Source organism: Anopheles funestus, unplaced genomic scaffold (genome assembly GCF_943734845.2).
Source record: "Anopheles funestus unplaced genomic scaffold, idAnoFuneDA-416_04 scaffold_65_ctg1, whole genome shotgun sequence".
Classification (NCBI taxonomy): domain Eukaryota; kingdom Metazoa; phylum Arthropoda; class Insecta; order Diptera; family Culicidae; genus Anopheles; species Anopheles funestus.
Window position 1 is genome coordinate 57,089 of NW_026045319.1, and position 51,062 is coordinate 108,150.

Genomic DNA, 51,062 nt, shown 5'->3' on the forward strand with positions numbered 1-51,062 from the left:
AGACACCTTAGCCAAGACACTTTAGCCAAGACACCTTAGCCAAGACACATTAGCCGAGACACCTTAGCCAAGACACTCTAGCCAAGACACATTAGCCAAGACACATTAGCCAAGACACCTTAGCCGAGACACCTAAGCCAAGACACATTAGCCAAGACACATTAGCCAAGACACATTAGCCAAGACACCTTAGCCAAGACACATTAGCCAAGACACTTCATCCAAGACACATTAGCCAAGACACATTAGCCAAGACACCTTAGTCAAGACACATTAGCCAAGACACTTCATCCAAGACACATTAGCCAAGACACATTAGCCAAGACACCTTAGTCAAGACACATTAGCCAAGACACATTAGCCAAGACACATTAGCCAAGACACCTTAGCCAAGACACATTAGCCAAGACACCTTAGCCAAGACACATTAGCAAAGACACCTTAGCCAAGACACATTAGCCAAGACACCTTAGCCAAGACACCTTAGCCAAGACACGTTAGCCAAGACACATTAGCCAAGACACCTTAGCCAAGACACATTAGCCAAGACACATTAGCCAAGACACATTAGCCAAGACACATTAGCCGAGACACATTAGCCAAGACACATTAGCCAAGACACATTAGCCAAGACACCTTAGCCACGACACCTTAGCCAAGACACATTAGCCAAGACACATTAGATAAGACACCTTAGCCAAGACACATAAGCCAAGACACCTTAGCCAAGGCACATTAGCCAAGACACTTTAGCCAAGACACATTAGCCAAGACACATTAGCCAACACACATTAGCCAAGACACCTTAGCCAAGACACATTAGCCAAGACACATTAGCCGAGACACCTTAGCCAAGACACTCTAGCCAAGACACATTAGCCAAGACACATTAGCCAAGACACCGTAGCCGAGACACCTAAGCCAAGACACATTAGCCAAGACACATTAGCCAAGACACATTAGCCAGGACACCTTAGCCAAGACACATTAGCCAAGACACTTCATCCAAGACACATTAGCCAAGACACATTAGCCAAGACACATTAGCCAAGACACATTTGCCAAGACACCTTAGTCAAGACACATTAGCCAAGACACATTAGCCAAGACACATTAGCCAAGACACATTAGCCAAGACACCTTAGCCAAGACACATTAGCCAAGACACCTTAGCCAAGACACCTTAGCCAAGACACCTTAGCCAAGACACATTAGCCAAGACACCTTAGCCAAGACACCTTAGCCAAGACACGTTAGCCAAGACACATTAGCCAAGACACATTAGCCAAGACACATTAGCCAAGACACATTAGCCAAGACACCTTAGCCAAGACACATTAGCCAAGACACTTCATCCAAGACACATTAGCCAAGACACATTAGCCAAGACACATTAGCCAAGACACATTAGCCAAGACACCTTAGTCAAGACACATTAGCCAAGACACATTAGCCAAGACACATTAGCCAAGACACCTTAGCCAAGACACATTAGCCAAGACACCTTAGCCAAGACACCTTAGCCAAGACACCTTAGCCAAGACACATTAGCCAAGACACCTTAGCCAAGACACCTTAGCCAAGACACGTTAGCCAAGACACATTAGCCAAGACACCTTAGCCAAGACACATTAGCCAAGACACATTAGCCAAGACACATTAGCCAAGACACATTAGCCGAGACACATTAGCCAAGACACATTAGCCAAGACACATTAGCCAAGACACCTTAGCCAAGACACCTTAGCCAAGACACATTAGCCAAGACACATTAGATAAGACACCTTAGCCAAGACACATAAGCCAAGACACCTTAGCCAAGGCACATTAGCCAAGACACTTTAGCCAAGACACATTAGCCAAGACACATTAGCCAACACACATTAGCCAAGACACATTAGCCAAGACACCTTAGCCGAGACACCTTAGCCAAGACACCTTAGCCAAGACACATTAGCCAAGACACCTTAGCCAAGACACATTAGCCAAGACACATTAGCCGAGACACATTAGCCTAGACATCTTAGCCAAGACACCTTAGCCAAGACACATTAGCCAAGACACATTAGCCAAGACACTTTAGCCAAGACACATTAGCCTAGACATCTTAGCCAAGACACCTTAGCCAAGACACATTAGAAAAGACACATTAGCCAAGACACTTTAGCCAAGACACATTAGCCAAGACACATTAGCCAAGACACATTAGCCAAGACACCTTAGCCAAGACACATTAGCCAAGACACATTAGCCAAGACACCTTAGCCATGACACTTTAGCCAAGACACATTAGCCAAGACACCTTAGCCATGACACCTTAGCCAAGACACCTTAGCCAAGACACTTTAGCCAAGACACATTAGCCAAGACACCTTAGCCAAGACACCTTAGCCAAGACACATTAGCCAAGACACATTAGCCAAGACACCTTAGCCAAGACACCTTAGCCAAGACACATTAGCCAAGACACATTAGCCAAGACACCTTAGCCAAGACACATTAGCCAAGACACCTTATCCAAGTCACCTTAGCCATGACACTTTAGCCAAGACACATTAGCCAAGACACCTTAGCCAAGACACCTTAGCCAAGACACCTTAGCCAAGACACATTAGCCAAGACACCTTAGCCAAGACACATTAGCCAAGACACCTTAGCCAAGACACATTAGCCAAGACACATTAGCCAAGACATCTTAGCCAAGACACCTTAGCCAAGACACTTTAGCCAAGACACATTAGCCAAGACACTTTAGCCAAGACACATTAGCCAAGACACATTAGCCAAGACACCTTAGCCAAGACACATTAGCCAAGACACATTAGCCAAGACACCTTAGCCAAGACGTCTTAGCCAAGACACATTAGCCAAGACACACTAGCCAAGACACTTTAGCCTAGACACATTAGCCCAGACACCTTAGCCAAGACACCTTAGCCAAGACACCTTAGCAAAGACATATTAGCCAAGACACATTAGCCTAGACACATTAGCCGAGACACATTAGCCAAGACACCTTAGCGAAGACACATTAGCCAAGGCACATTAGCCAAGACACCTTAGCCAAGACACCTTAGCCAAGACACATTAGCCAAGACACATTAGCCAAGACACCTTAGCCAAGACACATTAGCCAAGACACCTTATCCAAGTCACCTTAGCCATGACACTTTAGCCAAGACACATTAGCCAAGACACCTTAGCCAAGACACCTTAGCCAAGACACCTTAGCCAAGACACATTAGCCAAGACACCTTAGCCAAGACACATTAGCCAAGACACCTTAGCCAAGACACATTAGCCAAGACACATTAGCCAAGACATCTTAGCCAAGACACCTTAGCCAAGACGCTTTAGCCAAGACACATTAGCCAAGACACTTTAGCCAAGACACATTAGCCAAGACACATTAGCCAAGACACCTTAGCCAAGACACATTAGCCAAGACACATTAGCCAAGACACCTTAGCCAAGACGTCTTAGCCAAGACACATTAGCCAAGACACACTAGCCAAGACACTTTAGCCTAGACACATTAGCCCAGACACCTTAGCCAAGACACCTTAGCCAAGACACCTTAGCAAAGACATATTAGCCAAGACACATTAGCCTAGACACATTAGCCGAGACACCTTAGCCAAGACACCTTAGCGAAGACACATTAGCCAAGGCACATTAGCCAAGACACCTTAGCCAAAACACCTTACCCAAGACACCTTAGTCAAGACACCTTAGCCAAGACACATTAGCCCAGACACCTTAGCCAAGACACCTTAGCCAAGACACCTTAGCCAAGACATATAAGCCAAGACACATTAGCCAAGACACATTAGCCAAGACACATTCGCCAAGACACCTTAGCCAAGACACCTAAGCCAAGACACATTAGCCAAGACACATTAGCCAAGACACATTCGCCAAGACACCTTAGCCAAGACACATTAGCCAAGACACTTCATCCAAGACACATTAGCCAAGACACATTAGCCAAGACACATTAGCCAAGACACCTTAGTCAAGACACCTTAGCCAAGACACCTTAGCAAAGACATATTAGCCAAGACACATTAGCCGAGACACCTTAGCCAAGACACCTTAGCGAAGACACATTAGCCAAGGCACATTAGCCAAGACACCTTAGCCAAAACACCTTACCCAAGACACCTTAGCCAAGACACCTTAGCCAAGACACATTAGCCCAGACACCTTAGCCAAGACACCTTAGCCAAGACACCTTAGCCAAGACATATTAGCCAAGACACTCTAGCCAAGACACATTAGCCAAGACACATTAGCCAAGACACCTTAGCCGAGACACCTAAGCCAAGACACATTAGCCAAGACACATTAGCCAAGACACATTCGCCAAGACACCTTAGCCAAGACACCTTAGCCAAGACACTTCATCCAAGACACATTAGCCAAGACACATTAGCCAAGACACATTAGCCAAGACACATTAGCCAAGACACCTTAGTCAAGACACATTAGCCAAGACACATTAGCCAAGACACATTAGCCAAGACACCTTAGCCAAGACACATTAGCCAAGACACCTTAGCCAAGACACCTTAGCCAAGACACCTTAGCCAAGACACATTAGCCAAGACACCTTAGCCAAGACACCTTAGCCAAGACACGTTAGCCAAGACACATTAGCCAAGACACCTTAGCCAAGACACATTAGCCAAGACACATTAGCCAAGACACATTAGCCAAGACACATTAGCCGAGACACATTAGCCAAGACACATTAGCCAAGACACATTAGCCAAGACACCTTAGCCAAGACACCTTAGCCAAGACACATTAGCCAAGACACCTTCGCCAAGACACATTAGATAAGACACCTTAGCCAAGACACATAAGCCAAGACACCTTAGCCAAGACACATTAGCCAAGACACTTTAGCCAAGACACATTAGCCAAGACACATTAGCCAACACACATTAGCCAAGACACCTTAGCCAAGACACATTAGCCAAGACACATTAGCCAAGACACCTTAGCCATACACCTTAGCCAAGACACATTAGCCAAGACACCTTAGCCAAGACACATTAGCCAAGACACATTAGCCAACACACATTAGCCAAGACACCTTAGCCAAGACACATTAGCCAAGACACCTTAGCCAAGACACCTTAGCCAAGACATTTTAGCCAAGACACATTAGCCAAGACACATTCGCCAAGACACCTTAGAAAAGACACATTAGCCAAGACACATAAGCCAAGACACCTTAGCCAAGACACATTAGCCAAGACACATTAGCCAAGACACATTAGCCGAGACACCTTAGCCAAGACACATTAGCCAAGACACATAAGCCAAGACACCTTAGCCAAGACACATTAGCCAAGACACCTTCGCCAAGACACATTAGATAAGACACCTTAGCCAAGACACATAAGCCAAGACACCTTAGCCAAGACACATTAGCCAAGACACATTAGCCAACACACATTAGCCAAGACACCTTAGCCAAGACACATTAGCCAAGACACATTAGCCAAGACACCTTAGCCATACACCTTAGCCAAGACACATTAGCCAAGACACATTAGCCAAGACACATTAGCCAAGACACATTAGCCAAGACACCTTAGCCGAGACACCTTAGCCAAGACACCTTAGCCAAGACATATTAGCCAAGACACCTTAGCCAAGACACATTAGCCAAGACACATTAGCCGAGACACATTAGCCGAGACACATTAGCCGAGACACATTAGCCGAGACACATTAGCCAAGACACCTTAGCCAAGACACATTAGCCAAGACACATTAGCCGAGACACCTTAACCAAGACACCTTAGCAAAGACATTTTAGCCAAGACACATTAGCCAAGACACATTCGCCAAGACACCTTAGAAAAGACACATTAGCCGAGACACATTAGCCGAGACACATTAGCAAAGACACCTTAGCCAAGACACATTAGCCGAGACACATTAGGCAAGACACCTTAGCCAAGACACATTAGCCAAGACACAGTAGCCGAGACACATCAGCCGAGACACATTAGCCAAGACACAGTAGCCGAGACACATTAGCCGAGACACATTAGCTGAGACACATTAGCCAAGACACCTTAGCCAAGACACCTTAGCCAAGACACCTTAGCCAAGACACAGTAGCCGAGACACATTAGCCGAGACACATTAGCCGAGACACATTAGCCAAGACACCTTAGCCAAGACACATTAGCCAAGACACCTTAGCCAAAACACAGTAGCCGAGACACATTAGCCGAGACACATTAGCCGAGACACATTAGCCAAGACACCTTAGCCAAGACACATTAGCCAAGACACCTTAGCCAAGACACCTTAGCCAAGACACCTTAGCCAAGACACATTAGCCAAGACACATTAGCCAAGACACATTAGCCGAGACACCTTAGCCAAGACACCTTAGCCAAGACACCTTAGCCAAGACACCTTAGCCAAGAAACCTTAGCCAAGACACATTAGCCAAGACACCTTAGCCAAGACACATTAGCCGAGACACATTTGCCGAGACACATTAGCCGAGACACATTAGCTGAGACACATTAGCCGAGACACATTAGCTAAGACACCTTAGCCAAGACACATTAGCCAAGACACCTTAACCAAGACACCTTAGCCAAGACATTTTAGCCAAGACACATTAGCCAAGACACATTCGCCAAGACACCTTAGCCAAGACACATTAGCCGAGACACATTAGCCGAGACACATTAGCCGAGACACATTAGGAAAGACACCTTAGCCAAACACATTAGCCGAGACACATTAGGCAAGACACCTTAGCCAAGACACATTAGCCAAGACACATTAGCCAAGACACAGTAGCCGAGACACATCAGCCGAGACACATTAGCCAAGACACAGTAGCCGAGACACATTAGCCGAGACACATTAGCCAAGACACCTTAGCCAAGACACATTAGCCAAGACACCTTAGCCAAGACACCTTAGCCAAGACACCTTAGCCAAGACACATTAGCCAAGACACATTAGCCAAGACACATTAGCCGAGAAACATTAGCCAAGACACCTTAGCCAAGACACATAAGCCAAGACACATTAGCCAAGACACATTAGCCGAGACACATTAGCCAAGACACATTAGCCAAGACACAGTAGCCGAGACACATTAGCCGAGACACATTAGCCGAGACACATTAGCCAAGACACCTTAGCCAAGACACATTAGCCGAGACACATTAGCCAAGACACATTAGCCGAGACACATTAGCCGAGACACCTTAGCCAAGACACATTAGCCAAGACACATTAGCCGAGACACATTAGCCAAGACACATTAGCCAAGACACTTTAGCCAAGACACCTAAGCCAAGACACCTTAGTAAAGACACCATAGCCAAGACACATTAGCCAAGACACCTTAGCCGAGACAACTTAGCTAAGACACCTAAGCCTAGACACATTAGCCAAGAAACATAAGCCGAGACACATTAGCTAAGACACCTTAGCCAAGACACATTAGCCAAGACACCTTAACCAAGACACCTTAGCCAAGACTCCTCAGCCAAGACACATTAGCCAAGACACATAAGCCAAGACACATTAGCCAAGACACATTAGCCAAGACACCTTCGCCAAGACACCTTAGCCAAGACACCTTAGCCAAGACACCTTAGCCAAGACACCTTAGCCAAGACACCTTAGCCAAGACACATTAGAAAAAGACACATTAGCCACGACACCTTAGCCGAGACACATTAGCCAAGACACATTAGCAAAGACACATTAGCCAAGACACCTTAGCCAATACACCTTAGCCAAGACACATTAGCCAAGACACCTTAGCCAAGACACATAAGCCAAGACACCTTAGCCAAGACACATAAGCCAAGACACCTTAGCCAAGACACATTAGCCAAGCATTTAGCCAAGACACCTTAGCCAAGAAACATTAGCCAAGAAACATTAGTCGAGACACTTTAGCCAAGACACCATAGCCAAGACACATTAGCCAAGACACCTTAGCCAAGACACATTAGCCGAGACACATTAGCCAAGACACCATAGCCAAGACACATTAGCCAAGACACTTTAGCCAAGACACCTTAGCCAAGACACCTTAGCCAAGACACCTTAGCCAAGACACCTTAGCCAAGACACCTTAGCCAAGACACATTAGCCGAGACACATTAGCCAAGACACATTAGCCAAGACACATTAGCCAAGACACTTTAGCGAAGACACATTAGCCAAGACACCTTAGCCAAGGCACATTAGCCGAGACACATTAGCCATGACACATTAGCCAAGACACCTTAGCCAAGACACATTAGCCAAGACACCTTAGCCAAGACACATTAGCCAATACACTTTAGCCAAGACACCTTAGCCAAGACACCTTAGCCAAGACACCTTAGCCAAGACACATTAGCCAAGACACATTAGCCAAGACACATTAGCCAAGACACATTAGCCAAGACACCTTAGCCAAGACACATTAGCCAAGACACTTTAGCCAAGACACCTTAGCCAAGACACCTTAGCCAAGACACATTAGCCAAGACACCTTAACCAAGACACATTAGCCAAGACACATTAGCCGAGACACATTAGCCAAGACACCATAGCCAAGACACATTAGCCAAGACACCTTAGCCAAGACACATTAGCCGAGACACATTAGCCAAGACACCTCAGCCAAGACACATTAGCCAAGACACATTAGCCAAGACACCTTAGCCAAGATACCTTAGCCAAGACACATTAGCCAAGACACATAAGCCAAGACACTTTAGCCAAGACACATTAGCCAAGACACCTTAGCCAAGACACATTAGCCGAGACACATTAGCCAAGACACCTTAGCCAAGACACCTTAGCCAAGACACATTAGCCAAGACACCTTAGCCAAGACACATTAGCCAAGACACTTTAGCCAAGACACCTTAGCCAAGACACCTTAGCCAAGACACCTTAGCCAAGACACCTTAGCCAAGACATCATAGCCAAGACACATTAGCCAAGACACATTAGCCAAGACACCTTAGCCAAGACACATTAGCCAAGACACATTAGCCAAGACACATTAGCCAAGACACTTTAGCCAAGACACATTAGCCAAGACACCTTAGCCAAGACACATTAGCCAAGACACTTTAGCCAAGACACCTTAGCCAAGATACCTTAGCCAAGACACCTTAGCCAAGACACATTAGCCAAGACACCTTAGCCAAGACACATTAGCCAAGACACTTTAGCCAAGACACCTTAGCCAAGACACCTTAGCCAAGACACCTTAGCCAAGACACATTAGCCAAGACACCTTAGCCAAGACACATTAGCCAAGACACATTAGCCAAGACACATTAGCCAAGACACATTAGCCAAGACACCTTAGCCAAGACACATTAGCCAAGACACTTTAGCCAAGACACCTTAGCCAAGACACCTTAGCCAAGACACCTTAGCCAAGACACCTTAACCAAGACACATTAGCCAAGACACATTAGCCTAGACACCTTAGCCATACACCTTAGCCAAGACACATTAGCCAAGACACATTAGCCAAGACACATTAGCCAAGACACATTAGCCAAGACACATTAGCCAAGACACCTTAGCCAAGACACATTAGCCAAGACACTTTAGCCAAGACACCTTAGCCAAGACACTTTAGCCGTGACACCTTAGCCAAAACACCTTAGCCAAGACACCTTAACCAAGACACATTAGCCAAAACACCTTAGCCAAGACACCTTAACCAAGACACATTAGCCAAGACACCTTAGCCAAGACACTTTAGCCAAGACACATTAGCCAAGACACCTTAGCCAAGACACTTTAGCCAAGACACATTAGCCGAGACACATTAGCCGAGACACCTTAGCCAAGACACTTTAGCCAAGACACATTAGCCGAGACACATTAGCCAAGACACCTTAGCCAAAACACCTTAGCCAAGACACTTTAGCCAAGACACATTAGCCAAGACACCTTAGCCAAGACACATTAGCCAAGACACATTAGCAAAGACACCTTAGCCAAGACACATTAGCCAAGACACATTAGCCAAGAAACCTTAGCCAAGACACATTAGCCAAGACACCTTAGCCAAAACACCTTAGCCAAGACACCTTAGCCAAGACACCTTAGCCAAGACACATTAGCCAAGACACCTTAGCCAAGACACATTAGCCAAGACACCTTAGCCAAAACACCTTAGCCAAGACACCTTAGCCAAAACACCTTAGCCAAGACACCTTAGCCAAGACACCTTAGCCAAGACACATTAGCCAAGACACATTAGCCAAGACACATTAGCCAAGACACCTTAGCCAAGACACTTTAGCCAAGACACATTAGCCAAGACACTATAGCCAAGACACATTAGCCAAGACACATTAGTCGAGACACCTAAGCCAAGACACCTTAGCCAAGACACCTTAGCCGAAACACATTAGCCAAGACACCTTAGCCAAGACACATTAGCCAAGACACATTAGCCAACACACATTAGCCAAGACACCTTAGCCAAGACACATTAGCCAAGACACCTTAGCCAAGACACCTTAGCCAAGACATTTTAGCCAAGACACATTAGCCAAGACACATTCGCCAAGACACCTTAGAAAAGACACATTAGCCAAGACACATAAGCCAAGACACCTTAGCCAAGACACATTAGCCAAGACACATTAGCCAAGACACATTAGCCGAGACACCTTAGCCAAGACACATTAGCCAAGACACATAAGCCAAGACACCTTAGCCAAGACACATTAGCCAAGACACCTTCGCCAAGACACATTAGATAAGACACCTTAGCCAAGACACATAAGCCAAGACACCTTAGCCAAGACACATTAGCCAAGACACATTAGCCAAGACACATTAGCCAAGACACCTTAGCCAAGACACATTAGCCAAGACACATTAGCCAAGACACCTTAGCCATACACCTTAGCCAAGACACATTAGCCAAGACACATTAGCCAAGACACATTAGCCAAGACACATTAGCCAAGACACCTTAGCCGAGACACCTTAGCCAAGACACCTTAGCCAAGACATATTAGCCAAGACACCTTAGCCAAGACACATTAGCCAAGACACATTAGCCGAGACACATTAGCCGAGACACATTAGCCGAGACACATTAGCCGAGACACATTAGCCAAGACACCTTAGCCAAGACACATTAGCCAAGACACATTAGCCGAGACACCTTAACCAAGACACCTTAGCAAAGACATTTTAGCCAAGACACATTAGCCAAGACACATTCGCCAAGACACCTTAGAAAAGACACATTAGCCAAGACACATTAGCCAAGACACATTAGCAAAGACACCTTAGCCAAGACACATTAGCCAAGACACCTTAGCCAAAACACCTTAGCCAAGACACCTTAGCCAAAACACCTTAGCCAAGACACCTTAGCCAAGACACCTTAGCCAAGACACATTAGCCAAGACACATTAGCCAAGACACATTAGCCAAGACACCTTAGCCAAGACACTTTAGCCAAGACACATTAGCCAAGACACTATAGCCAAGACACATTAGCCAAGACACATTAGTCGAGACACCTAAGCCAAGACACCTTAGCCAAGACACATTAGCCAAGACACTTTAGCCAAGACACCTTAGCCAAGACACCTTAGCCAAGACACATTAGCCAAGACACTTTAGCCAAGACACATTAGCCAAGACACCTTAGCCAAGACACCTTAGCCAAGACACATTAGCCAAGACACCTTAGCCGAGACACCTTAGCCAAGACACCTTAGCCAAGACACCTTAGCCAAGACACCTTAGCCAAGACACCTTAGCCAAGACACATTAGCCGAGACACATAACCCAAGACACCTTAGCCAAGACACATTAGCCAAGACACCTTAGCCAAGACACATTAGCCAAGACACCTTAGCCAAGACACATTAGCCAAGACACCTTAGCCAAGACACCTTAGCCAAGACACTTCATCCAAGACACATTAGCCAAGACACATTAGCCAAGACACATTAGCCAAGACACATTAGCCAAGACACCTTAGTCAAGACACATTAGCCAAGACACATTAGCCAAGACACATTAGCCAAGACACCTTAGCCAAGACACATTAGCCAAGACACCTTAGCCAAGACACCTTAGCCAAGACACCTAAGCCAAGACACCTTAGCCAAGACACTTTAGCCGAGACACATTAGCCAAGACACCTTAGCCAAGACACATTAGCCAAGACACCTTAGCCAAAACACCTTAGCCAAGACACCTTAACCAAGACACATTAGCCAAAACACCTTAGCCAAGACACCTTAACCAAGACACATTAGCCAAGACACCTTAGCCAAGACACTTTAGCCAAGACACATTAGCCAAGACACCTTAGCCAAGACACTTTAGCCAAGACACATTAGCCGAGACACATTAGCCGAGACACCTTAGCCAAGACACTTTAGCCAAGACACATTAGCCGAGACACATTAGCCAAGACACCTTAGCCAAAACACCTTAGCCAAGACACCTTAACCAAGACACATTAGCCAAGACACCTTAGCCAAGACACCTTAGCCAAGACACCTTAGCCAAGACACCTTAGCCAAGACACATTAGCCAAGACACACTAGCCAAGACACATTAGCCAAGACACCTTAGCCAAGACACCTTAGCCAAGACACCTTAGCCAAGACACATTAGCCAAGACACCTTAGCCAAGACACCTTAACCAAGACACATTAGCCAAGACACCTTAGCCAAGACACCTTAGCCAAGACACCTTAGCCAAGACACCTTAGCCAAGACACATTAGCCAAGACACACTAGCCAAGACACATTAGCCAAGACACCTTAGCCAAGACACCTTAGCCAAGACACCTTAGCCAAGACACATTAGCCAAGACACCTTAGCCAAGACACCTTAACCAAGACACATTAGCCAAGACACCTAAGCCAAGACACATTAGCCAAGACACCTTAGCCAAGACACCTTAGCCAAGACACCTTAGCCAAGACACCTTAGCCAAGACACCTTAGCCAAGACACCTTAACCAAGACACATTAGCCAAGACACCTTAGCCAAGACACATTAGCCAAGACACCTTAGCCAAGACACATTAGCCAAGACACCTTAGCCAAGACACCTTAGCCGAGACACATTAGACAAGACACCTTAGCCAAGACACATTAGCCAAGACACATTAGCCAAGACACCTTAGCCAAGACACCTTAGCCAAGACACCTTAGCCAAGACACATTAGCCAAGACACCTTAGCCAAGACACCTTAGCCAAGACACCTTAGCCAAGACACCTTAGCCAAGACACCTTAGCCAAGACACCTTAGCCAAGACACCTTAGCCAAGACACCTTAGCCAAGACACATTAGCCAAGACACATTAGCCAAGACACTTTAGCCAAGACACCTTAGCCAAGATACCTTAGCCAAGACACCTTAGCCAAGACACATTAGCCAAGACACCTTAGCCAAGACACATTAGCCAAGACACTTTAGCCAAGACACCTTAGCCAAGACACCTTAGCCAAGACACCTTAGCCAAGACACCTTAGCCAAGACACCTTAGCCAAGACACCTTAGCCAAGACACATTAGCCAAGACACATTAGCCAAGACACATTAGCCAAGACACATTAGCCAAGACACCTTAGCCAAGACACATTAGCCAAGACACTTTAGCCAAGACACCTTAGCCAAGACACCTTAGCCAAGACACCTTAGCCAAGACACCTTAACCAAGACACATTAGCCAAGACACATTAGCCTAGACACCTTAGCCATACACCTTAGCCAAGACACATTAGCCAAGACACATTAGCCAAGACACATTAGCCAAGACACATTAGCCAAGACACCTTAGCCAAGATACCTTAGCCAAGACACATTAGCCAAGACACATTAGCCAAGACACCTTAGCCAAGACACATTAGCCAAGACACTTTAGCCAAGACACATTAGCCAAGACACATTAGCCGAGACACATTAGCCAAGACACATTAGCCAAGACACCTTAGCCAAGACACCTTAGCCAAGACACATTAGCCAAGACACTTTAGCCAAGACACCTTAGCCAAGACACCTTAGCCAAGACACCTTAGCCAAGACACCTTAGCCAAGACATCATAGCCAAGACACATTAGCCAAGACACATTAGCCAAGACACCTTAGCCAAGACACATTAGCCAAGACACATTAGCCAAGACACATTAGCCAAGACACTTTAGCCAAGACACATTAGCCAAGACACCTTAGCCAAGACACATTAGCCAAGACACATTAGCCAAGACACTTTAGCCAAGACACCTTAGCCAAGACACCTAAGCCAAGACACCTTAGCCAAGACACCTTAGCCAAGACACCTTAGCCAAGACACATTAGCCAAGACACATTAGCCAAGACACCTTAGCCAAGACACCTTAGCCGAGACACATTAGCCAAGACACATTAGCCAAGACACATTAGCCAAGACACATTAGCCAAGACACCTTAGCCAAGACACCTTAGCCAAGACACCTTAGCCAAGACACATTAGCCAAGACACTTTAGCCAAGACACCTTTGCCAAGACACCTTAGCCAAGACACCTTAGCCAAGACACCTTAGCCAAGACACCTTAGCCAAGACACATTAGCCAAGACACATTAGCCAAGACACCTTAGCCAAGACACCTTAGCCAAGACACCTTAGCCAAGACACATTAGCCAAGACACATTAGCCAAGACACCTTAGCCAAGACACCTTAGCCAAGACACATTAGCCGAGACACATTAGCCAAGACACCTTAGCCAAGACACCTTAGCCAAGACACATTAGCCAAGACACCTTAGCCAAGACACATTAGCCAAGACACTTTAGCCAAGACACCTTAGCCAAGACACCTTAGCCAAGACACCTTAGCCAAGACACCTTAGCCAAGACATCATAGCCAAGACACATTAGCCAAGACACCTTAGCCAAGACACATAAGCCAAGACACCTTAGCCAAGACACATAAGCCAAGACACCTTAGCCAAGACACATTAGCCAAGACACTTTAGCCAAGACACATTAGCCAAGACTCATTAGCCAAGACACATTAGCCAAGACACATTAGCCAAGACACCTTAGCCAAGACACATTAGCCAAGACACTTTAGCCAAGACACCTTAGCCAAGACACCTTAGCCAAGACACCTTAGCCAAGACACCTTAACCAAGACACATTAGCCAAGACACATTAGCCTAGACACCTTAGCCATACACCTTAGCCAAGACACATTAGCCAAGACACATTAGCCAAGACACATTAGCCAAGACACATTAGCCAAGACACCTTAGCCAAGATACCTTAGCCAAGACACATTAGCCAAGACACATTAGCCAAGACACCTTAGCCAAGACACATTAGCCAAGACACTTTAGCCAAGACACATTAGCCAAGACACATTAGCCGAGACACATTAGCCAAGACACATTAGCCAAGACACCTTAGCCAAGACACCTTAGCCAAGACACATTAGCCAAGACACTTTAGCCAAGACACCTTAGCCAAGACACCTTAGCCAAGACACCTTAGCCAAGACACCTTAGCCAAGACATCATAGCCAAGACACATTAGCCAAGACACATTAGCCAAGACACATTAGCCAAGACACCTTAGCCAAAACACATTAGCCAAGACACTTTAGCCAAGACACCTTAGCCAAGACACCTTAGCCAAAACACATTAGCCAAGACACCTTAGCCAAGACACATTAGCCAAGACACATTAGCCAAGACACATTAGCCAAGACACCTTAGCCAAAACACATTAGCCAAGACACTTTAGCCAAGACACATTAGCCAAGACACACTAGCCAAGACACATTAGCCAAGACACCTTAGCCAAGACACCTTAGCCAAGACACATTAGCCAAGACACCTTAGCCAAGACACCTTAGCCAAGACACCTTAGCCAAGACACCTTAGCCAAGACATCATAGCCAAGACACATTAGCCAAGACACATTAGCCAAGACACATTAGCCAAGACACCTTAGCCAAAACACATTAGCCAAGACACTTTAGCCAAGACACCTTAGCCAAGACACCTTAGCCAAGACACCTTAGCCAAGACACCTTAACCAAGACACATTAGCCAAGACACATTAGCCTAGACACCTTAGCCATACACCTTAGCCAAGACACATTAGCCAAGACACATTAGCCAAGACACATTAGCCAAGACACATTAGCCAAGACACCTTAGCCAAGATACCTTAGCCAAGACACATTAGCCAAGACACATTAGCCAAGACACCTTAGCCAAGACACATTAGCCAAGACACATTAGCCAAGACACTTTAGCCAAGACACATTAGCCAAGACACCTTAGCCAAGACACATTAGCCAAGACACATTAGCCAAGACACTTTAGCCAAGACACCTTAGCCAAGACACCTAAGCCAAGACACCTTAGCCAAGACACCTTAGCCAAGACACCTTAGCCAAGACACATTAGCCAAGACACTTTAGCCAAGACACCTTAGCCAAGACACCTAAGCCAAGACACCTTAGCCAAGACACCTTAGCCAAGACACCTTAGCCAAGACACATTAGCCAAGACACATTAGCCAAGACACCTTAGCCAAGACACCTTAGCCGAGACACATTAGCCAAGACACATTAGCCAAGACACATTAGCCAAGACACATTAGCCAAGACACCTTAGCCAAGACACCTTAGCCAAGACACCTTAGCCAAGACACATTAGCCAAGACACTTTAGCCAAGACACCTTTGCCAAGACACCTTAGCCAAGACACCTTAGCCAAGACACCTTAGCCAAGACACCTTAGCCAAGACACATTAGCCAAGACACATTAGCCAAGACACCTTAGCCAAGACACCTTAGCCAAGACACCTTAGCCAAGACACATTAGCCAAGACACATTAGCCAAGACACCTTAGCCAAGACACCTTAGCCAAGACACATTAGCCGAGACACATTAGCCAAGACACCTTAGCCAAGACACCTTAGCCAAGACACATTAGCCAAGACACCTTAGCCAAGACACATTAGCCAAGACACTTTAGCCAAGACACCTTAGCCAAGACACCTTAGCCAAGACACCTTAGCCAAGACACCTTAGCCAAGACATCATAGCCAAGACACATTAGCCAAGACACCTTAGCCAAGACACATAAGCCAAGACACCTTAGCCAAGACACATAAGCCAAGACACCTTAGCCAAGACACATTAGCCAAGACACTTTAGCCAAGACACATTAGCCAAGACACATTAGCCAAGACACATTAGCCAAGACACATTAGCCAAGACACCTTAGCCAAGACACATTAGCCAAGACACTTTAGCCAAGACACCTTAGCCAAGACACCTTAGCCAAGACACCTTAGCCAAGACACCTTAACCAAGACACATTAGCCAAGACACATTAGCCTAGACACCTTAGCCATACACCTTAGCCAAGACACATTAGCCAAGACACATTAGCCAAGACACATTAGCCAAGACACATTAGCCAAGACACCTTAGCCAAGATACCTTAGCCAAGACACATTAGCCAAGACACATTAGCCAAGACACCTTAGCCAAGACACATTAGCCAAGACACTTTAGCCAAGACACATTAGCCAAGACACATTAGCCGAGACACATTAGCCAAGACACATTAGCCAAGACACCTTAGCCAAGACACCTTAGCCAAGACACATTAGCCAAGACACTTTAGCCAAGACACCTTAGCCAAGACACCTTAGCCAAGACACCTTAGCCAAGACACCTTAGCCAAGACATCATAGCCAAGACACATTAGCCAAGACACATTAGCCAAGACACATTAGCCAAGACACCTTAGCCAAAACACATTAGCCAAGACACTTTAGCCAAGACACCTTAGCCAAGACACCTTAGCCAAAACACATTAGCCAAGACACCTTAGCCAAGACACATTAGCCAAGACACATTAGCCAAGACACATTAGCCAAGACACCTTAGCCAAAACACATTAGCCAAGACACTTTAGCCAAGACACATTAGCCAAGACACACTAGCCAAGACACATTAGCCAAGACACCTTAGCCAAGACACCTTAGCCAAGACACATTAGCCAAGACACCTTAGCCAAGACACCTTAGCCAAGACACCTTAGCCAAGACACCTTAGCCAAGACATCATAGCCAAGACACATTAGCCAAGACACATTAGCCAAGACACATTAGCCAAGACACCTTAGCCAAAACACATTAGCCAAGACACTTTAGCCAAGACACCTTAGCCAAGACACCTTAGCCAAGACACCTTAGCCAAGACACCTTAACCAAGACACATTAGCCAAGACACATTAGCCTAGACACCTTAGCCATACACCTTAGCCAAGACACATTAGCCAAGACACATTAGCCAAGACACATTAGCCAAGACACATTAGCCAAGACACCTTAGCCAAGATACCTTAGCCAAGACACATTAGCCAAGACACATTAGCCAAGACACCTTAGCCAAGACACATTAGCCAAGACACTTTAGCCAAGACACATTAGCCAAGACACATTAGCCGAGACACATTAGCCAAGACACATTAGCCAAGACACCTTAGCCAAGACACCTTAGCCAAGACACATTAGCCAAGACACTTTAGCCAAGACACCTTAGCCAAGACACCTTAGCCAAGACACCTTAGCCAAGACACCTTAGCCAAGACATCATAGCCAAGACACATTAGCCAAGACACATTAGCCAAGACACCTTAGCCAAGACACATTAGCCAAGACACACTAGCCAAGACACATTAACCAAGACACCTTAGCCAAGACACCTTAGCCAAGACACATTAGCCAAGACACTTTAGCCAAGACACCTTAGCCAAGACACCTTAGCCAAGACACCTTAGCCAAGACACCTTAGCCAAGACACATTAGCCAAGACACATTAGCCGATACACATTAGCCAAGACACCATAGCCAAGACACATTAGCCAAGACACCTTAGCCAAGACACATTAGCCGAGACACATTAGCCAAGACACCTTAGCCAAGACACATTAGCCAAGACACCTTAGCCAAGACACCTTAGCCAAGACACCTTAGCCAAGACACCTTAGCCAAGACACCTTAGCCAAGACACCTTAGCCAAGACACATTAGCCAAGACACATTAGCCAAGACACATTAGCCAAGACACCTTAGCCAAAACACATTAGGCAAGACACATTTGCCAAGATACCTTAGCCAAGACACATTAGCCAAGACACATTAGCCAAGACACCTTAGCCAAGACACATTAGCCAAGACACTTTAGCCAAGACACATTAGCCAAGACACTTTAGCCAAGACACATTAGCCGAGACACATTAGCCAAGACACCTTAGCCAAGACACCTTAGCCAAGACACATTAGCCAAGACACCTTAGCCAAGACACATTAGCCAAGACACTTTAGCCAAGACACCTTAGCCAAGACACCTTAGCCAAGACACCTTAGCCAAGACACCTTAGCCAAGACATCATAGCCAAGACACATTAGCCAAGACACCTTAGCCAAGACACATAAGCCAAGACACCTTAGCCAAGACACATAAGCCAAGACACCTTAGCCAAGACACATTAGCCAAGACACTTTAGCCAAGACACCTTAGCCAAGAAACATTAGCCAAGAAACATTAGTCGAGACACTTTAGCCAAGACACCATAGCCAAGACACATTAGCCAAGACACCTTAGCCAAGACACATTAGCCGAGACACATTAGCCAAGACACCATAGCCAAGACACATTAGCCAAGACACTTTAGCCAAGACACCTTAGCCAAGACACCTTAGCCAAGACACCTTAGCCAAGACACCTTAGCCAAGACACCTTAGCCAAGACACATTAGCCGAGACACATTAGCCAAGACACATTAGCCAAGACACATTAGCCAAGACACTTTAGCGAAGACACATTAGCCAAGACACCTTAGCCAAGGCACATTAGCCGAGACACATTAGCCATGACACATTAGCCAAGACACCTTAGCCAAGACACATTAGCCAAGACACCTTAGCCAAGACACATTAGCCAAGACACTTTAGCCAAGACACCTTAGCCAAGACACCTTAGCCAAGACACCTTAGCCAAGACACATTAGCCAAGACACATTAGCCAAGACACATTAGCCAAGACACATTAGCCAAGACACCTTAGCCAAGACACATTAGCCAAGACACTTTAGCCAAGACACCTTAGCCAAGACACCTTAGCCAAGACACCTTAGCCAAGACACCTTAACCAAGACACATTAGCCAAGACACATTAGCCGAGACACATTAGCCAAGACACCATAGCCAAGACACATTAGCCAAGACACCTTAGCCAAGACACATTAGCCGAGACACATTAGCCAAGACACCTCAGCCAAGACACATTAGCCAAGACACATTAGCCAAGACACCTTAGCCAAGATACCTTAGCCAAGACACATTAGCCAAGACACATTAGCCAAGACACCTTAGCCAAGACACATTAGCCAAGACACATTAGCCAAGACACATTAGCCAAGACACTTTAGCCAAGACACATTAGCCAAGACACCTTAGCCAAGACACATTAGCCAAGACACATTAGCCAAGACACTTTAGCCAAGACACCTTAGCCAAGACACCTTAGCCAAGACACCTTAGCCAAGACACCTTAGCCAAGACATCATAGCCAAGACACATTAGCCAAGACACATTAGCCAAGACACATTAGCCAAGACACATTAGCCAAGACACATTAGCCAAGACACTTTAGCCAAGACACATTAGCCAAGACACCTTAGCCAAGACACATTAGCCAAGACACTTTAGCCAAGACACCTTAGCCAAGATACCTTAGCCAAGACACCTTAGCCAAGACACATTAGCCAAGACACCTTAGCCAAGACACATTAGCCAAGACACTTTAGCCAAGACACCTTAGCCAAGACACCTTAGCCAAGACACCTTAGCCAAGACACCTTAGCCAAGACACCTTAGCCAAGACACATTAGCCAAGACACATTAGCCAAGACACATTAGCCAAGACACATTAGCCAAGACACCTTAGCCAAGACACATTAGCCAAGACACTTTAGCCAAGACACCTTAGCCAAGACACCTTAGCCAAGACACCTTAGCCAAGACACCTTAACCAAGACACATTAGCCAAGACACATTAGCCTAGACACCTTAGCCATACACCTTAGCCAAGACACATTAGCCAAGACACATTAGCCAAGACACATTAGCCAAGACACATTAGCCAAGACACCTTAGCCAAGATACCTTAGCCAAGACACATTAGCCAAGACACATTAGCCAAGACACCTTAGCCAAGACACATTAGCCAAGACACTTTAGCCAAGACACATTAGCCAAGACACTTTAGCCAAGACACATTAGCCGAGACACATTAGCCAAGACACCTTAGCCAAGACACCTTAGCCAAGACACATTAGCCAAGACACTTTAGCCAAGACACCTTAGCCAAGACACCTTAGCCAAGACACCTTAGCCAAGACACCTTAGCCAAGACATCATAGCCAAGACACATTAGCCAAGACACATTAGCCAAGACACCTTAGCCAAGACACATTAGCCAAGACACATTAGCCAAGACACATTAGCCAAGACACTTTAGCCAAGACACATTAGCCAAGACACCTTAGCCAAGACACATTAGCCAAGACACATTAGCCAAGACACTTTAGCCAAGACACCTTAGCCAAGACACCTAAGCCAAGACACCTTAGCCAAGACACCTTAGCCAAGACACCTTAGCCAAGACACATTAGCCAAGACACATTAGCCAAGACACCTTAGCCAAGACACCTTAGCCGAGACACATTAGCCAAGACACATTAGCCAAGACACATTAGCCAAGACACATTAGCCAAGACACCTTAGCCAAGACACCTTAGCCAAGACACCTTTGCCAAGACACATTAGCCAAGACACTTTAGCCAAGACACCTTTGCCAAGACACCTTAGCCAAGACACCTTAGCCAAGACACCTTAGCCAAGACACCTTAGCCAAGACACATTAGCCAAGACACATTAGCCAAGACACCTTAGCCAAGACACCTTAGCCAAGACACCTTAGCCAAGACACATTAGCCAAGACACATTAGCCAAGACACCTTAGCCAAGACACCTTAGCCAAGACACATTAGCCGAGACACATTAGCCAAGACACATTAGCCAAGACACATTAGCCAAGACACATTAACCAAGACACCTTAGCCAAGACACCTTAGCCAAGACACATTAGCCAAGACACTTTAGCCAAGACACCTTAGCCAAGACACCTTAGCCAAGACACCTTAGCCAAGACACCTTAGCCAAGACACATTAGCCAAGACACATTAGCCGAGACACATTAGCCAAGACACCATAGCCAAGACACATTAGCCAAGACACCTTAGCCAAGACACATTAGCCGAGACACATTAGCCAAGACACCTTAGCCAAGACACATTAGCCAAGACACATTAGCCAAGACACCTTAGCCAAGACACCTTAGCCAAGACACATTAGCCAAGACACATTAGCCAAGACACCTTAGCCAAGACACATTAGCCAAGACACTTTAGCCAAGACACCTTAGCCAAGACACCTTAGCCAAGACACCTTAGCCAAGACACCTTAGCCAAGACATCATAGCCAAGACACATTAGCCAAGACACATTAGCCAAGACACCTTAGCCAAGACACATTAGCCAAGACACATTAGCCAAGACACATTAGCCAAGACACTTTAGCCAAGACACATTAGCCAAGACACCTTAGCCAAGACACATTAGCCAAGACACATTAGCCAAGACACTTTAGCCAAGACACCTTAGCCAAGACACCTAAGCCAAGACACCTTAGCCAAGACACCTTAGCCAAGACACCTTAGCCAAGACACATTAGCCAAGACACATTAGCCAAGACACCTTAGCCAAGACACCTTAGCCGAGACACATTAGCCAAGACACATTAGCCAAGACACATTAGCCAAGACACATTAGCCAAGACACCTTAGCCAAGACACCTTAGCCAAGACACCTTTGCCAAGACACATTAGCCAAGACACTTTAGCCAAGACACCTTTGCCAAGACACCTTAGCCAAGACACCTTAGCCAAGACACCTTAGCCAAGACACCTTAGCCAAGACACATTAGCCAAGACACATTAGCCAAGACACCTTAGCCAAGACACCTTAGCCAAGACACCTTAGCCAAGACACATTAGCCAAGACACATTAGCCAAGACACCTTAGCCAAGACACCTTAGCCAAGACACATTAGCCGAGACACATTAGCCAAGACACATTAGCCAAGACACATTAGCCAAGACACATTAACCAAGACACCTTAGCCAAGACACCTTAGCCAAGACACATTAGCCAAGACACTTTAGCCAAGACACCTTAGCCAAGACACCTTAGCCAAGACACCTTAGCCAAGACACCTTAGCCAAGACACATTAGCCAAGACACATTAGCCGAGACACATTAGCCAAGACACCATAGCCAAGACACATTAGCCAAGACACCTTAGCCAAGACACATTAGCCGAGACACATTAGCCAAGACACCTTAGCCAAGACACATTAGCCAAGACACATTAGCCAAGACACCTTAGCCAAGACACCTTAGCCAAGACACATTAGCCAAGACACATTAGCCAAGACACCTTAGCCAAGACACATTAGCCGAGACACATTAGCCAAGACACCTTAGCCAAGACACCTTAGCCAAGACACATTAGCCAAGACACCTTAACCAAGACACATTAGCCAAGACACTTTAGCCAAGACACCTTAGCCAAGACACCTTAGCCAAGACACCTTAGCCAAGACACCTTAGCCAAGACACCTTAGCCAAGACACATTAGCCAAGACACATTAGCCAAGACATCATAGCCAAGACACCATAGCCAAGACACATTAGCCAAGACACATTAGCCAAGACACCTTAGCCAAGACACATTAGCCAAGACACCTTAGCAAAGACACCTTAGCCAAGACACCTTAGCCAAGACACCTTAGCCAAGACACCTTAGCCAAGACACCTTAGCCAAGACACCTTAGCCAAGACACCTTAGCCAAGACACTTTAGCCAAGACACCTTAGCCAAGACACCTTAGCCAAGACACCTTAGCCAAGCCACATTAGCCAAGACACCTTAGCCAAGACACATTAGCCAAGACACCTTAGCCAAGACACCTTAGCCAAGACACCTTAGCCAAGACACCTTAGCCGAGACACCTTAGCCAAGACACATTAGCCAAGACACATTAGCCAAGACACATTAGCCAAGACACCTTAGCCAAGACACCTTAGCCAAGACACATTAGCCAAGACACCTTAGCCAAGACACATTAGCCAAGACACTTTAGCCAAGACACCTTAGCCAAGACACCTTAGCCAAGACACCTTAGCCAAGACACCTTAGCCAAGACACATTAGCCAAGACACATTAGCCAAGACACATTAGCCAAGACACATTAGCCAAGACACATTAGCCAAGACACATTAGCCAAGACACCTTCGCCAAGACACCTTAGCCAAGACACCTTAGCCAAGACACCTTAGCCAAGACACCTTAGCCAAGACACATTAGCCAAGACACCTTAGCCAAGACACATTAGCCAAGACACTTTAGCCAAGACACCTTAGCCAAGACACCTTAGCCAAGACACCTTAGCCAAGACACCTTAACCAAGACACATTAGCCAAGACACATTAGCCAAGACACCTTAGCCAAGACACATTAGCCAAGACACTTTAGCCAAGACACATTAGCCAAGACACCTTAGCCAAGACACATTAGCCAAGACACTTTAGCCAAGACACCTTAGCCAAGACACCTAAGCCAAGACACCTTAGCCAAGACACCTTAGCCAAGACACATTAGCCGAGACACATTAGCCAAGACACCATAGCCAAGACACATTAGCCAAGACACCTTAGCCAAGACACATTAGCCGAGACACATTAGCCAAGACACCTTAGCCAAGACACATTAGCCAAGACACATTAGCCAAGACACCTTAGCCAAGACACATTAGCCAAGACACCTTAGCCGAGACACATTAGCCAAGACACCTTAGCCAAGACACCTTAGCCAAGACACCTTAGCCAAGACACCATAGCCAAGACACATTAGCCAAGACACCTTAGCCAAGACACATTAGCCGAGACACATTAGCCAAGACACCTCAGCCAAGACACATTAGCCAAGACACATTAGCCAAGACACCTTAGCCAAGACACATTAGCCAAGACACCTTAGCCGAGACACATTAGCCAAGACACCTTAGCCAAGACACCTTAGCCAAGACACCTTAGCCAAGACACCATAGCCAAGACACATTAGCCAAGACACCTTAGCCAATACACATTAGCCGAGACACATTAGCCAAGACACCTCAGCCAAGACACATTAGCCAAGACACATTAGCCAAGACACCTTAGCCAAGACACCTTAGCCAAGACACATTAGCCAAGACACATTAGCCAAGACACCTTAGCCAAGACACATTAGCCAAGACACTTTAGCCAAGACACATTAGCCAAGACACCTTAGCCAAGACACATTAGCCGAGACACATTAGCCAAGACACCTTAGCCAAGACACCTTAGCCAAGACACATTAGCCAAGACACCTTAGCCAAGACACATTAGCCAAGACACTTTAGCCAAGACACCTTAGCCAAGACACCTAAGCCAAGACACCTTAGCCAAGACACCTTAGCCAAGACACCTTAGCCAAGACACATTAGCCAAGACACATTAGCCAAGACACCTTAGCCAAGACACCTTAGCCGAGACACATTAGCCAAGACACATTAGCCAAGACACATTAGCCAAGACACCTTAGCCAAGACACCTTAGCCAAGACACATTAGCCAAGACACTTTAGCCAAGACACCTTAGCCAAGACACCTTAGCCAAGACACCTTAGCCAAGACACATTAGATAAGACACATTAGCCAAGACACAGTAGCTGAGACACATTAGCCAAGACACCATAGCCAAGACACATTAGCCAAGACACTTTAGCGAAGACACATTAGCCAAGACACCTTAGCCAAGGCACATTAGCCGAGACACATTAGCCAAGACACCTTAGCCAAGATACCTTAGCCAAGATACCTTAGCCAAGACACATTAGCCAAGACACCTTAGCCAAGACACATTAGCCAAGACACTTTAGCCAAGACACCTTAGCCAAGACACCTTAGCCAAGACACCTTAGCCAAGACACCTTAGCCAAGACACCTTAGCCAAGACACATTAGCCAAGACACATAAGCCAAGACACCTTAGCCAAGACACCTTAGCCATGACACATTAGCCGAGACACATTAGCCAAGACACATTAGCCAAGACACATTAGCCAAGACACCTTAGCCAAGACACATTAGCCAAGACACATTAGCCAAGACACATAAGCCGAGACACATTAGCCAAGACACATTAGCCAAGACACATTAGCCAAGACACTTTGGCCAAGACACATTAGCCAAGACACCTTAGCCAAGACACATTAGCCAAGACACATTAGCCAAGACACCTTAGCCAAGACACATTAGCCAAGACACATTAGCCAAGACACCTTAGCCAAGACACCTTAGCCAAGACACATTAGCCAAGACACATTAGCCAAGACACATTAGCCAAAACACATTAGCCAAGACACCTTAGCCAAGACACATTAGCAAAGACACATTAGCCAAGACACCTTAGCCAAGACACATTAGCCGAGACACATTAGCCAAGACACCTTAGCCAAGACACCTTAGCCAAGACACATTAGCCAAGACACCTTAACCAAGACACATTAGCCAAGACACTTTAGCCAAGACACCTTAGCCAAGACACCTTAGCCAAGACACCTTAGCCAAGACACCTTAGCCAAGACACCTTAGCCAGGACACATTAGCCAAGACACATTAGCCGAGACATCATAGCCAAGACACCATAGCCAAGACACATTAGCCAAGACACCTTCGCCAAGACACCTTAGCCAAGACACATTAGCCAAGACACCTTAGCAAAGACACCTTAGCCAAGACACCTTAGCCAAGACACCTTAGCCAAGACACCTTAGCCAAGACACCTTAGCCAAGACACTTTAGCCAAGACACCTTAGCCAAGACACCTTAGCCAAGACACCTTAGCCAAGCCACCTTAGCCAAGACACCTTAGCCAAGACACATTAGCCAAGACACATTAGCCAAGACACCTTAGCCAAGACACCTTAGCCAAGACACATTAGCCGAGACACATTAGCCAAGACACATTAGCCAAGACACATTAGCCAAGACACATTAGCCAAGACACCTTAGCCAAGACACCTTAGCCAAGACACATTAGCCAAGACACTTTAGCCAAGACACCTTAGCCAAGACACCTTAGCCAAGACACCTTAGCCAAGACACCTTAGCCAAGACACATTAGCCAAGACACATTAGCCGAGACACATTAGCCAAGACACCATAGCCAAGACACATTAGCCAAGACACCTTAGCCAAGACACATTAGCCGAGACACATTAGCCAAGACACCTTAGCCAAGACACATTAGCCAAGACACATTAGCCAAGACACTTTAGCCAAGACACCTTAGCCAAGACACATTAGCCAAGACACATTAGCCAAGACACCTTAGCCAAGACACATTAGCCAAGACACTTTAGCCAAGACACATTAGCCAAGACACCTTAGCCAAGACACATTAGCCGAGACACATTAGCCAAGACACCTTAGCCAAGACACCTTAGCCAAGACACATTAGCCAAGACACCTTAGCCAAGACACATTAGCCAAGACACTTTAGCCAAGACACCTTAGCCAAGACACCTTAGCCAAGACACCTTAGCCAAGACACTTTAGCCAAGACACCTTAGCCAAGACACATTAGCCAAGACACATTAGCCGAGACATCATAGCCAAGACACCATAGCCAAGACACCATAGCCAAGACACATTAGCCAAGACACATTAGCCAAGACACCTTAGCCAAGACACATTAGCCAAGACACCTTAGCCAAGACACATTAGCCAAGACACCTTAGCCAAGACACCTTAGCCAAGACACCTTAGCCAAGACACCTTAGCCAAGACACTTTAGCCAAGACACCTTAGCCAAGACACCTTAGCCAAGACACCTTAGCCAAGACACCTTAGCCAAGACACATTAGCCAAGACACCTTAGCCAAGACACCTTAGCCAAGACACATTAGCCAAGACACATTAGCCAAGACACATTAGCCAAAACACATTAGCCAAGACACATTAGCCAAGACACATTAGCCAAGACGCCTTAGCCAAGACACTTTAGCCAAGACACCTTAGCCAAGACACCTTAGCCAAGACACCTTAGCCAAGACACCTTATCCAAGACACATTAGCCAAGACACATTAGCCAAGACACATTAGCCAAGACACCTTAGCCAAGACACCTTAGCCAAGACACCTTAGCCAAGACACCTTAGCCAAGACACATTAGCCAACACAACTTAGCCAAGACACATTAGCCAAGACACTTTAGCCAAGACACCTTAGCCAAGACACCTTAGCCAAGACACCTTAGCCAAGACACCTTAGCCAAGACACCTTAGCCAAGACACCTTAGCCAAGACACATTAGCCAAGACACATTAGCCAAGACACCTTAGCCAAGACATCTTAGCCGAGACACATTAGCCAAGACACCTTAGCCAAGACACATTAGCCAAGACACATTAGCCAAGACACCTTAGCCAAGACACCTTAGCCAAGACACATTAGCCAAGACACCCTAGCCAAGACACCTTAGCCAAGACACCTTAGCCAAGACACCTTAGCCAAGACACCTTAGCCAAGACACATTAGCCAAGACACATTAGCCGAGACACATTAGCCAAGACACCATAGCCAAGACACATTAGCCAAGACACTTTAACGAAGACACATTAGCCAAGACACCTTAGCCAAGGCACATTAGCTGAGACACATTAGCCAAGACACCTTAGCCAAGACACCTTAGCCAAGACACATTAGCCAAGACACCTTAGCCAAGACACATTAGCCAAGACACTTTAGCCAAGACACCTTAGCCAAGACACCTTAGCCAAGACACCTTAGCCAAGACACCTTAGCCAAGACACATTAGCCAAGACACATTAGCCAAGACACATTAGCCAAGACACCTTAGCCAAGACACCTTAGCCAAGACACATTAGCCGAGACACATTAGCCAAGACACCTTAGCCAAGACACATTAGCCGAGACACATTAGCCAAGACACCTTAGCCAAGACACATTAGCCAAGACACATTAGCCAAGACACCTTAGCCAAGACACCCTAGCCAAGACACATTAGCCAAGACACTTTAGCCAAGACACCTTAGCCAAGACACCTTAGCCAAGACACCTTAGCCAAGACACATTAGCCAAGACACCTTAGCCAAGACACATTAGCCAAGACACTTTAGCCAAGACACCTTAGCCAAGACACCTTAGCCAAGACACCTTAGCCAAGACACCTTAGCCAAGACACATTAGCCAAGACACATTAGCCAAGACACATTAGCCAAGACACCTTAGCCAAGACACCTTAGCCAAGACACATTAGCCGAGACACATTAGCCAAGACACCTTAGCCAAGACACATTAGCCGAGACACATTAGCCAAGACACCTTAGCCAAGACACATTAGCCAAGACACATTAGCCAAGACACCTTAGCCAAGACACCCTAGCCAAGACACATTAGCCAAGACACTTTAGCCAAGACACCTTAGCCAAGACACCTTAGCCAAGACACCTTAGCCAAGACACCTTAGCCAAGACACATTAGCCAAGACACCTTAGCCAAGACACCTTAGCCAAGACACATTAGCCAAGACACCTTAGCCAAGACACCTTAGCCAAGACACATTAGCCAAGACACATTAGCCAAGACACATTAGCCAAGACACCTTAGCCAAGACACCTTAGCCAAGACACATTAGCCGAGACACATTAGCCAAGACACCTTAGCCAAGACACATTAGCCGAGACACATTAGCCAAGACACCTTAGCCAAGACACATTAGCCAAGACACATTAGCCAAGACACCTTAGCCAAGACACCCTAGCCAAGACACATTAGCCAAGACACTTTAGCCAAGACACCTTAGCCAAGACACCTTAGCCAAGACACATTAGCCAAGACACCTTAGCCAAGACACATTAGCCAAGACACTTTAGCCAAGACACCTTAGCCAAGACACCTTAGCCAAGACACCTTAGCCAAGACACCTTAGCCAAGACACATTAGCCAAGACACATTAGCCAAGACACATTAGCCAAGACACCTTAGCCAAGACACCTTAGCCAAGACACATTAGCCGAGACACATTAGCCAAGACACCTTAGCCAAGACACATTAGCCGAGACACATTAGCCAAGACACCTTAGCCAAGACACATTAGCCAAGACACATTAGCCAAGACACCTTAGCCAAGACACCCTAGCCAAGTCACATTAGCCAAGACACTTTAGCCAAGACACCTTAGCCAAGACACCTTAGCCAAGACACCTTAGCCAAGACACATTAGCCAAGACACCTTAGCCAAGACACATTAGCCAAGACACTTTAGCCAAGACACCTTAGCCAAGACACCTTAGCCAAGACACCTTAGCCAAGACACCTTAGCCAAGACACATTAGCCAAGACACATTAGCCAAGACACATTAGCCAAGACACCTTAGCCAAGACACCTTAGCCAAGACACATTAGCCGAGACACATTAGCCAAGACACCTTAGCCAAGACACATTAGCCGAGACACATTAGCCAAGACACCTTAGCCAAGACACATTAGCCAAGACACATTAGCCAAGACACCTTAGCCAAGACACCCTAGCCAAGACACATTAGCCAAGACACTTTAGCCAAGACACCTTAGCCAAGACACCTTAGCCAAGACACCTTAGCCAAGACACCTTAGCCAAGACACATTAGCCAAGACACCTTAGCCAAGACACCTTAGCCAAGACACATTAGCCAAGACACCTTAGCCAAGACACCTTAGCCAAGACACCTTAGCCGAGACACATTAGCCAAGACACCTTAGCCAAGACACATTAGCCAAGACACATTAGCCAAGACACCTTAGCCAAGAAACCTTAGCCAAGACACATTAGCCAAGACACATTAGCCAAGACACCTTAGCCAAGACACATTAGCCAAGACACCTTAGCCAAGACACCTTAGCCAAGACACCTTAGCCAAGACACATTAGCCAAGACACCTTAGCCAAGACACCTTAGCCAAGACACTTTAGCCAAGACACATTAGCCAAGACACCTTAGCCAAGACACATTAGCCGAGACACATTAGCCAAGACACCTTAGCCAAGACACCTTAGCCAAGACACATTAGCCAAGACACCTTAGCCAAGACACATTAGCCAAGACACCTTAGCCAAGACACCTTAGCCAAGACACCTTAGCCAAGACACATTAGCCAAGACACCTTAGCCAAGACACCTTAGCCAAGACACATTAGCCAAGACACATTAGCCGAGACATCATAGCCAAGACACCATAGCCAAGACACATTAGGCAAGACACATTAGCCAAGACACCTTAGCCAAGACACATTAGCCAAGACACCTTAGCCAAGACACCTTAGCCAAGACACATTAGCCAAGACACCTTAGCCAAGACACCTTAGCCAAGACACATTAGCCAAGACACATTAGCCAAGACACATTAGCCAAGACACATTAGCCAAGACACATTAGCCAAGACACATTAGCCAAGACGCCTTAGCCAAGACACTTTAGCCAAGACACCTTAGCCAAGACACCTTAGCCAAGACACCTTAGCCAAGACACCTTATCCAAGACACATTAGCCAAGACACATTAGCCAAGACACATTAGCCAAGACACCTTAGCCAAGACACCTTAGCCAAGACACCTTAGCCAAGACACCTTAGCCAAGACACATTAGCCAACACAACTTAGCCAAGACACATTAGCCAAGACACTTTAGCCAAGACACCTTAGCCAAGACACCTTAGCCAAGACACCTTAGCCAAGACACCTTAGCCAAGACACCTTAGCCAAGACACCTTAGCCAAGACACATTAGCCAAGACACATTAGCCAAGACACCTTAGCCAAGACATCTTAGCCGAGACACATTAGCCAAGACACCTTAGCCAAGACACATTAGCCAAGACACATTAGCCAAGACACCTTAGCCAAGACACCTTAGCCAAGACACATTAGCCAAGACACTTAAGCCAAGACACCTTAGCCAAGACACCTTAGCCAAGACACCTTAGCCAAGACACCTTAGCCAAGACACATTAGCCAAGACACATTAGCCGAGACACATTAGCCAAGACACCATAGCCAAGACACATTAGCCAAGACACTTTAACGAAGACACATTAGCCAAGACACCTTAGCCAAGGCACATTAGCTGAGACACATTAGCCAAGACACCTTAGCCAAGACACCTTAGCCAAGACACATTAGCCAAGACACCTTAGCCAAGACACATTAGCCAAGACACTTTAGCCAAGACACCTTAGCCAAGACACCTTAGCCAAGACACCTTAGCCAAGACACCTTAGCCAAGACACATTAGCCAAGACACATTAGCCAAGACACATTAGCCAAGACACCTTAGCCAAGACACCTTAGCCAAGACACATTAGCCGAGACACATTAGCCAAGACACCTTAGCCAAGACACATTAGCCGAGACACATTAGCCAAGACACCTTAGCCAAGACACATTAGCCAAGACACATTAGCCAAGACACCTTAGCCAAGACACCCTAGCCAAGACACATTAGCCAAGACACTTTAGCCAAGACACCTTAGCCAAGACACCTTAGCCAAGACACCTTAGCCAAGACACATTAGCCAAGACACCTTAGCCAAGACACATTAGCCAAGACACTTTAGCCAAGACACCTTAGCCAAGACACCTTAGCCAAGACACCTTAGCCAAGACACCTTAGCCAAGACACATTAGCCAAGACACATTAGCCAAGACACATTAGCCAAGACACCTTAGCCAAGACACCTTAGCCAAGACACATTAGCCGAGACACATTAGCCAAGACACCTTAGCCAAGACACATTAGCCGAGACACATTAGCCAAGACACCTTAGCCAAGACACATTAGCCAAGACACATTAGCCAAGACACCTTAGCCAAGACACCCTAGCCAAGACACATTAGCCAAGACACTTTAGCCAAGACACCTTAGCCAAGACACCTTAGCCAAGACACCTTAGCCAAGACACCTTAGCCAAGACACATTAGCCAAGACACCTTAGCCAAGACACATTAGCCAAGACACCTTAGCCAAGACACCTTAGCCAAGACACATTAGCCAAGACACATTAGCCAAGACACATTAGCCAAGACACCTTAGCCAAGACACCTTAGCCAAGACACATTAGCCGAGACACATTAGCCAAGACACCTTAGCCAAGACACATTAGCCGAGACACATTAGCCAAGACACCTTAGCCAAGACACATTAGCCAAGACACATTAGCCAAGACACCTTAGCCAAGACACCCTAGCCAAGACACATTAGCCAAGACACTTTAGCCAAGACACCTTAGCCAAGACACCTTAGCCAAGACACATTAGCCAAGACACCTTAGCCAAGACACATTAGCCAAGACACTTTAGCCAAGACACCTTAGCCAAGACACCTTAGCCAAGACACCTTAGCCAAGACACCTTAGCCAAGACACATTAGCCAAGACACATTAGCCAAGACACATTAGCCAAGACACCTTAGCCAAGACACCTTAGCCAAGACACATTAGCCGAGACACATTAGCCAAGACACCTTAGCCAAGACACATTAGCCGAGACACATTAGCCAAGACACCTTAGCCAAGACACATTAGCCAAGACACATTAGCCAAGACACCTTAGCCAAGACACCCTAGCCAAGACACATTAGCCAAGACACTTTAGCCAAGACACCTTAGCCAAGACACCTTAGCCAAGACACCTTAGCCAAGACACATTAGCCAAGACACCTTAGCCAAGACACATTAGCCAAGACACTTTAGCCAAGACACCTTAGCCAAGACACCTTAGCCAAGACACCTTAGCCAAGACACCTTAGCCAAGACACATTAGCCAAGACACATTAGCCAAGACACATTAGCCAAGACACCTTAGCCAAGACACCTTAGCCAAGACACATTAGCCGAGACACATTAGCCAAGACACCTTAGCCAAGACACATTAGCCGAGACACATTAGCCAAGACACCTTAGCCAAGACACATTAGCCAAGACACATTAGCCAAGACACCTTAGCCAAGACACCCTAGCCAAGACACATTAGCCAAGACACTTTAGCCAAGACACCTTAGCCAAGACACCTTAGCCAAGACACCTTAGCCAAGACACCTTAGCCAAGACACATTAGCCAAGACACCTTAGCCAAGACACATTAGCCAAGACACCTTAGCCAAGACACCTTAGCCAAGACACCTTAGCCAAGACACCTTAGCCGAGACACATTAGCCAAGACACCTTAGCCAAGACACATTAGCCAAGACACATTAGCCAAGACACCTTAGCCAAGAAACCTTAGCCAAGACACATTAGCCAAGACACATTAGCCAAGACACCTTAGCCAAGACACATTAGCCAAGACACCTTAGCCAAGACACCTTAGCCAAGACACCTTAGCCAAGACACATTAGCCAAGACACCTTAGCCAAGACACCTTAGCCAAGACACTTTAGCCAAGACACATTAGCCAAGACACCTTAGCCAAGACACATTAGCCGAGACACATTAGCCAAGACACATTAGCCAAGACACCTTAGCCAAGACACATTAGCCAAGACACCTTAGCCAAGACACATTAGCCAAGACACCTTAGCCAAGACACCTTAGCCAAGACACCTTAGCCAAGACACATTAGCCAAGACACCTTAGCCAAGACACCTTAGCCAAGACACATTAGCCAAGACACATTAGCCGAGACATCATAGCCAAGACACCATAGCCAAGACACATTAGGCAAGACACATTAGCCAAGACACCTTAGCCAAGACACATTAGCCAAGACACCTTAGCCAAGACACCTTAGCCAAGACACATTAGCCAAGACACCTTAGCCAAGACACCTTAGCCAAGACACCTTAGCCAAGACACCTTAGTAAAGACACTTTAGCCAAGACACCTTAGCCAAGACACCTTAGCCAAGACACCTTAGCCAAGCCACCTTAGCCAAGACACCTTAGCCAAGACACATTAGCCAAGACACCTTAGCCAAGACACCTTAGCCAAGACACCTTAGCCAAGACACATTAGCCAAGACACATTAGCCAAGACACATTAGCCAAAACACATTAGCCAAGACACCTTAGCCAAGACACCTTATCCAAGACACCTTAGCCAAGACACCTTAGCCAAGACACCTTAGCCAAGACACATTAGCCAAGACACCTTAGCCAAGACACCTTAGCCAAGACACATTAGCCAAGACACATTAGCCAAGACACATTAGCCAAGACACCTTAGCCAAGACACCTTAGCCAAGACACCTTATCCAAGACACCTTAGCCAAGACACCTTAGCCAAGACACATTAGCCATGACACCTTAGCCAAGACACCTTAGCCAAGACACTTTAGCAAAGACACCTTAGCCAAGACACCTTAGCCAAGACACTTTAGCCAAGACACCTTAGCCGAGACACATTAGCCAAGACACCTTAGCCAAGACACCTTAGCCAAGACACCTTAGCCAAAACACATAAGCCGAGACACATTAGCCAAGACACCTCAGCCAAGACACGTTAGCCAAGACACTTTAGCCAAGACACCTTAGCCAAGACACATTAGCCAAGACACCTTAGCCAAGACACCCTAGCCAAGACACATTAGCCAAGACACCTTAGCCAAGACACCTTAGCCAAGACACCTTAGCCAAGACACAATAGCCAAGACACATTAGCCAAGACATATTAGCCAAGACACTTTAGCCAAGACACCTTAGCCAAGACACCTTAGCCAAGACACCTTAGCCAAGACACCTTAGCCAAAACACATAAGCCGAGACACATTAGCCAAGACACTTTAGCCAAGACACCTTAGCCAAGACACCTTAGCCAAGACACCTTAGCCAAGACACCTTAGCCAAGACACATTAGCCAAGACACTTTAGCCAAGACACCTTAGCCAAGACACCTTAGCCAAGACACCTTAGCCAAGACACATTAGCCAAGACACCTTAGCCAAGACACCTTAGCCAAGACACTTTAGCCAAGACACCTTAGCCAAGACACCTTAGCCAAGACACCTTAGCCAAGCCACCTTAGCCAAGACACCTTAGCCAAGACACATTAGCCAAGACACCTTAGCCAAGACACCTTAGCCAAGACACATTAGCCAAGAGACATTAGCCAAGACACATTAGCCAAAACACATTAGCCAAGACACCTTAGCCAAGACACCTTAGCCAAGACACCTTAGCCAAGACACATTAGCCAAGACACATTAGCCAAGACACCTTAGCCAAGACACCTTAGCCAAGACACCTTAGCCAAGACACATTAGCCAAGACACTTTAGCCAAGACACCTTAGCCAAGACACCTTAGCCAAGACACCTCAGCCAGGACACATTAGCCAAGACACCTTAGCCAAGACACCTTAGCCAAGACACTTTAGCCAAGACACCTTAGCCGAGACACATTAGCCAAGACACCTTAGCCAAGACACCTTAGCCAAGACACCTTAGCCAAAACACATTAGCCGAGACACATTAGCCAAGACACCTCAGCCAAGACACGTTAGCCAAGACACTTTAGCCAAGACACCTTAGCCAAGACACATTAGCCAAGACACCTTAGCCAAGACACCTTAGCCAAGACACCTTAGCCAAGACACTTTAGCCAAGACACATTAGCCAAGGCACATTAGCAAAGACACCTTAGCCAAGACACATTAGCCAAGACACGTTAGCCAAGACACTTTAGCCAAGACACATAAGCCAAGACACATTAGCCAAGACACCTTAGCCAAGACACATTAGCCAAGACACATTAGCCAAGACACATTAGCCAAGACACTTTAGCCAAGACACCTTAGCCAAGACACCTTAGCCAAGACACATTAGCCAAGACACCTCAGCCAAGACACCTTAGCCAAGACACTTTAGCCAAGACACCTTAGCCAAGACACTTTAGCCAAGACACCTTAGCCAAGACACATTAGCCAAGACACCTTAGCCAAGACACATTAGCCAAGACACTTTAGCCAAGACACATTAGCCAAGACACCTTAGCCAAGACACCTTAGCCAAGACACCTTAGCCAAGACACCTTAGCCACGACACATTAGCCGAGACACATTAGCCGAGACACATTAGCCAAGACACCTTAGCCAAGACACCTTAGCCAAGACACCTTAGCCAAGACACCTTAGCCAAGACACCTTAGCCAAGACACCTTAGGCAAGACACCTTAGCCAAGACACCTTAGCCAAGACACCTTAGCCAAGACACCTTAGCCAAGACACCTTAGGCAAGACACCTTAGCCAAGACACCTTAGCCAAGACACCTTAGCCAAGACACCTTAGCCAAGACACCTTAGCCAAGACACCTTAGCCAAGACACATTAGCCAAGACACCTTAGCCAAGACACCTTAGCCAAGACACCTTAGCCGAGACACATTAGCCAAGACGCTTTAGCCAAGACACCTTAGCCGAGACACATAAGCCAAGACACCTTAGCCAAGACACCTTAGCCAAGACACCTTAGCCAAGACACTTTAGCCGAAACACATTAGCCAAGACACCTTCGCCAAGACACATTAGCCAAGACACCTTAGCCAAGACACCTTAGCCAAGACACCTTAGCCAAGACACATTAGCCAAGACACCTTAGCCAAGACACATTAGCCAAGACACCTTAGCCAAGACACATTAGCCAAGACACCTTAGCCGAGACACATTAGCCAAGACACCTTAGCCGAGACACCTTAGCCAAGACACCTTAGCCGAGACACATTAGCCAAGACACCTTAGCCAAGACACTTTAGCCAAGACACATTAGCCAAGACACCTTAGCCAAGACGCATTAGCCAAGACACCTTAGCCAAGACACCTTAGCCACGACACCTTAGCCAAGACACCTTAGCCAAGACACATTAGCCAAGACACCTTAGCCAAGACACATTAGCCAAGACACCTTAGCCGAGACACATTAGCCAAGACACCTTAGCCAAGACACCTTAGCCGAGACACATTAGCCAAGACACCTTAGCCAAGACACCTTAGCCAAGACACCTTAGCCAAGACACATTAGCCAAGACACCTTAGCCAAGACACCTTAGCCAAGACACCTTAGCCAAGACACCTTAGCCAAGACACCTTAGCCGAGACACATTAGCCAAGACGCTTTAGCCAAGACACCTTAGCCGAGACACATTAGCCAAGACACCTTAGCCAAGACACCTTAGCAAAGACACCTTAGCCAAGACACTTTAGCCGAAACACATTAGCCAAGACACCTTCGCCAAGACACATTAGCCAAGACACCTTAGCCAAGACACCTTAGCCAAGACACCTTAGCCAAGACACATTAGCCAAGACACCTTAGCCAAGACACATTAGCCAAGACACCTTAGCCAAGACACATTAGCCAAGATACCTTAGCCAAGACACCTAAGCCAAGACACCTTAGCCAAGACACATTAGCCAAGACACCTTAGCCAAGACACCTTAGCCAAGACACCTTAGCCAAGACACATTAGCCAAGACACTTTAGCCGAGACACATTAGCCAAGACACCTTAGCCAAGACACATTAGCCAAGACACCTTAGCCAAGACACATTAGCCAAGACACCTTAGCCAAGACACCTTAGCCAAGACACATTAGCCAAGACACATTAGCCAAGACACCTTAGCCAAGACACTTTAGCCAAGACACATTAGCCAAGACACCTTAGCCAAGACAGCTTAGCCAAGACACCTTAGCCAAGACACTTTAGCCAAGACACCTTAGCCAAGACACCTTAGCCAAGACACATTAGCCAAGACACATTAGCCAAGACACCTTAGCCGAGACACATTAGCCAAGACACCTTAGCCAAGACACCTTAGCCAAGACACCTTAGCCAAGACACCTTAGCCAAGACACCTTAGCCAAGACACATTAGCCAAGACACCTTAGCCGAGACACATTAGCCAAGACACTTTAGCCAAGACACCTTAACCGAGACACATTAGCCAAGACACCTTAGCCAAGACACCTTAGCCAAGACACCTTAGCCAAGACACCTTAGCCAAGACACATTAGCCAAGACACCTTAGCCAAGACACATTAGCCAAGACACCTTAGCCAAGACACCTTAGCCAAGACACCTTAGCCAAGACACCTTAGCCAAGACACATTAGCCAAGACACCTTAGCCAAGACACATTAGCCAAGACACATTAGCCAAGACACCTTAGCCAAGACACCTTAGCCAAGACACATTAGCCAAGACACATTAGCCAAGACACCTTAGCCGAGACACATAAGCCAAGACACCTTAGCCAAGACACATTAGCCAAGACACTTTAGCCGAGACACATTAGCCAAGACACCTTAGCTAAGACACATTAGCCAAGACACCTTAGCCAAGACACATTAGCCAAGACACCTTAGCCAAGACACCTTAGCCAAGACACATTAGCCAAGACACCTTAGCCAAGACACTTTAGCCAAGACACATTAGCCAAGACACCTTAGCCAAGACAGCTTAGCCAAGACACCTTAGCCAAGACACTTTAGCCAAGACACATTAGCCAAGACACCTTAGCCAAGACACCTTAGCCAAGACACATTAGCCAAGACACATTAGCCAAGACACCTTAGCCGAGACACATTAGCCAAGACACCTTAGCCAAGACACCTTAGCCAAGACACCTTAGCCAAGACACCTTAGCCAAGACACCTTAGCCAAGACACCTTAGCCAAGACACCTTAGCCAAGACACCTTAGCCAAGACACCTTAGCCAAGACACATTAGCCAAGACACCTTAGCCAAGACACCTTAGCCAAGACACATTAGCCGAGACACATTAGCCAAGACACCTTAGCCAAGACACCTTAGCCAAGACACCTTAGCCAAGACACATTAGCCAAGACACATTAGCCAAGACACATTAGCCAAGACACATTAGTTTAGACACCTTAGCCAAGACACATTAGCCAAGACACAGTAGCCGAGACGCATTAGCCAAGACACATTAGCCAAGACACATTAGCCAAGACACATTAGCCAAGACACCTTAGCCAAGACACTTTAGCCAAGACACATTAGCCAAGACACATTAGCCAAGACACCTTAGCCAAGACACCTTAGCCGAGACACCTTAGCCAAGACACATTAGCCAAGACACATTAGCCGAGACACATTAGCCAAGACACATTAGCCAAGACACCTTAGCCAAGACACATTAGCCAAGACACCTTAGCCAAGACACATTAGCCAAGACACCTTAGCCAAGAGACATTAGCCAAGACACCTTAGCCAAGACACCTTAGCCAAGACACATTAGCCAAGACACCTTAGCCAATACACCTTAGCCAAGACACCTTAGCCATGACACATTAGCCAAGACACCTTAGCCAAGACACCTTAGCCAAGACACCTTAGCCAAGACACCTTAGCCAAGACACATAAGCCAAGACACATTAGCCAAGACACCTTAGCCAAGACAGTTTAGCCAAGACACCTTAGCCAAGACACATTAGCCAAGACACCTTAGCCAAGACACATTAGCCAAAACACATTAGCCAAGACACATTAGCCGAGACACATTAGCCAAGACACCTTAGCCAAGACACCTTAGCCAAGACACCTTAGCCAAGACACCTTAGCCAAGACACCTTAGCCAAGACACCTTAGCCAAGACACCTTAGCCAAGACACCTTAGCCAAGACACATTAGCCAAGACACCTTAGCCAAGACACCTTAGCCAAGACACCTTAGCCAAGACACCTTAGCCAAGACACCTTAGCCAAGACACATTAGCCAAGACACCTTGACCAAGACACCTTAGCCAAGACACATTAGCCAAGACACATTAGCCAAGACACATTAGCCAAGACACCTTAGCCAAGACACCTTAGCCAAGACACCTTAGCCAAGACACTTTAGCCGAGACACATTAGCCAAGACAGATTAGCCAAGACACCTTAGCCAAAACACCTTAGCCAAGACACCTTAGCCGAGACACATTAGCCAAAACACCTTAGCCAAGACACCTTAGCCAAGACACCTTAGCCAAGACACCTTAGCCGAGACACATTAGCCAAGACACCTTAGCCAAGACACCTTAGCCAAGACACCTTAGCCAAGACACCTTAGCCGAGACACATTAGCCAAGACACTTTAGCCAAGACACCTTAGCCGAGACACATTAGCCAAAACACCTTAGCCAAGACACCTTAGCCAAGACACCTTAGCCAAGACACCTTAGCCGAGACACATTAGCCAAGACACCTTAGCCAAGACACCTTAGCCAAGACACCTTAGCCAAGACACGTTAGCCAAGACACATTAGCCAAGACACCTTAGCCAAGACACCTTAGCCAAGACACCTTAGCCAAGACACATTAGCCAAGACACCTTAGCCAAGACACATTGGCCAAGACACCTTAGCCAAGACACATTATCCAAGACACATTAGCCGAGACACATTAGCCAAGACACATTAGCCAAGACACCTTAGCCAAGACACCTTAGCCAAGACACCTTAGCCGAGACACATTAGCCAAAACACCTTAGCCAAGACACCTTAGCCAAGACACCTTAGCCAAGACACATTGACCAAGACACATTAGCCAAGACACCTTAGCCAAGACACATTAGCCGATACACATTAGCTAAGACACCTTAGCCAAGACACTTTAGCCGAGACACATTAGCCAAGACACCTTAACCAAGACACCTTAGCCAAGACACCTTAGCCAAGACACATTAGCCAAGACACCTTAGCCAAGACACTTTAGCCAAGACACCTTAGCCAAGACACCTTAGCCAAGACACATTAGCCAAGACACCTTAGCCAAGACACCTTAGCCGAGACACCTTAGCCAAGACACATTAGCCAAGACACATTAGCCGAGACACCTTAGCCAAGACACATTAGCCAAGACACATTAGCCGAGACACATTAGCCGAGACACATTAGCCAAGACACATTAGCCAAGACACATTAGCCGAGACACATTAGCCAAGACACCTTAGCCAAGACACCTTAGCCAAGACACCTTAGCCAAGACACCTTAGCCAAGACACTTTAGCCGAGACACTTTAGCCGAGACACATTAGCCAAGACAGATTAGCCAAGACACCTTAGCCAAGACACCTTAGCCAAGACACTTTAGCCGAGACACATTAGCCAAAACACCTTAGCCAAGACACCTTAGCCAAGACACATTAGCCAAGACACATTAGCCAAGACACATTAGCCAAGACACATTAGCCAAGACACCTTAGCCAAGACACCTTAGCCAAGACACCTTAGCCGAGACACATTAGCCAAAACACCTTAGCCAAGACACCTTAGCCAAGACACATTAGCCAAGACACATTAGCCAAGACACCTTAGCCAAGACACATTAGCCGATACACATTAGCTAAGACACCTTAGCCAAGACACTTTAGCCGAGACACCTTAGCCAAGACACCTTAACCAAGACACCTTAGCCAAGACACATTAGCCAAGACACATTAGCCAAGACACCTTAGCCAAGACACATTAGCCAAGACACATAAGCCAAGACACCTTAGCCTAGACACCTTAGCCAAGACACATTAGCCAAGACACATTAGCCAAGACACCTTAGCCAAGACACCTTAGCCGAGACACCTTAGCCAAGACACTTTAGCCAAGACACATTAGCCGAGACACCTTAGCCAAGACACATTAGCCAAGACACATTAGCCGAGACACATTAGCCGAGACACATTAGCCAAGACACCTTAGCCAAGACACCTTAGCCAAGACACCTTAGCCAAGACACCTTAGCCAAGACACCTTAGCCAAGACACCTTAGCCAAGACACATTAGCCAAGACACCTTAGCCGAGACACATTAGCCAAGACACCTTAGCCAAGACACATTAGCCAAGACACCTTAGCCGTGACACTTTAGCCAAGACACCTTAGCCAAGACACCTTAGCCGAAACACATTAGCCAAGACACCTTAGCCAAGACACCTTAGCCAAGACACCTTAGCCAAGACACATTAGCCAAGTCACCTTAGCCAAGACACCTTAGCCAAGACACCTTAGCCAAGACACCTTAGCCGAGACACATTAGCCAAGACACTTTAGCCAAGACACCTTAGCCAAGACACCTTAGCCAAGACACTTTAGCCGAGACACATTAGCCAAGACACCTTAGCCAAGACACCTTAGCCACGACACCTTAGCCAAGACACCTTAGCCAAGACACATTAGCCAAGACACATTAGCCAAGACACCTTAGCCAAGACACATTAGCCAAGACACCTTAGCCAAGACACCTTAGCCAAGACACATTAGCCAAGACACCTTAGCCAAGACACTTTAGCCAAGACACATTAGCCAAGACACCTTAGCCAAGACACATTAGCCAAGACACCTTAGCCAAGACACCTTAGCCAAGACAGCTTAGCCAAGACACCTTAGCCAAGACACATTAGCCAAGACACCTTAGCCAAGACACATTAGCCAAGACACCTTAGCCAAGACACCTTAGCCAAGACACCTTAGCCAAGACACATTAGCCAAGACACATTAGCCAAGACACATTAGCCAAGACACCTTAGCCGAGACACATTAGCCAAGACACCTTAGCCAAGACACCTTAGCCGAGACACATTAGCCAAGACACCTTAGCCAAGACACCTTAGCCAAGACACATTAGCCAAGACACCTTAGCCAAGACACCTTAGCCAAGACACCTTAGCCAAGACACCTTAGCCAAGACACCTTAGCCGAGACACATTAGCCAAGACGGTTTAGCCAAGACACCTTAGCCAAGACACATTAGCCAAGACACCTTAGCCAAGACACCTTAGCCAAGTTCCCACTTGGCAGTAATCGCATGAGAGGGGGGAAATTTCTTCATTCTCGCTACCCCTGACCCTCACTTTCGAGCGATCGTACGACAAACTCTCACTCCACCACCCTACCTCACTCACACACGCTCCTATATTCTATGTAAACCCTCACCGCAACCTGCGTCACCAACCCACCCCACACCTGAACGGTCCCATACTCGAAGTGTTAGACAATTTTGGTTCCACACTTCGAAGCCTGTCGAGGAGTGTGGCACTATATTGTTTTTCGCTGTCTCCTTTCTTTCACTACAAAATTGCTTTTGCCCTGTCTTTGGCGTATTCATATGAGTTTGGCCTTTGCTGGAGGCGGAGGTGTGTGCGCAAGCGTTATCGTGTTTTGTGAAGTGATTCTTTGCTCCGGTAAGTAATGTGAAAACTAGTGATTGTGATAAGTGAATTAATTCTATTCCTTGTGTTTTGTGCGTAGTGAATCCCATCGAGTCGATCAGCTGATGGAAAGAGTTTGCCCGTGAAGCGGAAAGGGTGAAGCCGGAGTTAAACCGCAGGATGGCAGGACAAATCACATCGGAGAGAGTGCTGAATACTCGCCGTCTTGAGAGGTACGCATTTTAACACTCGAAATGAGTTAAAGAAAAAAAAAAACAAAGTGTAAAGATTTCTCATGTCTCTCCGTTTTTTTTTCTTCTATATATTTACAGAAACCTCTGCCGAACATAGGAACCCCATCCCACCGTCCGCTTCGCAGAACGCCGGCAGTTTTTTTTACCTGTTCGTCGCATGATGAGCGTATGTGCAATAAAAAAAGGGATCGTATGTATTTCCTGGTAATTATTTCGTTGACGGTCGTGGTGTGTTCGGGACGAGGGTGTCCCGAATGCAGCAATAGGAAAGAAAGGGAAAGCGAGAAAGAACAAAAAAGCGAAGGAAAGAACGGGACAAAATAAAGCTAATTTTTTGGCTTCCCGGCTTATTATAAATAAGCTTGGGAGCTTCCATGCTTGCAAGCTTGCATGCTCGTATGCAAGCGTACATGCGCCCCGCCCCCTATACCCGATTCCCCCACCCCCGCGAACGATCCACGAACGAGGCTTACTAAGTTGCTAGTAAGCCTTTAATAAGCCGGCTAATAAGCCGCAATGTCGTACGACTTTTGCCAAGTGGGACACTTTAGCCGAAACACATTAGCCAAGACACCTTCGCCAAGACACATTAGCCAAGACACCTTAGCCAAGACACCTTAGCCAAGACACCTTAGCCAAGACACATTAGCCAAGACACCTTAGCCAAGACACATTAGCCAAGACACCTTAGCCAAGACACATTAGCCAAGACACCTTAGCCAAGACACTTTAGCCAAGACACCTTAGCCAAGACACCTTAGCCAAGACACATTAGCCAAGACACCTTAGCCAAGACACCTTAGCCAAGACACCTTAGCCAAGACACATTAGCCAAGACACTTTAGCCGAGACACATAAGCCAAGACACCTTAGCCAAGACACATTAGCCAAGACACCTTAGCCAAGACACATTAGCCAAGACACCTTAGCCAAGACACCTTAGCCGAGACACATTAGCCAAGACACCTTAGCCAAGACACTTTAGCCAAGACACATTAGCCAAGACACCTTAGCCAAGACACATTAGCCAAGACACCTTAGCCAAGACACCTTAGCCAAGACAGCTTAGCCAAGACACCTTAGCCAAGACACTTTAGCCAAAACACATTAGCCAAGACACCTTAGCCAAGACACCTTAGCCAAGACACATTAGCCAAGACACATTAGCCAAGACACATTAGCCATGACACATTAGCCACGACACATTAGCCATGTCACATTAGCCAAAACACATTAGCCAAGACACCTTAGCCAAGACACCTTAGCCAAGACACATTAGCCAAGACAGCTTAGCCAAGACACCTTAGCCAAGACACATTAGCCAAGACACAATTGCCAAGACACATTAGCCAAGACACATTAGCCAAGACACATTAGCCAAGACACCTTAGCCAAGACACCTTAGCCAAGACACCTTAGCCAAGACAGCTTAGCCAAGACACCTTAGCCAAGACACATTAGCCAAGACACATTAGCCAAGACACCTTAGCCAAGACACATTAGCCAAGACACATTAGCCAAGACACATTAGCCAAGACACATTAGCCAAGACACATTAGCCAAGACACCTTAGCCAAGACACCTTAGCCAAGACACATTAACCAAGACACATTAGCCAAGACACCTTAGCCAAGACACCTTAGCCGAGACACATTAGCCAAGACACCTTAGCCTAGACACCTTAGCCAAGACACCTTAGCCAAGACACCTTAGCCAAGACACCTTAGCCAAGACACCTTAGCCAAGACACATTAGCCAAGACACCTTAGCCGAGACACATTAGCCAAGACACTTTAGCCAAGACACCTTAGCCGAGACACATTAGCCAAGACACATTAGCCAAGACACCTTAGCCAAGACACCTTAGCCAAGACACCTTAGCCAAGACACATTAGCCAAGACACCTTAGCCAAGACACAATTGCCAAGACACATTAGCCAAGACACATTAGCCAAGACACATTAGCCAAGACGCCTTAGCCAAGACACCTTAGCCAAGACACCTTAGCCAAGACAGCTTAGCCAAGACACCTTAGCCAAGACACATTAGCCAAGACACATTAGCCAAGACACCTTAGCCAAGACACATTAGCCAAGACACATTAGCCAAGACACATTAGCCAAGACACATTAGCCAAGACACATTAGCCAAGACACCTTAGCCAAGACACCTTAGCCAAGACACATTAACCAAGACACATTAGCCAAGACACCTTAGCCAAGACACCTTAGCCGAAACACATTAGCCAAGACACCTTAGCCTAGACACCTTAGCCAAGACACCTTAGCCAAGACACCTTAGCCAAGACACCTTAGCCAAGACACCTTAGCCAAGACACATTAGCCAAGACACCTTAGCCAAGACACCTTAGCCAAGACACTTTAGCCGAAACACATTAACACCTTCGCCAAGACACATTAGCCAAGACACCTTAGCCAAGACACCTTAGCCAAGACACCTTAGCCAAGACACATTAGCCAAGACACCTTAGCCAAGACACCTTAGCCAAGACACCTTAGCCAAGACACTTTAGCCAAGACACCTTAGCCAAGACACCTTAGCCAAGACACATTAGCCAAGACACCTTAGCCAAGACACCTTAGCCAAGACACCTTAGCCAAGACACATTAGCCAAGACACTTTAGCCGAGACACATAAGCCAAGACACCTTAGCCAAGACACATTAGCCAAGACACCTTAGCCAAGACACATTAGCCAAGACACCTGAGCCAAGACACCTTAGCCGAGACACATTAGCCAAGACACCTTAGCCAAGACACTTTAGCCAAGACACATTAGCCAAGACACCTTAGCCAAGACACATTAGCCAAGACACTTTAGCCAAGACACCTTAGCCAAGACAGCTTAGCCAAGACACCTTAGCCAAGACACTTTAGCCAAGACACATTAGCCAAGACACATTAGCCAAGACACCTTAGCCAAGACACCTTAGCCAAGACACATTAGCCAAGACACTTTAGCCAAGACACCTTAGCCAAGACACATTAGCCAAGACACATTAGCCATGACACATTAGCCACGACACATTAGCCAAGTCACATTAGCCAAAACACATTAGCCAAGACACCTTAGCCAAGACACCTTAGCCAAGACACATTAGCCAAGACAGCTTAGCCAAGACACCTTAGCCAAGACACATTAGCCAAGACACAATTGCCAAGACACATTAGCCAAGACACATTAGCCAAGACACATTAGCCAAGACACCTTAGCCAAGACACCTTAGCCAAGACACCTTAGCCAAGACACCTTAGCCAAGACACCTTAGCCGAGACACATTAGCCAAGACACCTTAGCCGAGACACATTAGCCAAGACACTTTAGCCGAGACACATTAGCCAAGACACCTTAGCCAAGACACTTTTGCCGAGACACATTAGCCAAGAGACCTTAGCCAAGACACCTTAGCCAAGACACCTTAGCCAAGACACCTTAGCCAAGACACTTTTGCCGAGACACATTAGCCAAGAGACCTTAGCCAAGACACCTTAGCCAAGACACCTTAGCCAAGACACCTTAGCCAAGACACATTAGCCAAGACACATTAGCCAAGACACCTTAGCCAAGACACATTAGCCAAGACACATTAGCCAAGACACATTAGCCAAGACACATTAGCCAAGACACATTAGCCAAGACACCTTAGCCAAGACACCTTAGCCAAGACACATTAACCAAGACACATTAGCCAAGACACCTTAGCCAAGACACCTTAGCCGAGACACATTAGCCAAGACACCTTAGCCTAGACACCTTAGCCAAGACACCTTAGCCAAGACACCTTAGCCAAGACACCTTAGCCAAGACACCTTAGCCAAGACACATTAGCCAAGACACCTTAGCCGAGACACATTAGCCAAGACACTTTAGCCAAGACACCTTAGCCGAGACACATTAGCCAAGACACCTTAGCCAAGACACCTTAGCCAAGACACCTTAGCCAAGACACCTTAGCCGAGACACATTAGCCAAGACACTTTAGCCAAGACACCTTAGCCGAGACACATTAGCCAAGACACCTTAGCCAAGACACCTTAGCCAAGACACCTTAGCCAAGACACGTTAGCCAAGACACATAAGCCAAGACACCTTAGCCAAGACACCTTAGCCAAGACACCTTAGCCAAGACACATTAGCCAAGACACCTTAGCCAAGACACATTGGCCAAGACACCTTAGCCAAGACACATTACCCAAGACACATTAGCCAAGACACATTAGCCAAGACACATTAGCCAAGACACCTTAGCCAAGACACCTTAGCCAAGACACCTTAGCCGAGACACATTAGCCAAAACACCTTAGCCAAGACACCTTAGCCAAGACACCTTAGCCAAGACACATTGACCAAGACACATTAGCCAAGACACCTTAGCCAAGACACATTAGCCGATACACATTAGCTAAGACACCTTAGCCAAGACACTTTAGCCGACACACCTTAGCCAAGACACCTTAACCAAGACACCTTAGCCAAGACACCTTAGCCAAGACACATTAGCCAAGACACCTTAGCCAAGACACTTTAGCCAAGACACATAAGCCAAGACACCTTAGCCAAGACACATTAGCCAAGACACATTAGCCAAGACACATTAGCCAACACACCTTAGCCAAGACACCTTAGCCGAGACACCTTAGCCAAGACACTTTAGCCAAGACACATTAGCCGAGACACCTTAGCCAAGACACATTAGCCAAGACACATTAGCCGAGACACATTAGCCGAGACACATTAGCCAAGACACATTAGCCAAGACACATTAGCCGAGACACATTAGCCAAGACACCTTAGCCAAGACACCTTAGCCAAGACACCTTAGCCAAGACACCTTAGCCAAGACACCTTAGCCAAGACACTTTAGCCGAGACACATTAGCCAAGACAGATTAGCCAAGACACCTTAGCCAAGACACCTTAGCTAAGACACCTTAGCCGAGACACATTAGCCAAAACACCTTAGCCAAGACACCTTAGCCAAGACACCTTAGCCAAGACACCTTAGCCGAGACACATTAGCCAAGACATCTTAGCCAAGACACCTTAGCCAAGACACCTTAGCCAAGACACCTTAGCCGAGACACATTAGCCAAGACACTTTAGCCAAGACACCTTAGCCGAGACACATTAGCCAAGACACCTTAGCCAAGACACCTTAGCCAAGACACCTTAGCCAAGACACCTTAGCCAAGACACATTAGCCAAGACACATTAGCCAAGACACCTTAGCCATGACACATTAGCCAAGACACATTAGCCAAGACACCTTAGCCAAGACACATTAGCCAAGACACATTAGCCAAGACACATTAGCCGAGACACCTTAGCCAAGACACCTTAGCCAAGACACATTAGCCGAAACACATTAGCCAAAACACCTTAGCCAAGACACATTAGCCGATACACATTAGCTAAGACACCTTAGCCAAGACACTTTAGCCGAGACACCTTAGCCAAGACACCTTAACCAAGACACCTTAGCCAAGACACATTAGCCAAGACACATTAGCCAAGACACTTTAGAAAAGACACAATAGCCAAGACACGTAAGCCAAGACACCTTAGCCAAGACACCTTAGCCAAGACACCTTAGCCAAGACACCTTAGCCAAGACACTTTAGCCGAGACACATTAGCCAAGACAGATTAGCCAAGACACCTTAGCCAAGACACCTTAGCTAAGACACCTTAGCCGAGACACATTAGCCAAAACACCTTAGCCAAGACACCTTAGCCAAGACACCTTAGCCAAGACACCTTAGCCGAGACACATTAGCCAAGACATCTTAGCCAAGACACCTTAGCCAAGACACCTTAGCCAAGACACCTTAGCCGAGACACATTAGCCAAGACACTTTAGCCAAGACACCTTAGCCGAGACACATTAGCCAAGACACCTTAGCCAAGACACCTTAGCCAAGACACCTTAGCCAAGACACCTTAGCCAAGACACATTAGCCAAGACACATTAGCCAAGACACCTTAGCCATGACACATTAGCCAAGACACATTAGCCAAGGCACCTTAGCCAAGACACATTAGCCAAAACACTTTAGCCGAGACACATTAGCCAAAACACCTTAGCCAAGACACCTTAGCCAAGACACCTTAGCCAAGACACATTAGCCAAGACACCTTAGCCAAGACACATTAGCCGATACACATTAGCTAAGACACCTTAGCCAAGACGCTTTAGCCGAGACACCTTAGCCAAGACACCTTAACCAAGACACCTTAGCCAAGACACATTAGCCAAGACACATTAGCCAAGACACTTTAGAAAAGACACAATAGCCAAGACACGTAAGCCAAGACACCTTAGCCAAGACACCTTAGCCAAGACACATTAGCCAAGACACATAAGCCAAGACACCTTA

General features: G+C 46.6%; 3 long non-coding RNA genes across 3 annotated transcripts; all 3 read right to left on the bottom strand.

Moving 5' to 3' along the window:
- Positions 1–12,515: 12,515 nt before the first annotated feature.
- Positions 12,516–48,029, bottom strand: LOC125774365 (uncharacterized). Its single transcript, XR_007420848.1, has 5 exons — positions 47,923–48,029; positions 43,199–43,408; positions 40,357–40,678; positions 26,371–26,482; positions 12,516–12,950 (listed from the first exon to the last, which is right to left on the bottom strand). It is a non-coding gene; the product is annotated as an uncharacterized LOC125774365 (long non-coding RNA).
- Positions 18,752–26,035, bottom strand: LOC125774368 (uncharacterized). The gene is made up of 3 exons (XR_007420852.1): positions 26,007–26,035; positions 20,758–20,897; positions 18,752–18,783 (listed from the first exon to the last, which is right to left on the bottom strand). It is a non-coding gene; the product is annotated as an uncharacterized LOC125774368 (long non-coding RNA).
- Positions 37,685–39,975, bottom strand: LOC125774367 (uncharacterized). The gene is made up of 3 exons (XR_007420851.1): positions 39,377–39,975; positions 38,537–38,774; positions 37,685–37,710 (listed from the first exon to the last, which is right to left on the bottom strand). It is a non-coding gene; the product is annotated as an uncharacterized LOC125774367 (long non-coding RNA).
- Positions 48,030–51,062: the final 3,033 nt, after the last annotated feature.